General features: G+C 43.4%; 3 protein-coding genes across 3 annotated transcripts; all 3 read left to right on the top strand.

The window, feature by feature from the left end:
• The first annotated feature begins 16,171 nt into the window (after positions 1–16,171).
• On the top strand, positions 16,172–21,046 carry LOC136495178 (inactive protein kinase SELMODRAFT_444075-like). Its single transcript, XM_066491167.1, has 10 exons — positions 16,172–16,604; positions 18,228–18,364; positions 18,563–18,660; positions 18,779–19,125; positions 19,385–19,789; positions 19,881–20,041; positions 20,126–20,199; positions 20,304–20,448; positions 20,541–20,690; positions 20,797–21,046. Exons 1-10 carry the CDS (start codon positions 16,172–16,174, stop codon positions 20,872–20,874), a joined length of 2,028 nt encoding a protein of 675 aa, XP_066347264.1. The 3' UTR covers positions 20,875–21,046.
• A 27,884-nt stretch (positions 21,047–48,930) lies between these two features.
• On the top strand, positions 48,931–52,522 carry LOC136497013 (F-box protein SKP2A-like). The gene is made up of 5 exons (XM_066492797.1): positions 48,931–49,022; positions 50,091–50,409; positions 51,271–51,619; positions 51,694–51,835; positions 51,936–52,522. The coding sequence occupies exons 2-5, from the start codon at positions 50,150–50,152 to the stop codon at positions 52,331–52,333; spliced, it is 1,149 nt and encodes a 382-aa protein (XP_066348894.1). The 5' UTR covers positions 48,931–49,022; positions 50,091–50,149; the 3' UTR covers positions 52,334–52,522.
• A 13,861-nt stretch (positions 52,523–66,383) lies between these two features.
• LOC136496256 (uncharacterized) lies at positions 66,384–66,857 on the top strand. Its single transcript, XM_066491922.1, has one exon. It carries the CDS (start codon positions 66,384–66,386, stop codon positions 66,855–66,857), a length of 474 nt encoding a protein of 157 aa, XP_066348019.1.
• The last annotated feature ends 5,232 nt before the right edge of the window (positions 66,858–72,089 follow it).

Raw genomic sequence — 72,089 nt, 5'->3', positions numbered from 1 at the left:
ATTGAGTCCTTCCTTTGTCTTACCCTTTACGTCGAGTAAGATCCTAATTATGCTATCGAAAACATTCTTCTGGACGTGCATACCGTCGATCGCGTGTCGTATGTCTAAATCTTTCCAGTATGGTAAATACTTGAAAAAATTAACATCTTCTTGAATGTGTCCCCTTTCGATGCCTTGACATCCTTTCTTTTCTTTCCATCTTTGGTCTTCTTCTCGAAAACAAATGTGACTTTGCTGACTATTAGGAAGACTCTTTTACCTACACTTTTACCTGATGGAGCAGTAGATTTTGATTCATCCCTATTGTCGAAGTACTTGTCCATCCTTTTCAACCAGTACTTGTGTCCTCTCGGTAAGAAGCGTCTGTGCCTCATGTACACTAGCTTGTTAGATGCAGTAAGGTACACATGTGCGGTTTCGTCAAGGCATACTACACAACCAACCTTTCCTTTGAACTGCCCTGATAATGAAAAGTGAGCTGGGTAATCATTTATGGTAACAAAAATCATTGCTTTTAGTGTGAATGGCTCCTTGCAAAACTCATCTCACATGGCCACACCCTCTTCCCATAGTTTTTTCATTTCCTCCATTAAGGGCTCTAGGAACACATCCATATCGACACCAGGTTGTGTAGGTCTAGAAATAAGAAAGGTTAGCAAAAGGTATTTTTGCTTCTGGCATAGCCATGGAGGAAGGTTGTAGATGGTCAGGATCACCGGCCATGTGCTATGCTTGCTGCTCCTCTCGGCAAATGGATTCATTCCATCGGTACTCAGCACGAACCTTATGTTCCTTGGTTCGTCAACAAAATCCTTATATGTGTCATTGAAATTTTGCCACTGCTTGGCATCAAATGGATGTCGAAGTTTTCCATTGTGTTTGCGCTCATCAGAAGCATGCCAGCACATAAGTTCTGCATCCTCAGGGTTTGCGAACAAACACCTCAACCGATCAACCATGGGGAGGTACCACATCACCAAAGTAGGAATCCTTCTCTGCGCGTAATAGTCTACTTCTTCATTGCTATTGGTTTTTTGAACTCTCTTTGGTCTTCTTTTGGGTCTTCTTTCGCTTCTTCCCTGTCTTTACGCAAGCTCCATTCTCTTCTTCCTGATAGTCTTTATTGGTCTGTACCTACTCGCACCACAATTCGGGCAACTCTCTAAGTCTTTGTAATCATCACCTCGATATCGGATACAATGATTCATACACACGTCAATCTTTTCGACACCCATAGTCAGTGGACTGATTAGCTTCTTTGCATAGTATGTGTTAGCAGGCACTTTGTTCCCCTTTGGAAGGAGTGTTGCAAGAGCACGCAAAAACTCATTTAAGCTAGCATCTGACCAACCATACCGAGATTTTAGCATAAAAAACTGAAGGACAGCTCTCAGTGTGGTGAATTCATCGGTACAGCCATTAGACTCTTCGTACAAATGCTCTGTTGCTGCCTTCTTCAAGGCCTCCATTCCTTTGATAAGGAACATAGAAGGATCAGAATAACGGTGCAACAATGCCTCGAAAAACTCTGCTTGTTCACTTTCATCGATGACTTGAATTTCGTCGACGTATTCACACGCATTTTGGACGCCGACATCATCATCATCACTAAGATCCGCCATAACAGGATTAGTCGGAGGCCTATGGTGTCGTGTCCCGTCATCCATATTCAGTCCATCGGCATGAACTGGGTTGGCTTCTAAAGAAGGCGCGGAACTACCATCTCCATGTTTCACCCAAATCAAGTAATCCTTCATAAAACCACGGCGAACCAAATAAGAACTGATTTCTTCTGTGTCCTCAAATATAGCAACATTTTTGCATTCGATGCAAGGACAACATATGTACTTCATCTTCTGTCTGTATGCATGCCTCCTAGCAGCATCAATAAATTTACGAACCTCCAAATGTATGACGGGTGTAATCTTGATAAGCTGTAAATCTATAACGATCTTTCCATCTTTAGCTATACAGAAATTATAATGGTAATGTCTAATTAATTGGGTACATTTAAAATTATTTGATGAAAATTAAAATTATTGTAGTTATTTGAATAAACTAAAAATTATTGTAATTTCAAAACATCTAGTTTGGTAAATAAACTAGATTGTTTAAAATCTTTTTAAACAATATTTCTCTCAAAACACAAGCATGAAACACACTCTCTCTATTTTTTTCATAACATATTTTAACTCCCACATTATTTATAACAACCATTAAAGCAAGTGATAATACCAATTCTCTCTCTATAATACTACCATTTCTCTCTCTCTCTCTCTCCTCATGAAACCCTAGGTCTAGTTTTGAATCAAATTTATAATGGAGAATCAACTATGAGAGGTGCACCACTATAATCCAAACCTTCTAAAATGCCATGTATTGAAATCCTAAACAAAAATCTACTACCACTTTCTCTCTATCTCTCTCTCTCAAAACACAAGCATAAACACACACACACTCTCTAGCTAAATCTAGTTTTAGCTCAAAGTGAGAAGCACTAATGCAAAAAGAGTTATGAGAGGCATTAATTAACCTTCTTAAGACACCTCCTCCAAAGAAATGAAGAGCAAAACCTCTCTCTCTCTCTCAAAACATAAGCATGAAACTCTCTTTCTCTAACTAGATCTAGTTTAAGCTCAAAGTGAGAAGCACTAATGCAAAAAGAGCTATGAGAGGCATTAACTAACCTTCTTAAGCCACCTCCTCCGAAGAAATGAAGAGCAAAACCTCCCCCTTGTATTTTGCGATTTTTGGACCTCCAAGTTCGCCACCAATGGAAGGTGGCTGATCAGTGCTGGTCAAGGGAGGAAGAACCAATATTTATAGCAGATGTATTAGTGGCGGTTCACATAAAAAAGCGCCACTAAAAATGAGTATCGCAGGCGGTTCACATAGTTCAACCACCAGTGTAAATGTCTATTTACACTGACCGTTTATGTAAGCAAGCCGCAGTGTAAATGGGCTTTACACTGGCGGTTGCCTAATGCAAACCGCCAGTGTAAATAGGCCGTTAACACTGGCGGTTTTATTACAAGAACCGCTAGTATAAAGGCTTTTACACAGGCGGTCCTTGGGGCTGGCCCACACATTTCTCTCTACTGGCGCCACCTCTTTCCCAACCGCCACTGAAAAAAGGGTGGCGCCAAGAGAAATCACCAGTGTACTAGTGTACTCAACTTTCGACAACATATATATAAAAGAAATATTAATATTTATGGTACATAATTAGTATCATTAGAAAGATCGTTGAATCTATTTAGACACAAATTTATGGCACATATTCAAGTGGTAAAGATGGATTTAGACGCAAATCTAAGGGGTTACTTTATATATTGTTTATAGTGGTAAGTGTTGGTATTTTTTAGAAAATAGAATTGAACCAATGACTATTATTAACGATGATGATTAGAGTATACTGAATTCAATGTAAGATGTTTATGATTATCACAATAATTTTAGATTTATTTTTTTCTTGTGAAAATTAACGTGAAGACTTCTTTGAGACCTCTGATAGTGTAATAGTGTGATGGTGCATATTAATTAACTAGAAGCAATACCCGCGCGTTGCTGCGGGAATTGCAGATAAATTAGAATGAAGTTAGACTAAATGGATGAGTAGCATACTAATGACGATAATTAAATGTATGTGATATTGGACTGCTAAGGTGGACTGCTTGCATGTCGAGATAGAATGACTAGTGAGTTTATAATTATATAAGATATATATAGATATAGATTACCAGACGTGTACAAGAGGCACGCTGCCATTGGTATAGCGAAGGGGCTGCGTTTCCTATGAATTTGCGCGGAAGCAATGTACTGTTGACACTTGTATTCCTACTGTATGCTGGAGAGTACAAGACTTCAATATTGCCAGTACATGTTAAGATGCAACCGTCTTCTGCATTCCGATGGTTATAAACTCTGTCATTCACAGCTTGGTGACTTTGGCTTTTCAAAATGGAAGACTGGTAGTGGATATATGGACAAGAATTCTGGGGCAAGCAGTGTCCGCACAATCATTTCTTCTTGGAACTTTGTAAGCTCATTCGTCCATTTTGTGGTACCCTACATTTCTTGTGTTTCCTCAGAATGCCAGCGAATCTCATGTGCTGTCCATCAGATGCTTGGCTCCTGACAGATGCTTATGCGTTTGGGATTCTTCTTTTCCAACTGATATTCGGTCGCAGGGTGTTGATGGCACTGGAGGACATGTACTGTTTTTGTCAATCTACTTTACAGAGTTACAGCACATTGGTGCCATTTTCAGTTCCAACTCCTTGAAATTTTTTCAGACAGAGCCTCTGGTTGAGAGTCTTGCCCTTCATGAACTGATAGATGACCGCATTGAAGATAGATAGTTAGAAATGAATTATGATACATACGGGATCTATTTTCTGGCCAAAGCTAGATATCTCTGTCACTCTGTGCCAAGACGAACCGTGAGCAACGTCCTTCTATGGGAGAGAGGTTGGTTTGGTAAACTCAACATGTGTGATAGTAGTAGTTTAAAACGTTATATCACAAGATCTCTCTCTCTCTTGTGGTAAGCAGGCTGTCCGTCTTATTGGATTAGAAATTGAGCATATCAGGGATTTGTCTCGACAGTTCATCCCAAATTTTACAAAAGTGATGCGGTAATCAAAAGGCAATCCTGAGTTGTGAGCTCGCTGTTCAACCTCAAAAGTAACATTCCCATTGTAGATGGTTAAAAACTGCCACTCCACCTTGAGTGCCGGCCCTAGGGGAGGGGCACGGTGTAACATGCCGGCACAGGGCTTAACAGGATTAATAGGATACTCATACCAATAAGTTATAACTTCTTTTCTGGAAACCCATCTCTAAAAGAACTCTAAGGTTAAGCGTGCTTGGCCTAGAGCAATTTCAAGATGGGTGGCCGATCGGAAAATCTTTCCTGGGTGCGCACGAGTGAGGACAAAGTGCGCAGAAAAGACTTGTGTGGATCTGTGAGGACAGTCTATGTCATAGAAAAGCTGCCAGATGTAAGCGGGCCCGGCCTCATAGAGGCGGGACGTTACAGAATGGTATCAGAGCCGACTCTCGCGGTTTCACATGCGCTTGTGTCGTAGTTGTGCATGCATGGTGCGCATGGCTGGAGTGGTCCTAGAGTGGTCACACAGCATGGCACATGCGCTGGCACTGGACTCACGGATGTGGCCAAGAGGGGACGTTCCTGGCTTGGGATTGACCGACGAGGACGTCGGTCTCTTAAGGGGGTGAGGATGTAACATGCCGGCCCAGGGCTTAACAGGATTAATAGGATACTCATACCAACAAGTTGCAACTTCTTTTCCGGAAACCCATCTCTAAAAGAACTCTGAGGTTAAGCGTGCTTGGCCTAGAGCAATTTCAAGATAAGTGACCGATCGGGAAATCTTTCCCGGGTGCGCATGAGTGAGGACAAAGTGCGCAGAAAAGACTTGTGTGGGTCTATGAGGACAGTCTATGTCATAGAAAAGCTGTCAGATGTAAGCAGGCCCGGCCTCATAGAGGCGGGACGTTACACACGGGGTGCGACGGCCGAGGGCCTAGGTGAAGGAGGGGCCCAAGTCTAGGTATACAATCCCCCAAACCCTATAGTCCAAAATTCATTAGCAAACGTCGGCCTTTCTATTCTTTGCAGCTTTCCCACGTGGCCACGCGAGCAGGCGAGAAACCGTGACGTACGTCCGCGAGACCGTGACTCGGAGAGGAAGAGTCGCGCCGCAATGGAGACAGGACATGGTGGTGGGCGGGCGGCGACCAGGCTCCACTGCTCTAGGCTCAACAACAACGACTTCTTGCGGTTTTGCGATCCTGATTAGTCGATCAGTTCATTAGACTCCAGACCCTAGGTATTTTTTCCTTGTTCATTTTTAATCCAAATTAATTATTTTTATTGAATTTTAGCCGATTAGTTCATCAAAGTCCAGACCCTAGGTATTTTTTTCCTTGTTTGTTTTTAATCTAAATTAATTATTTATATTGTATTTCAGACTTCTAGTACTCTGATGAGGTGTTAGAATTTTAGAATGTTATCTAAGAAACAACTGTCGGGGGCTAAGAAAAGAAAACGAAAAAGACAAGAAAATCAATTTATTCAATCACAAAAAGGTGTTATACATAAGTTTTTTTTTTTGCTTCTAGCAGTGTTGTGCCCGTACATATTATTGGATTTGTTTTCGTTTTGCAAGTAAAATTAGCATCTATATATATTTTAAGATAAGATTGTATACATGATCTAAAGGGCCGTAGTGATGAGTTCGTCAGAGGGTATTCGAAATCCTAGGACCGGCACCGTCCACCTTTGCTGTCTACTCCTTATCCTCGTAAAATCAATAATCCGGGTTACATGTTGCAGCTAAAATCAGAGCTATTTTGAAAGGCCAGAATCAAAACTACAAAACAGACAAGATGCGACCTGAGGATGCAATAACAATTCCTTCCTCAACTGGTTAGCCATTTCCTCAAATCAAAACCAAATGAGAATAAGACTGACAAGTTATTAGCGAATGCTGTCAGGAGCGTTGGGCTTGCGCACATACAGAAGTTGCACAGCGGTGGGCTTGATCCCAGAACCAGCCCGTATATGAGATTCGCACACGGGCTTAGCTTCCACGATAAGCCCACGGGCCCAGGTGCCCGGTAAAGACAAGACGTGCCACGAAATCTCAAAGGCAAACGTCGACCCTGACGCCACGCGCACGACAGCACCAGGCCGCTCCTGCTTTGCCGCCGGGCGCCGCCTTGCGTCCGCCGCCGGCGTCGCGGTCTACGGCATATTCCGCGTCGCTTACGCCGTCGTCCGGACATCGCTCCTACCTCCGAGCCCGCCTGAGCTTATAAAATCTTCCGACTCGGCCGTCAAAAGTGCTCTAAGTTGGTCCGGGGGCAAGTTAAAAAAAGCACGGACCAAACAGCTCGGCGCCATGCACTCCGTTAGCGTTAATGGCTCTTTTGACTTCTACTTAACAGCCGCTACCTATACAGTAACTTTCAGTTTATGGGCTGCAGCCACAGCCGCAGACACACCTGTAGCTCATCAAACGAACACCCCGGCGGCGGCGGCGGCGGATGCGGTATTGGTACCATCGCCGCTGCCATTGCCGCAACAAGTGGCGATGGTGCTGGACGCGACGGGGACGACCGACCCGCGAGAGCAGATCAGGGCCGCGCTCAGCTGGGGCTTGGTCGCCCGCGGGGATACCCTCGTCGTGCTCGGGGTGCTCCGACCCAGGGGTAACGAACGATGCATGTCTCTGAATTTGCAAGGAGCTTCCACATCTTTTTTCTGCTGTAAAAGCTCAGTGTCATTATTCCACTTCGTCTACTTATATACCATCTTTAACCTTTTGGGTCTCTTGCATGTGCAACAAAACCGACCAAAGGGTGTACTGCTTGTTTTGCCGGGATTGATTCAGCACACCTTCAAGATCAAGTCGCCGTAAAAGCTGACGAGTATCAAGAGATGCTCCGCTGGGACGTGGAGAAGCTTCACAAAGTACCGGTAAATTTCCTTTGAACATTACTGACTTCGTCTGCTCCTCTAAACTTTAGAGTTTTAAAAACTTTATAGCACTTTAATTCAGTTTTGAGATCTAAAACTCTAATGTGAGGTGGACTAAAGTTTAGAGCTAACTTTAGACCATATGGTTGGAAACTTTAGCTCTAAAGCTTAGATGAGGGGATCCAAACATGCCCTAAGCTTTGCTAGTTTCTTTCAAATCCCAATTAGAGACATGATGTTCTCCAATATTGAGACGACAAAAAGATTTGCTGGAATTTTAATTAGACAAACAAATTAAAATAAAAAGGCAAATGGTGTGGTTCAGATTTTTTTGGAAATCGGTCCCAAAAAATATACAACTAGGGAGAGTATGCACAAGTCATCCCACACAACTTAAACACAATGATTGAACAACTAACAACTCTGCCCACTACTTGCTCAGATAAACTAGACCCTTCTCCAGTATGCTAAGTTAGTTAAAACACTTCAGAAAAATGGAAACAACCATGTAGTTAAAACACTTTAGAAAAATCCAAACAATATCTATTCTACCAAAGCATATAATATATTTGTAATTTTTAACACCCCCGGTCCCCAGTGACAGTGGGAGCAGCGCATACGATAAGGCTGAAGAAGAAGTTGAAGACTGTAAGCCAATAACTTGACATCCCCCTCTAGTCATAATGGTTGATGCGTCGTGGATGTTGTGGCTGGGAGTAGAAGCCAACGAGGCAATGAGGTAGCCAAGCACAAGGGCGAGTAGCCATGGTCGATGGAGCTATTGAGGCTACCATAGTTGTTATAGCCACACTGGGAGGTGCCATGAGGATGGTGGCATAAAGAAGAATATGACATAGGAGACAACAATGTGTTAAGACATCAGTTGTCGTAGGAGAAGGATGATGCCAAGGATGACACAGTTGAGCCGCGCTATAGATGAACTGTGCACTGGGTTTGCTAGACTCGGGAACATGTCGAGGATGAAGGCACACACCAGTGCTTCTAATACCAAACATACTAGGAAGAGGAGCCCAACCTTGTGTTAGTGTCTGAGGGACCAATAGAGGACCTCAATGATGATTCTGGTGTGCAAAATCGCGGGGCTAGGAGGTGCCGATGCAGCCTGCAGTTGTTGGAGTAGACGAAGTAGGTGGTGGATTTAGATGATCTAACGCAAGTCCAATGATCCAAACATCATGGAAGAAGTGCTCGAAGTAGACAGTGAAGAACGTGAACAACTTGATGAAGACCATGTGCGATGAGTGTCCAGTGATATAGTCATGGACAGTCGACGACAGTGAAGATGCAATGGTGGGGAAGACCACTGGTGGCAGTTGCAACGGAACAAGGCGATGCAACATTAGCCCATTACTCATAGAAGAGACGTGCAATACTCATGGATGAACTTCATGGGATCTTGTGGTTGCGCATACAAATGGTTGATCAGACCAATTGTGTAATGAGGTGAAGTAGGTTGCGTGCTCTCAGTTCATTAGACTGATTACACACAAGGTTCACTAATACAGAGACGGGCTTTACTCCCGGTGGGGAACCCCCTCTAGTCCCGGTTCCCCACCCGGGAGTAAGCATCCGGGACTAAAGGGGGGTCCTTTAGTCCCGGGTCAGAAACCGGGCCTTTAGTCCCGGTGGGTAACACCAACCGGGACTAAAGGTCCTCCCAGCTTAAAAAAAATAATACCTCTCACCGCTACGTCCCGTGAGATTCGAACCCAAGACCTCATGCATTGCCTCGCGCGTAGCTTACCACCCCACCTACACAACACATCTGACAATGGATGGGATGCTTCCCTTTTGAACTAACCCATCGGGGGACCTTTAGTCCCGGTTGGTGGCTCCAACCGGGACTAAAGGGTCCTTTAGTCCGGGTTGGTGTTACCAACCGGGACTAAAGGGTCTACCTTTAGTCCCGGTTGGTGTTACCAACCGGGACTAAAGGTTGAAGACTTTTAGTCCCGGTTGGTGGCTCCAACCGGGAGTAAAGGTCCACCTTTAGTCCCGGTTGGTGTCTCCAACCGGGACTAAAGGTCCCCTGCCACTGTGCCGAGCGCAGTAGCCATTGGGCAGGGACCTTTAGTCCTGGTTGGAGACACCAACCGGGACTAAAGGTCTCTCTAGTCCTGGGCGCAAAAAATGCCGGGACTAGAGCCCATTTTAGCCTCGGATGAAAGGTCTGTTCTCTACTAGTGGTTGGAGACGGCAGTGGCTATCTTGAGGGTAGAGTTGGTGTGCACTAACTTGTATCGTCCAACCCTAGAGTAAGCTTTCACACTCGGGAGGCGAGGTCTCTATAGCACGAATAACGGATCATATTAGGACGGTGTTGAGGGTGTGGCTGTGGTTGTGGTGGAGGTGACAATGGGCTAGTGATTGGCGGCGTGCGGATGAAGAGACAGTGCATGCAGGTGTGTACCGCGTGCCACACGAATGTCATACAGTCGGTGAAGAAGATGGTGAGTCGAGAATGATGTCAAAGTAGAAGTGTGTGAAGACGACGACGACAGACATTGCAAAACGAAAAACCAAAAGAAATGCCAATCAACCGGCAAGGGAGAAATCCCAATCAATGAATCAGAAAAGGCTCTCTAGGTAGTTGATCAATGCGATTAGCGATGCAAACCCTAGGTATGGACGATGTTGCCCCTGGCAAAGATCTTTATGGACGTTCTTCCCAAGGCACACTTTGAAGCGAAAAATTTAGGGTTTTACCTAGAATTTAAGGTTAAAACTAAACTTGTGATACCATGTACAAAGAGTATATTAGAAACTCCACACACTATCTATTCTAACAAACAATCGTATATTAGTAATACTCTAACACCTTCCTTTTTAAATTTTTGTTTCAGATAACTGTGATCCTCAAAATAGTTGCTTCCTGTTCTCCAGCAAAGGATGTCATCATACAAGAAGTTAATTTTAGCAATGCTTCCTGGGTCGTGCTGGATAGGTCCTGCATTTGCTCTGCTGCACTGAATAAAATGATCAGAGGTTTCACCACCACCATGTGATTGTTGCTTAATTTTTATACTGAATCTGCAGGCTCTACAGGAGGGATGTGATGCAGTTTGAAAAGCATATATCCTGCAAGGTCGCGGTGTTCAATGAGGACATGTCTGTGCAGGCCGTGAGATCAATAAGGACACGACCCACGTACAAAAAGGAAGGCGTGAAGGTGCTTTCAAGAATCGTGGCATTTGAGGTGGCCGATCCCAAGACACTGAGCGTGGAACTGCAGCACACCGATCGAGCCGTCTCCTAGAGCTGAATGCCTGGATCCAACACCATCACGATGGCCACTTGCTTCTTGCTGTACGTTGAAATGATTCATCTATTGTCCAATGACTTCGGTCTGATACAGAACTTCATTTGCACAAGTTTTGATTAGGGATAATTCCTTATTTGACACCAGACAAATGACCCATTTCTTTCTTAGTCCTCAGAAAATTTCCGTTCCCTATTTGACACCGAGTTCAACTTTGATTCCTTATACGACACTCCGTTGGATTTTCCATCCGTGAACCGTTAACTGCCATGTGAAAAGACGAATTTGCCTCTGTGGGCCCCACCGCCCTTCTCCCTCCTCTCCTCCCCTCCTCCCTCCTGTCCGCGCCCGTATAAGCAGCACGCCGGCGGTGGAGAAGGTAGGCGCGTCGCGGCCCCCGCCGGCCGTCCCCGCCGCTGCGGCCGGAGCCCCCTCCCTCCTCCGACAAGCCGCGCTACCCTCCTCCTCCTCCGCCGAGGAGGAGGAGAAGAGGGTGAGCTGCCGGCAAATCCGGCCGCCGAGGTGCGTCGCTGCTGCCGCCGACGGAGAAGAGGCGACGCGCCGCCGACGGAGAAGAGGCGACGCGCCGCCGACAGGACCAACCACGGACCGGAGCCACAGGCGGGGAAGAGGAAGAGGCGACCACGCATGGCAAAGGGGCTACGGCGGCGAGCAGCGCACACAACGCAGTGAGAGAGGAGCAGGGGCCCAGCAACAGAGGCGTAGCGTGCCGGGTACCGGCTCCTCCCGGTGACCATACCTGCGGCGGCGTAGGCGACCGTGCTGGGGGCTGCCGCTCTGCGGGGCCGCCCACGGCAGTGCGCCTCATGCGCAGGGGCCCGACGCGCTCGGGCCGCCCGTGCTAGGGTTGCCGCTCTGAAGGCCGGCCGCGTTGAGGGCTTCCCTTGCGGTGCCGGTGCGCCGCCCGAGAGGGGCCATGCCTGCGCCGGCGCACCTCCCGCGTGGGTGGCCACGTCGGGAGAGAGGGAGAGGGAGAGAGAGAGAGAGAGAGAGAGAGAGAGAGAGAGAGAGAGAGAGAGAGAGAGAGAGAGAGAGAGAGAGAGAGAGAGAGATGCGCGCACGGCAGGGGGAGGGGAGGCGGGATAGCGGTTGCCGGCCCGTGGTTGCCGGCACCGGCGGGGTCCGATCGCTGCGCCGCTAGATCTGGAGGAAGAGGAGAGAGAGGGAGGAAGAGGAAGGAAGGGGCGTGCTGCTTATACGGGCGCGGACAGGAGGGAGAAAGGGAGGAGAGGAAGGAGAAGGGCGGTGGGGCCCACAGGGGCAAAATCGTCTTTTCACATGGCAGTTAACAGTTCACGGATGGAAAATCCAATAGAGTGTCATATAAGGAATGAAAGTTGAACTCGATGTCAAATAGGGAACAAAATTTTTTTGAGGACCAGAAAAGGAACGGGTCATTTGTCTGTTAAATAAGGAATTATCTCTTTTGATTATGTCCTGCGGCTCGTCTCAGTCTAAATAAGCAACGCGCCCCCCTTCCTTATGGTGTTGTATTGTCCAATACAACTCTATTTAGTATATGTATCAAATCTCGGTTTTGTTGCTGCTCCTGCTGCATACAACTACGAAAAATAGAGTAATCTGAGCACAAATTGGTGTACAGAGGGCATCGTGGGACATTATAGGATCGACGCCATAAACTTCCTGCAGTAAATTTCGAGTATTTTTTCATGAACGGCCACCGTTTATCGGTTTTCTTTAGAATTTTCGCCAACAAGCTTTTAAATAGGGATGCAGGTGGGTAGTCAATACAATTTTATGGATTCAGCTACTTCAGTTTATTCCTCACTGAAATTAAATATATGCATCACACCATTTTAACTCATTTTTATTAACGAGTTCTGATCCAACCCAATGATTTAAATAAAACAAATAGAATTTGCATCTTTGGTTTTTAATTCTACTTAGACACTCTCTTAGAGTTATATATAGATGGCCAAATGGACGCCGATATGGGCTGACACGAGCCCGGTAAAAGCACGAACTGATGAGGCCAGGCTAGGCACAACATGTCGGGCCATCATGCCATGCCAAAAAGGGCTTCATGTCTAGACATCGGCTCTATCACGGCACACCAGGTTGATTTTCGGGCCAGGCTAGCTTGATAAGCATGGTCTATAGAGCAGGTCAGGCAACGTGAGGCCTGTGTCACCATGCCGCCGATGCTTCTGTAGCCCCACAAGCCCACTGTGTGGTAACGCCGCCCCGCCGCGAAGGAGCGTCGAACAGGAAAGGAGTCGAGGGTCGACGTTTGGGACATCAGCAAGGGAGCATAGCCAGGAGGGAGGAGGCAGGAGCCGATAGAGACAGAGCGTGCACATAGCCAGGAGGGAGGAGGCAGGAGCCGACAGAGACAAAGCGTGCGCAGAGAGGCTGCGAGGGAGCAAGGGAGGAGGCAAGATGGCGGGTAGAAGCCACACGGAGGACTCGCACGAGGGAAGGGAGTGGAGAGGCAGTGGATAGGATGGTGTTGCTACGGGTGACTCGCGTTAGGGGAGGGAATCGAGAGGCGGCAATAGAAGCTGCGCGAAGGACTTGTGTGAGGGGACAGAGTAGTGGACTTCGGGTCAGTCAGGCCGCGGGCTGCATAGCCATCTATAGAGTTATACCATGCGGTAGACATTTTTTAATAGTTAATAGTTAGATGGTGATTCTTGTTCCTAATTTGTGTCAACCTTACAGACTATGCGAATTAGGTTGCAACCGGGTTACTTGTTGAGAAGTTGTGGACTTAAACAATAACCCTAGTTATTTGGAGAAAAACACTCGAGATAAATATCTTGTAACACAGGGCTTGCTCAGAAGTGATTGCGGCGGCAATATTGCGGCTATCATTAGCAGCAACAGTTGCACGTGCACTAATATAACCAAGCTACTACAGCAATCACAACCGAGCACAGCAACAACAACTACAACTTGTTGGTATATATTACCCAATCTGATATCCTCATCTACCTCAATCATGATGTAATAACAACCTATCGTCTTCTACGTCCAAACAAAGTCCTAACTCGATCATCTCCATAACCATCACTCGACATGCTGCCTTTTTCCACTTCCCTCCAGCACGAACATGGCATTCTATAGTGAGCTTCATGCCAACAACGCCGGCATGACATTCTAGTGACCTTTCATGGCATAAGGGCAGCTAAAAGTTATAGGCCATGTAGGCAACCATGACTTGAAGCCATCCATCTCCTACCGTAGAGCATTGCTTTTGCGGAAAAGGTTAGCTTACAATGTACTATGAGTATTGACCCCAACGACCAATTTTCCTGGCTTCGCCCTGGCTTACATCTTTTGTCAGCTCTTTTTACTGGCCTCTCTCAAATTGTGAAACCGCAGGACGAAGATTCTTTCAACTTCAACTATAACGCACGTTCGGCGAGAGCTTCGATGTTTTGTCATACTCTAACATCAGCAAAGCCTGATCCAAAGTCTTCATGCGGACGTGGACGCTAGGGCCTAGGAATAGCCAACATGTCATAAACAATATAATACTACTTCCGTCCAAAAAAAATATAATTATGGAAACTGTGTCAGTCAAACTAGCTAGCTCAACTTTGACAAAGTTTATAGTAAATAATTTTAGTATTTATGGCTCCAAATAAATTTATTATGAAAATATATTTTATAACTAATCTAATGGTACTTATTTTGTATCATGAGTGTTATTAATTTTGTATAATTTTAGTCAAAGTTTAAGCCGTTTGACTCATCGAAATATGATAATTGCATTCATTTGTGGACGGAGAGGGTATAAAATAAAGGAATTGTCAAAATTTAACTTGAAGACCGCATCATCTGAAACAACGGCTTACATAAATAGTCCATAGTTGTCCTGACTAGTACCTAATATTTAGTTGGTTGGTTAGCAAGGCACTAGCTAGCCAATTAGTTGGGATCTAAACAGGCATCAATATATGGCCTCGGTTTAATATATTATGCATCAAAGTTAGAGGAGAATAAAAAGCTAAACACATGGTAAAGGTGGATGCAGTTTCTATCCCTGATTTTAACAGGCTTATGCCCGACTGTTTCCTTCATATGTATTGCATGTCACCCAAAATAACTGACATGTTCTATTGAAGATTGAAACAAATGATACGTTGTGCTACTCACTCGGTGAGAAAAGGACATGACGCTGTTCATTTTTTTCTCAGGTATACTATTATTACTTATTACTACTCCCTCTATTTTAAATTATAAGACGTTTTATCTTTTTTTTTAGATATATATATTTGTTATGCACTTAGATATACACTATATCTAGATATATAATAAAAAATACATCTAAAAAAACAGAAACGTCTTATAATTTAGAACGAGTGGTGTACTATGGCACTACTATTAAGGAGAGTACAAGTCAGTTGTTGGTTTATAAGGGAAAGAAAGGGTACAAAGACTTTGATTTTCAGTGAAAATCCTGTCGATTCTGCACAACGGATTGTATTTGGACATAATTCAAGTGTGATCCAAAAATTTGGAAGTATTCAGTAGAGTTCCGCTCTGGATTTTTTGTTCTAGCTATATGATCTTCTAAAAGTGTAATCCTGATGGACAAGCATGGTGGAGAGTACTACCGCCGTCCTAACATTTTAGGGTTGGACTAAGTAAAATTTAAGTTTGATTAGATTATATTAAAAATATTATGAATATTTGTATCTTAAAATAGATTTATTATTAAAATATATTATATGGTTCATCTAATGATACTTATTACACATTTTAATATAGATCAGTATCTTGTTTATATATTTTGTCAAACTTGAGATTCGTATACTCTTTGAGAAGCAAGAGTGATATTTTTTTGGATGGAGGTAATATATGAGAATTGATTTTGGAGCAATTTTTAGTAGCATTGGATGGAGAGCAATGCAGGTTTTTTTTTTAACTTTCAGCTTTCAGTGTAAAAGGAGATACCCACCAAATTCTCTAGTTACCGTTTGACTGTTTAGTAGTGGATTCTCGAGAATTTGAAACGGGAAGTGCTTCAAGCAATCCTTGATAGATAGAGGACATTAATCTTGCCTTCGTGAAATTTCAGAGGATTTGATTTCCTTGTTTAATTGTTTTATTAGGCACTGGAGAGAAACCTGCATAAGATTAGCCGCTGATCCTCCTCCTGCTAGAAAGGGACAGCGCATTTCAGAACTGAGTCCCGCCGCTGTGCAAGCAAACTGTTTGCTGATCCTTCTCGCTGCCCCCGCCGCCGCAACCGTCCACCCGCGCCGCGACAACCGCAAGCTCAAGCGATTCGCCGCCGCGCCACCGCCTCGATAACTCCATCATGTTGGTGCGAGCGGGGGATATATTCTCCGCCGGCGACCTCGAGGTGCCCCCCGCGCCTGCAGCAGGATCGAATGTACGCTGTAATCTCCCGAATATACTCGGCGGCGCGTAGGCGCCTCGAGGCCTTCATAACCGCGATTCCGGGTGGCCACGATGGCTGCGGCGGCAGCAAGAGGGGCTTGCATCGGCATCGGCATAGCAAGCGGCAGAGGTGGACCAGCCCCTTCAGGACCCCGCTGGGGTCGCCTATGTCGATGTCCTCCATCATCGGCGCCGGGGACGACCAGGCCACCCCCGCGTCGTCGGGGGCGACCTACGCCACCCCTCACGGCTCGCCGCTGCCGCCGCCACAGCTGGTCGTGGTGGCGCTGGACGCCACGCGGGACCACCGGGATGACGAGATCAAAACGGCGTTCAGGAATTTGGTCGTCGACCGAGGAGACATACTCCGCGCGTGCGATTCGCTGCTCGTGCTCGGCGTGCTTCACTCCATCACCCATCCATGTGAGGATCATCTCTGGGATATCACACCTTTAATGTCTCTATTTTACGACTCAGCACACACAAATCTAGTCTTATCTTAGTTTACATTTGTGGATTTTCAAAATAGAATGTCATAGCAGTTTTGATGCTTAATTTGCCTCGTCGTGTTCATTTTCCCTTTTAGAAGCTGTGCGTACGCTCATTGGCATATTGTTCATTTGGCTGTGGGGTGGGTGGGTTGTTATGTATTATAGTGGAACTGTAGGAAACTCTGTATTTGTAGTGAGATTGCAATCATGCATGTCTGGTGGATGATAGCATACGGTTGTTCATGGGTATGCGCTTCTGAGGCAGCACTGTAGCTTTCAGAATCACCAAAATATCTTATTATATAGTTTAAAATATATAAAAAATAACATATATAATAAACATTTGAATAACTAAGTATATCACAAATCAATAAAACTATAAATAATATTTATCAATGAATAATTTAAAATATACAAAAATAATTTTACCAATATATGGATAATTAAATTAAAGTACATAAAATTAATACGTATGTTAGCCATATTAAAACTAACATTTATATATTACTATTATTAATATTATTATATAATGTTATTAGTCACAGAGATAAGTTTTAAATAGTTTAAACGATGCATAGTTTTTGTTATATTAAAGTTGATATTATTTACATTACTAATTAGTCATAGATATAAGTTTTAGATGACTTTATAGGGTACTTTGTTATTTGCGGATACGGATAATGTCGGGTATTTGACATTTTTTGAAATACGAATGTGGAATCAGATAGAGAAAAAATTATAGAAAACATATACGGATGCATCCACTTAGTATTCGGATTAAAATCGAATACGAATATCCATATTGACGCTAAGACAAATACAGATACCGGATCTGCGACGTAGCATGGGCCTAGTTCATGTATGCAGATGATTTTGAGAGTTTAGGAACCTAGATGACACAATTTGCCAAGTTTAGGGTCTAGTCTGGCATCGTTGGTGCCAACGTGGACCGCCACGCCCACAACAGCAAACAGGTCTAGTCTAGGCCCGTTTGGACATGTGACGTACCATGTGCCAAGTTCAAAGACCTCGATGTGCATTTTAGGAATTTGAGGACCTGGATGACTCTCTTCCAAGTTTAGGGGCCGCTAGTGTATTTTACTCCTATCAAGAGGTAATAGTTATATCGATTGTTGTATTGACTCAAAATGTATGGTCCATATTACCTTGGAGTACCTTAGAAAAATGCAATTCTGATATCTATGATGCATTTCTGAATGTATAGTTTCATATGGTCATTGCTAGCATCACCATTTCCTATTTCTACCGTAGAATCCTAGTATTTTGAATGTGCGCCGGTGTGATAGCCTTTCTGCTTTTCTAGTATTGGTGTGATCTAACATGGAATTTTAATGATAGAATATTTGTCAAATACTATATCCAAGTGTGTCCTTCAAGATATATAGTTATGTACATTTGTTTACAACAAATAAAATCTATAGTTTGAGTTTGCAGTGGTAAGGTCATAATACTGGCCAACGTTCTCTTTGAAAACTACACCAAAATTATTATTTGCTGGATATGTAATGCTTTTGGTTCTTCTGTTTGTGTTCAGTGGGCTACCAAACCAAACCGTTTACTGAATCTTTTGTCGGGACAAGCGACCGATACCTAGTTGATCAGGTTTCAAACATAGCTGAATCCTACAAAAATAAGCTCCTACAAGTCATAGAGACGCTCCACAATGTTAAGGTAAAATGCCTTCATCTGTCTATTCTATACGGACATGTTATATTCTTCCGTAGAAAATGTAAGCATGCCCTATCTTTATCCCTACTTTCTATGCAATCACTTTTATATCATCAGAAATCTGGATAACAAGGTGATTTACTAGTTACATTATTAATCTTGAAATACTTGTTACATTCTGACACTTCAAAATTTTATCAGATTACTGTGACCCTCAAGATAATCCCGGGAGCACCTGCAAAGGTTTTCATTATCCATGAAGTAAATTCCAGCAAAGCTTCTTGGGTTGTCCTAGATAGGTTTGTACATCATTTCTTGTTCAAACGTCTATGATAGACTAACCCTGAACAGAAGTTCAGTGCCCATATTCTTCTGGGTACTTGAGGTAATATTGAATTTAGAATATATTTTTTTCAGGCACTTCAGGAGAGATTTCAAGCACTTAGAAAAGCACATAGCTTGCAAAGTTGCGACATTTCAGGATGACTTAAAAGTGCAATCCTTGAGGTCAATACGAACAAACCCATCAAACAAAAGCACAGCTGAATTGAAGGACGTGCAACGTTTTGCGGTCACGATGGATCTGAGTTCTGAGACAGTAAATGATGACACTCGCAAGGTATCAATCAGGTCATCGCCTGTAAGCTACCTTGCCTCTCTAAACAACCACGAGATCCACGAGACCTCCAGTGTGGCTGCATGCAGTATGCCATACTTCAGTGGCATGTCTCTCACAATTGACGATACTGAATCCCTGTCTAATGGTGAGATATTTTTTCTTCACTAAACCGTAATAAAAAAAGCAGGCAGTGCAGACGACAGAAGACAGAAAACTACTGGTAGTCCTTGTAATCGTGATAGCTAATTCATGTAGAACTCACGATTTATTTAATATTTTCTAAAAACTAAAAAGAACAACTGTGATTTGCTGGCTGCTACCATTTATTTGATGTTACAGGGCTGCTTATATTATATTATATCGTACACAGTAATACCATGCGTGGTCTTGTGATCCTTTTCCAGGAAAATACGAAGATAAAATGAGCTCCCAATATGATTCATCAGAAAGGCCAATTTTGTGCATTGGCTGTGGTCTAAAATCAGTTCTGTACATAAAGGAATCCATGAAATTCCCATTCTCGGAGATTCAAACTGCAACATCTGACTTCTCAAGTGAAAATTTGCTGGGTGAGGGTGGATTTGGGCATGTGTACAAGGGCCAGCTCAAGGATGGTCAGGTCATTGCAGCTAAGCTGCACAAAGAAGCTAGCTCACAGGGTTATACTGAATTCTTCTCGGAAGTGCAAGTTCTTAGTTTTGCTCGGCACCGAAATATCGTCATGCTGCTTGGGTACTGCTGCAAAGAAAGCTATAACATCTTGGTGTATGAGTACATATGCAACAATTCCCTCGAGTGGCATTTATTTGGTATGTGGTCAGCTGATATGCTTAAAACTTTAAAAGAATAATAATGTGATGACGACAGGCTTACTTTACTCTTGTTACTTGGTGGAAACAGACAAGTCGGCATGCTTATTAGAGTGGCACAAGAGGCATGCTATTGCTATTGGTATAGCAAAAGGGCTGCGGTTTCTACACGAGGAGTGCCGTGCTGGTCCAATCATTCATCGCGATTTGCGCCCAAGCAATGTATTGTTGACACATGACTTTGTTCCTATGGTAAGATGGAGTAAGTAGTTATCGATACATGTCGGGATGCAAAAGTATTCTGCATTCTGATTACAGAAGTGCTATCTTTCACAGCTTGGTGACTTTGGTCTTGCAAAATGGAAGGCTGGCGATGATAACATCCAAACAAGGATTCTGGGTCAAACAGGGTCTGGATAAACTCTAATTCTGGCAGAGCTATCAACTAGTTCTTCCCTTCTATGTTATCCTTCTTTTTCTGATAATGTGAGTGATTTCGTGTCATGTTCATCAGATGCTTGGCGCCCGAGTATGCTCAATATGGCATGGTTTCTGTCAGAACAGATGTCTACGCCTTTGGAATTGTTCTTTTCCAGCTGATATCTGGTCGAAAGGTGCTTGATGAACATGGAGGACAGTGCACACATATATTGCAATGGGTATTATTCTGGGTGAATTCTGCTTATACTTCTGTCTATATACTTACAGTACATCTGCACAATCCAATTTCCAACACCTTTAAAAATTTCAGGCAGAGCCATTGGTTGAAAGCCTTGCACTTCACGAACTAATTGATGATCGAATTAAAGACACATATGATGCATATGGATTGTATCATCTAGCCAAAACTGCATATCTTTGTGTCAGGCCAAACCCAGAGCAGCGGCCTTCTATGGGAGAGGTTAGTTTAGAAAATTGTTCTATTTCCCTGATATTATTGTGAAATCTCGGTTGGTGGTATTAGCTTAGAATGTTATGACAAGTTCACTTTGTCTCTGGACAAGCAGGTTGTTCGCCTTATTGAGATAGAAAATGAACACATCAGGGATTTGTCACGACAATTCATCCCACATTTCATGAAGTGACGAAATAATCGAAGAGGATTTTGTGGTGTGGACCGACTACTAAAGTATCTGCACTGCATTGCCACGCGGACAAAGTAGTCTGAAATCCATATTCTCCATTCTCGTTGGTGACACTGTAACACTTCGGGGCTCGCTCTGTTTTGCCTCTCTTCTCTTTCTTCTTCCAACCATATAACAGTGTGTACATGGGGAATTACTGTTCCCTTTTTTTTTTTTTCTTTCTCCTTTTTATTATCTCTGTAAATGAAACGCCATCTTATCAGAGTGTTGCCGTTGGTGTCTCCTGGCCTTTCAGCCTTTTTTTCTAGCGTGCAATGTCACTGTGTAACTGGCTAGCTGTTGAAGAATTGGGACGGACGCAAAATGGAGCTGGGTTTTTGTTAGCAGTAGGCAAGGGTAGAAGAATTGGGGAAGGGCAAATCGGACGAACAGCAAAGCAATAGGCAGAGGAACAGATACGGGAGGAGGAGTGCTTAGCGAGTATAAGAGTTAGGTTTACAATTTTCTGATGATCCTCACTCTCTCTTTCTCTCGCCTCTTATACGGGATACATGGGCAGCTGCCCCGCCATGCACGCAGGCACGCTCACACCCACTCACTACCGGCTTTTTTTTTAGAACATCGGGTTGGATTTTATTGAAACAGAAATTTTACATTGAACCCCTTACAAAGGCACCCCTGGAAGAAATTAGAAATACATTGCAAGCCTGTCAGGGTGCTCCCGATGGTCGTCCTCGCAGTCGACCGATGCCGCCACAGCCCGGCCATCCTCCACCTCCCGCAGTGAAGGAATACGCCCAGGATGAAGCTAAAGGCCGACTCCCATATCGACGAAGGAAGTAAATATTTTGAAACGCCAGTGAGTAGGACATCAAACTTGATGTGCATTGAACACGATGAACGCTCCGGCAAACGGCTCCTTGCCGTCTCTTCATCGAAGTTGGAAGAAGCCGCCTGCTGCTCCACCGGCCATCCCAAATCGACGAACAACGACCCCATAAAGGGGAATAACCTCACAAAGAAGTTCCTGCCACGAACTTCTTGGAGGGGCAAAATCCCGGTGAAAACTCCACCGGTATGAAAACCGAGTCTCTTCCGAACAACAGGCATGTCGTAGGTCACGAGTTTTTTGCTGCTGATGATGAGAAGAGCACAGACGACACAATGAAGCACACAGAAGATTCGAGCATCAACGCAGATGAAAAAGACGATGAAAAAAATCGTCGATGTTGAACCTCCTGACGAAGACGTCGCCATGCTCCACTCACCCATAGACAGGCAGCAGAATCCGCACACCACCAATCTAGCCGCCGCCGGAGAAGCTCGGAAGAAACAAAAGATTCTCGGCAAGGTCGTCACCGAGAGATAATCCAACCCTAGCCTAGCTAGATGTACTCTATTAGGAGGGGATATGTACACCACCCACCGGATCCCCAACTCTCCAAGCTCACCGTCGCCACGAAGGCCACCGGCGGCGAGGAGAGCCAGCGAATCCGGCAGTGGGAGCGAAAACCGCCCTAAAGGCGCCGCTCTGAACTGTAGCAGGGGAACGAGACGCTTCGAGAGCTCCAGAGAAGTTGGTCTAGCCCTGGAGGGGAACTCGCTACCGGTTAAGCGCACGTTGGGCCTTCGAGTACGTGAGCCCGCTCTTGGCCCATGGTCGTCTTCAGTTGCTTCACTTGCAGTGGGCTGGATGATAACAGTTTTGTGGTGCACACCTTTTCATTTAACCGTCTTCTCAGACAGGTTAATGGAGTACACTGCACTTCTCAGACAGTTTTGTGGCAGCAGAGTGACTGACGCGCATGACTCAGAAAGCAAGGGCATTAATCTTCGCCGCATGTGAGCTACAGAGTTCATGGTCTTCTCCTGAATATGATAAGACATTGAATTATCTTGTCACTTTTTTCTGATCACAATCGACGAGTTTCTACCAAAATTGAGCAGATGAAAGCTGTCGTTGGTTTGATCGTATTTGACTTATAAGTCATGACTTATCAGACAATAAATAGTATTTTTCACTTACATTAAACCAGTCAACGGTACTTTCAATCATGGCTTATAAGCCAATCCAGCCCAAACGTTAAAGGCAACGAATAGACCTGTGCGTTGCTATCTGCCGTCCTTTTCCTAGCCCCAGCAAGTAGACAATGAAGCAATCATTCTGCTGAGAAGAATGCCTGTGGATTCTGGCCATCGTTAGCCAGCCAAACTGTGCCAACGATTTGGATAGTACATTTGGAGGGGGATCAGATGCTTTCTGACCGGAAAAGATAGCAGATTTTGCATTGTACTAATATTGTACCATTATGTGAAAACATGTAACGCATAGCCGTCCGTGAACGAGGAAAAGGAGCTTTTCTGCACTACTGGGAAACCATGCATAAATTGAACTATATTGATTGTGTGAAGCTGAAGCTGAGTCCAGTTAAAAAAATTTCAGCCAAGGAATCTGAAGGACAAAGAAGATTAAGGCTCATGCTTTGCCAGTTGCCACACCTTTAATCCTTACAAGGAACCATTCTTTCCTTTCCCTGAAAAACTAACAAAGAATCCTGCTAAGGTATGGTCATGCACCCAACAACTCATATTCGAGTTCTCTTTAACTAGAATTTGGATGCCTACTTTTTTCTTATTGAAAAATCATCTAGTCCCTAAACGCTGGTCTCATTAAATAATTGAAATCTACTCAACAATTCGGTATCAGGTACTAATAAATTACGTAAGTCTTAAATTTGGCAAATTAAGTTCAAAATTTGTATAAAGGATAATAGAAATAGATCAGAATCAAACACCAAAAATATATATAGGTTTGCAACGGGACGTACAACTTCTGCAGTTATAAGAATAACTTGAGATTTAGATTAGTCTTGTGTTCCAATTCATTTTATAATATCTGAATGCATACTTAAATAACTCGTATGAGAACCGATGGCTTCGACATTTATCCAATGATCATGCGTTTCAATTTCTCTTGGACTCGGACGCTGAGGCTGGACTTTCATACTCCGTCTGGACGCACGCAGACTTGAAGATTTTAACCAGTGATCATGTTATACACTCTAATTTAATTTAGAACTGGACTCCATGTACTCCGTGTATTGAGACACAATCACACAATAATCTAGTTCATATAGAGAATGAGAAACTACCTAAACATGTTTTGTTTTAATATTATGTATGGATATATCACATATATGTGCTAGCGTGGTAGCAGCTCATCTATATGTATGTATATAAAAATAAAAATAGATTAAAAAAATCAAGGATCGTATATTAAGAGGAAGAAAAGAAAGAGTGACAGTTTGGTTTTGGCTGGCCGGCCGTAGCAACAAAGGAAAGCTAAAAAACGGGGGGGGGGGGGGGGGGGGGGGGGGGGTGTCCACAGACTATCTTATATTTTTGCATTTGCATTAAGATTCATATTCCGGTTACTCCGAGTTGGAGAGATCTAGTTGGATTAAGATTTCTAGTTGTCCATATTATTATATTTTTACTATTTTGATTAAGATTCCTATTCATCCGAAATCAGAGAGATCTAATTGGATTAGGCTTCCTAGTTATATAAAAAGAAAGGCTATAGGTGGTTTTCCACATTCACGAAGTTAGTTAAGGAACGGCTGGACCAAAAAATAGGTGTAGAGAAAGTTTGCCTCTTATCACCCAAGAAAAATCGGAGAGATCTAATTAGATTAGGATTCCTAGTTATTTAAAGAGAGGGTTAGGATTCCTAGTTATATAAAGAGAAAGGCTATATGCGGTTTTCCACATTCACAAAGTTAGTTAAGAGATGACTGGACCAAAAAATAGATACATAGAAATTTTGTCTCTTTATTATTAGGTATAGATTAATAATCGTAGGACATTCAGGTCTGATATATATTTTTGCTAAAAAAGAGTCCGCAGCAAATGCAGTCAATCGGTATGAATCTCATCTGGTTAATACCAAACTTGTCTTCAGGGATAAAAAGAATCGCTGACAGCTCAGGTATCTTATCTGATCAAGCTGTTCTTGACAGTTGACATGTTGTCTCCGGATAAAATGCTCCCTTTGGCATGACGGCATGTATCGTATGGAAAATTTCCAGGAATGCAGCCACTAACTTGAGAATTTATATATGATTTGCACGCAGTATGCACATCTCGTCCTTTGAACAGTCAACCAATCTTAAGTTTCACCAAAATATATATATATATATATATATATATATATATAATACTAATATTTACCAAATAAACATCATTAGATTAATCATGTTTTATATTTTCAGAGTAAAACTATTTAGATATACAAATATTAATTATATTTTCTATAAATATACTCTTGTTTGACTCTCGAAGTATGAGATGTATACTTATTTAAGACAAAGGGGATATGTAAAGCAACTCAAGCCAACAAGCAACCGTGAAGCTGCAGCAGATCCAAGTCATTGATTTTCCCGTCTTGTAAGCTATCAATCTATGGCCAGAAAAAATAAGCAAGGGCGGTAAACATTATGTGTTATGAAAAAGAAAAAGAAAAAAACCCAAACCCTCCATGAGGCAAGCCTCGCCCATGGCACTGATAGAAAGGTAGAAGATTCTTTTCCGCATGGTTGAAATGAAAAAAAGTGTTTCACTGAAAATAACACAGTGAGTGGTCTGAATTTTTATGAGAACGGAGAGTGAAACTACCGACTTATATGTTGCACTTCAGTATCCCTACCACTGTGCTCATAGGAGTCCTATATGTTAGAACTCTTTGGATCATCTAGTTGTAGATCAGTGGGGTTTCAATGGGTTTCTCGTAATAATGGTGTGAACGGAGAGAGACAAAAAGGGAGATGAAGAGCTAGGGTTAGGCATTGACCATTCATTGAGTAGGGGATCCGGCCATCAGGTTCATCGGTGAAGTTCTACGCTAGGCAGCGACGGTCGGAGAAGAGAGAGCGACGCAGTGAAGACCGTGGTGGCGCAGTGCAGTGGCGGCGGCGGTGCTTCCCGTCACTGCCTGCGCCCCTCTGTTAGATCGGAGTAGGGTTTCTAGGTGGGGCGTACGGCTCAGGTGAACCTCGTACTGAGAGCCGCCGACCCCACCTCTATTTAATGCGCAGTGTGACGGGGGCCCGCCAGCCATAGATGGACTGGGCGCCCCCGATCAGGGCGCAAGGTCAAGGCCCAAGTGGCCGTTGGGCCACTGTGGTTGGGAGATCAAACCAACATTATCCCCCTTGATCTCAACTCATACTTTAACTTTAAACTTTGACTTTAATCCTTTTCACTTTTATTTGTTCCATCACAGATTAGTGCATAGAGCATGCTTCATCGTCACGGTCAATCGCCGATAGACTTAACAGCTACAATACACATCTCTGTTCTGAAACAGATTCTTTAACTTTGGGCCCTTTATTGTCTGGAAATCATAGGCTATACCATAAACCCATGTCGACTGTGTGTTCTCCAAACACACTGGGTGGTAAGCCTTTTGTATGCGGATCCACAAGCATTTGCTTGTTACTTATATGTTCAATACTTTTAGTATGATTCCAGACTTTCTCCTTCACAACGTACAACTTTAACATCAATGTGTTTGGCAGCACACTTGACCCGTTGTTATAGGAGCGAACTACTTAAATGGTTATTGCTGTTGTATACCATTATCAATTCCGGGTGTAAGTTCTTTTAACCACTTCGCATGTCCTTAAGCCTCATAACAAGCTATACCATGGTTATGCATTTTTGATGACACCACAACTGTTTCTTTGGGGCTTTTCCACAATAAAACTTCAACTATGAGTGTTAGCTACTATGTGGGTTTCACTAAACATCTCGCTAAAATTTAACTTTTGTACCCACAACTATTTGAGAGTACTTATTCTTTCTTACTCACCATGAGGCCTATAAATCTTTGCACAATTGCAAAACATTCTCAACTCCATTCCAGTGATCTACATCTGAACTGGACTTCTGCCAAAACATCCCGGATACATAAACTGTGTAAGGGTAAGTTCTTGCTTATAAGCATTCAGTAAGCTTCCAATAGTTGAAGCATATAGGACGTCCATTTGATCGATCTCACATTTATTCTTGGAACACTGAAAGTTCCGAAAATAATTACCCTTGACTATAGGAACAGGCGCAGGTTTATTCACATATATACTTTATTTCTTTAGAATCTTCTCTAAGTATACACTTGAGATAGTTCTAATACCCCTTTTCCTTTTATCTCGGTAAGTTCCAATTCCTGGAACGAATGATGCTTTACCAAGACCATTCTCATTGAAACTTGAGGACAAGAACTGCTTCTTCTCCAACAGTAGATTAACACCACTACTAGCGAGTAAGGTGCTACCCACATGCAGGATTAGAAAAATAAATTTCCCATGTTTAAACTTTACATAAATACAACTGTCCTCTACATTCTCTTTAAAACCTAAACTTTTTTATTGTACTATCAAACTTCAAGAACCACTGTCTTGAAGCTTGCTTTAATCCATAAATGGATTTCTTTAGGCAACATCCCTTTACGTTCTTTTCCTTCCACGACAAAATCTTTTGAGTTATGCCATGTAAACGTTTCCATACAAATCCTCGTTGAGGAATGTGTCTTTACATCCTTTTGATGTAACTGTAAATCATAATGTGCCACTAATACCATTATGATTATAAAAGAATCCTTGCAAGCTTATTATAATCTATTCCTTCTCTTTGTGTAAATCATTTCGCCACAAGTGGCGCTTTATAGCTTTTCATATTTCCTTTGGAGTCACATTTGTCTTGTAGACCCATTACAGCCTACTGTGTTGGCTCCATTGGGAATTACTTCTAAGTCCCAAACATCGTTGGTATTTATCGATTTCATTTCATCTTCCTTTGCTTCTTGCCATTTAGACGAGTGAACGCCTCTCATGGCTTTTTCAAATGAGGTGAAATTATCCTCTATTTGAATTTCTTTCTTAACATTGACTTCTTAGTTACCAGAAATATCTGATTTTCTTATTTTTTGAGACCTTCTGGGGCCTCGTGGCACTTCTTTCATATGGGGCTATTGTTACTCTTCATTGCCAAAAGGCAATTGTTCTATAGCCTTCTGTATTATAAGATTCTTATTTACTTATTCATCTTCTTTAAGAGCTAACATCAGGTGTTGTATACCCATACAACATCAACATGTATTAAGCAATTTGTTGCTCTAAAAAAACACTGTAGTGGATATGTAATCCCACTTCTATTCAAGCCTTAGGTATCTACATACCATGCTCCCCCAGATTACTCCATCTTTTGTAAAGATGGTGTATCTTCAAATTTCTTATTTTGGGTTTAATCTGCTAAAAACTCATATGGCGTGTTTAGCATCGCCTTGATAACTCTAAACTCGTCAAGTATAAATACTAGCCGACTATGCTATCTTCCTATCGAAACTATAAAAAGGTCCAGGAATTTAGCTATTTCTTTACTTTAGGGGTATCGTTATTATGACCGTCTTACTCCCTCAACGATCACAATCATCTTTTATAGATCACTTTTACCTTCAATGCATAGTATGCATTGCATTATCTGAAGTATGGGGAAGTATCTTTCTTAATCGTCTTTCTTAATTAATCTTACATTTCTCCCCCTCGAAATATGGTATGAACTTTTCTACCATAATTTCGAAACATTCAGAACTCTTGTGAATGAGGAAACTTTGATTACTTACTTCATCCACATGATTACATCATGCAAACAAAATTCGTATGGGAGTACATTTTTCTCATTACACTTCAAAACTCAACATAGTCTATTATTATCAATACTTCTGCAAGTCATGCTTGCATATCATTCTTATCTTTTGGTTCACATGCAACTTTCTTTTGTTCTTAAACTCATTGAGTATTTAATGACCATGACACAATCAGAGTGTACGGTCAATACTAGGATAGCATAAAAGCTACCTCAAACTTCTCTCCATGTGCGGGATACACTTAGAGCACATGAGTCATCTGTAACAGAACCGACCAATTATACGAAATTAAGTAAGAAAATCATCCGCCAGAGCAGACGCTTTAGCAAACTTAAGCCCGTATAACCCGGTAGTCCGTGAAATCACGAAGGATTTCAAACCAACTCATGTCCCAGCCACGATCGTAATAAGTTTAGCGGTCACCAATCACATATTACATAAAAGTTTGCATAACAGATACATCAGAGTTTAAACATAGTTATTACAAAACAAGTTCGAATAAAAAGTAGCGGAAGTCAATTGTTTAAAACCACACACTCACACGGAGTTCAAATATAGTGCCAGCGAATGATCATCTCCAACAAAAGCATTAGATGAGACGTAAGGAATGACCATGCCCATGGTCCTAAGCATCACCCATCGCAGGATACAGGCAGTTGATACAGTAGCCATAGTACATCTGCCCATCTGCAACAAGTGGGAATAAAACCCTGAGTACGAGAATGTACTCAGCCAGACTTACCCGACATAACCGAAAATAAATGACACCAAGGATTATGAAGGGCTTTCTAGTAGGGTAGCTGACTCATTTGCAAAAGAAGCATTTTTAGCATTTCAAGAACCTTTCTAAAAGCATTATTGCCAAGTTAATTATTATTAACCTGTCCACTAGGTTTGCACCTATACTAGAGTAAACATGTGATTAAGCAGATAATGATAACCAATGATCATTAAGCAACTTCCATACCGTCATATTCATTATAACTGTCCAAGTGTTCCATATCATTTACTACGATGAAGTAACTCAAGTCAAGTGCTCACTATCCAGGAGCGATGGCGATTCGAATCGATTCCTAACCAGCTGGTGATTTGTTCCTTACACAAATCTCACTCACCCGCTAAAGTGAGATATTGATCACCGAGTCAACTTTCCAGGAACCTCGAGTTTGCCAGGAACCACATGTACCCGGGGGCCGACCGACTGCACTTTGGCCTTATCATCCCGCCCCCGTGTCCTACCACACCTGCTTCGGCACAGTGCGCTGCGGGCAATTTACTCGGCCCGAAAAATCTCCCAGCTTCGCGGTCGGAAGGTACTTTATCCGGCCAGCTAAATGTAAGGCATGCGTTCAACATGACTCGAGGCCCAACAACGGCCGGTCCTTAATCGACACAGACGGAAAACACTACAGTCCAAACACTGCAAGTCTCCGTCCGGTCTCAACTTCATTTAACACTTAGTTATACCATGACTTCATAGTCATCCAAACAGATCCAGGTAACCACCTATAGCTCGCAGGTGACAGGAAATCACCCGACTTCTACCGGTCTAAGCCAGCTAAGCATTGACTCGACTGCGGATACCAGGGTAACAAGGATATAGTATAACAAGGGTAAGCAAGGTATAATGCAGCAACGGTTGCAAACAACTCCTGAACGTAATGCATCAATTAAAGTAAAGCATTTAGTTAAATCATTGCAAACCGGGAGAAAAATGCTCCGGGGCTTGCCTCTCTCGAAGGAGCTCGGACGGTGATCGGGGCACTCCGGAAGTTCCTCAACGCCCTCCTCGTCGGCTTCTGGCACTTCCTGCTGCTGCGCCTCGAACTGCTCCTCGGACTCCTCGGGTATGACGACTGGATTCTCGGTTTGCGATCCTGTATGATGCAATGCGTGTAAGGGATTATGCAAACGGTGCATCGAAGGAGATGAATGCAATGGATATATTTAAATGCAAGGTAGTCAACATCATCCACGAAACTATAATACAAGCACATGTCATCTACTGCATTCTATTCTACTACTAATATGTTAAGTTAACCTATCTTATGAAATGCTTCAAAGATACACCAAAGCTTTACTAATTTCTTAATCACACTTAAAGCGACACTTGCTTAAACCCTAGTTAATAATAGGTTTGAATAGCGACCTATATTTCTGATGCTCCTAAAAATCTGAGAAAATTGCAGTAGCATACTACTACCCTAAAAAGACTACCATAAAAATTTCATGGCAATTGGATAAGTAAACCATCCTACACAAAAATGACAAGCTATAGCATGAAAATGAGCATGAAATTACTTTGTACTATGAAAAGTGTCAAACAACAGAATTAATATTTTTCCTAGGTTCTTCATAGCATATAATGACTGTACAAAAATTACCACATGCATGTTTTATACAAAGTTTGCTCTCTATCAAAAATAACAGAAATCAGCCCTTAAAGGCACTTGAACTACACCTCCAAAGTTTTCCACAGCACATGCATGAAACATATTTTCCTTAGGAAGTACATGACATAAGAAGATTAACAAACTTAGAATCATATTTTTCTGAAGACTATATATTTTTCTACAAATTTTTCAAGTTATCAGCAATATTCAAGATTAAATAAAATCCTATAGAAAAGTATATCAAAAATGACATGCAATAATTTTTCCAAGTAGATCTGGTAATAAGAAACCTAGAAAAATTTGTTTCAACAAATTTGGAGCAAATTTGACCATCCAAACATTTTTCAAACAATTTTTGATTTCAAATAACAAATAATAATTAGAAATCAATTCATTTCAGAATGCTGGGCCGGCCCGAAGGGAACAGTTGGCCCATGGCCATCACCGGCCTGCGTGGCCCGAGCGCGAGAGGGGGAAAGACGGCCCAACAGGCGTCAGCCCCCGGCCCGGCTCGGCCTGGCCAGCCGAGGCGAGGCGCCTTGCCGGGGCGCGCGCAGGCGCGGCGGCGCGGCTCTGCTGGGCCGGCTTGCGGGGCTGGGCCGGAAAGGAGGCGGCGGCCCGCGAAAACAGAAACATTCTTTTCAAATTTCCATTTTCAATAAATTTTCAAATAACAGTTTTCAAATATTATTTTGAGCAAGAAAATGACCTCTTTTGAAAATGTACCAAAAATGAAAGTTGCTTAGAATTTAATTCCCTACAACTTTGCTTTTATGACCAAAGTCCAATTCTTTCTAGATTTTAAATTATAGAATCAAAGTTAAATTTTAACTCAAACCCTAATTTTTGGGAATTTACTTTGGAAGCAAAATTTTGAATTAATTTAAATACAAATCTTGCTCCAAAAATTGTGCTAAACAATTCTAGATGATTTACAAGCATAACCAACAATTTTTTTACTCAACTAGCAAGCAAGAATCAGAGCAAAACAACTCTAATAAGTGTATGCATCATTTTCTTTTCACAAACAGGTTTCGTATGTTTCGACGAAATGTTTCAGTTGTTATATGCAAGATCATGCATGTAGGATTAGGATGCTTGATGATGCCTGACATGTATGATTAGCAGTGCCTAGATGCAGGCATAACACCGGGGTGTTACAGCCCTCCCCCCTTATAAAAATCTCGTCCCGAGATTTGGGTTACGAACCATTTGTTATAAAATTCTTCATAAGCTTTTTGTAGATACTCTCCTGTTTCCCAAGTTGCATCTCCCTCATCATGATGATCCCACTGTATCTTGTATGTCTTCACCACACTATTCCGAGTAGCACGTTCCTTAGTGTCTAACACTCGGACTGGTTGTTCACGATACACCAAATCTGATTTGAGTTGAATACCTCGGGGTTCTATTCTTTCCTCCGGAACACGCAAACATTTCTTGAGATGTGATACATGGAAAACTGGGAAAACTGTACTCATTGTCTCAGGTAACTCTAACTTGTAGGCTACCGGACCTCTTTGTTCCAAGATCTTGTATGGTCCTACGAATCTCGCGGCAAGCTTTCTTCGGATTCCAAACCTTTTCTTCTTCATTGGTGTGACTTTCAGATAAACATAATCACCAACTTCAAACACAAGGGGTCTCCTTCTTTTGTCTGCATAGCTTTTCTGATGTGATTGGGCAGCTTTCATATTCTGCTGAATAATATGAACTTTCTTCTCGGCCTCTTCTACAAAGTCAATGCCATAATACCTTCTATCTCCAGGTTCGATCCAATTCAATGGTGTTCTACATTTTTTGCCATATAAAGCTTCGAATGGGGCCATCTTGATGCTTTCTTGATAGCTATTATTATAAGAAAACTCAGCTAATGGTAACCATGACTCCCATGATCCCTTGGAAGACAATACACAGGCTCTCAACATGTCCTCCAAAACAGCATTTACTCGTTCAGTCTGACCATCTGTCTGAGGATGATACGCGGTACTGCGAATCAAACTAGTTCCTAAGCCTTTGTGTAAATGTTCCCAAAAATGAGCCGTGAACTGTGAGCCTCTATCAGACACTATGGTCTTAGGTATACCATGCAACCTCACAATTTCGGCGATATACTGCTCGGCATATTGAGGTGGTCGATAATCTGTTTTGACCGGCAAGAAATGAGCGGTCTTAGTAAGACGATCCACAATTACCCAAATTGAATCATGTCCTTTTTGAGTAGTGGGCAAACCCGTGATAAAATCCATACTGATATCGTCCCACTTCCAACTAGGGACTGATAAGGGTTGCAACATACCGGCAGGTTTCATGTGAATGGCTTTCACTCGACAACATGTGTCACATCTGGCAACATAGGCTGTAATTTCTTTCTTCATTTTGGTCCACCAATATCGAGATTTTAGTTCTTGATACATCTTACTACTTCCAGGATGGAGAGATAACTTAGAAAGGTGAGCTTCATCCATGAGTTTATTCCTAAGCTCTCGATCCTTGGAAACCACAAGACGGTCGTCAAACCACAACACGCCCTGTTCATCCACTTTAAAGTGTTGAGACGACTTTTCTTTTATTTTCTCTTTGATGTGGAATATCCCCTTGTCAGTTTTCTGACCTTCTATTATCTTACTCTCCAAAGAGCAACTAATCTGAATACTATTTAACACAGCAGGATGCATTAGATCGAATCCATCTTCAAGTAAGGGCTGCACATTCAAGTAATGTGACTTCCTGCTCAAAGCATCTGCCACTACATTGGCTTTACCAGGATGATATTGCACATTCAAGTTGTAATCTTTGATCAATTCCAACCATCTACGCTGTCTCATGTTTAGCTCTGGTTGGGTAAAGATATACTTAAGACTCTTGTGATCTGTGAAAATATTGCACACATTACCAAGTAGATAATGTCTCCAAATTTTGAGGGCGTGCACAACTGCAGCAAGTTCAAGATCATGCGTTGGATAGTTGACCTCGTGCTTTCTCAATTGACGTGATGCATAAGCTATGACTCTCCTTTCTTGCATAAGAACACAACCCAATCCAGTTTTAGATGCGTCGCAAAACACATCAAATGGTTTCTCAATATCTGGTTGTGCTAGAACAGGAGCAGTGGTCAACAGTTTCCGCAAAATGTGGAAAGCTGCTTCACACTCTTCTGTCCACACAAATTTATGATCCTTCTGAAGGAGGCTTGTCATCGGTTTGGCGATCTTCGAGAAATCTGGTATAAAGCGACGGTAATAACCCGCCAGTCCTAAGAAACTTCTAATCTCAGGAACTGAGGTCGGTGCTTTCCAATTCATAACTTCTTGCACCTTACTTGGATCGACTGAAACTCCATTCTCTGACAGAATATGACCAAGGAAAGGAACTTCTTTCAACCAGAATTCGCATTTGCTAAACTTAGCATACAATTGATGATCTCTAAGTCTGGCCAAGACAGTTCTCAGATGCTCTTCATGATCCTTCTCGTTCTCGGAGTACACCAGAATGTCATCGATGAACACTACCACAAACTTATCCAATTCTGGCATGAAAACTGTATTCATCAAAAACATAAAGTATGCGGGAGCATTTGTCAAGCCAAAAGACATGACAAGATACTCATACAACCCGTATCTAGTGGAAAATGCAGTTTTTGGTATATCCTGTGGCCTAATCTTAATCTGATGATAACCGGATCTCAAATCTATCTTTGAGAACACCTTGGCCTTGGATAGTTGGTCAAACAGAACATCAATATGTGGCAAGGGGTACTTATTCTTGATGGTCACAGCGTTGAGTGGTCTATAATCTATGCACATTCTCAACGTGCCCTCTTTCTTCTTTTTCACAAACAAAGCGGGACATCCCCATTCAGACTTGCTTGGCCGAATAAACCCCTTTTTTGACAATTCTTCTAATTGCTTCTTTAGCTCAGCTAACTCATCTGGAGGCATCCGATAGGGTCTTCTTGAAATCGGAGCTGTTCCAGGTACTAGCTCAATTCCAAACTCGATCTCCCTATCTGGCGGGAGACCAGGTAGTTCATCCGGGAATACATCGGGGAATTCACACACTACCGGAATCTGATGAATAGGAATGACTGCCGTAGCACATGTAACACTTATAAGGTCTGTTCTTCGAGGCAATGGTACTTGGAAAGTACCCTCACCCAGGGGATCCTTAAGGGTAAGTACTCGACTTCCCGCATCTATGACTGCTCCCCAATCCTTCATCCAATTCATCCCTATAATGACATCCAAGACTAACCCAGGCATAACTATCAAGTTCACTCGGAACTTCCTGCTACCTAATTCAAGGGTTGCCCCTCGAACCATCTGGTTGGTCAAAACATCAGCCCCTGCTGAACTTATACGGTAACCATAACCCAATTCTGTGCATAGTTGTTCATGTTTCTGTGCAAATGCTTGACTCATAAAAGAATGCGATGATCCAGAATCAAATAGAACAACTGCAGGGTTTTCATTGACAGTAAACTTACCAGCAGTGACGGGCTCTCCCTCTGGAATTTCATCCACTGTTGTACTGTGCACTCTAGCATTATAAGTCTGCTGCTTCTTCTTGGGAGGGTACGGACAAAACTTCGAGAAATGACCGAGTTGATCACAGTTATAGCAGGGTCCTCTTACTGTCCCGACAGATCCCACAGCTCCCTTGGAACTGCCTTGTACCACAGTTGCGGCTGCTTTGTTGGGCTGTACTGCCATCTTGTACGACTTTTGAGGTCCACGGAAATTCTGGCTTCTTGGCTGAGGTGGCCTGAATCTAGCGCCAGGTGCCGATGGGCGATAAGGAGGACGACCTCCCATAGGTGCTCTAGCTTGAGATGGCCCACCTTCGAAGGCTCTCTTTCGTGTCTTGGCTGCGGTGCTGGCATTGTTATTCTTCTCCTGCTTCAGACAGTCACTGATGAAGTCGTTGAATCTGACGCGGTTGTTAGTACCAACATGCTTCATCATTTTTGGATTGAGACCCCTCTTAAAACTGGCTATCCTTTTGGCATCTGTGTCAACCATGTCGGGAGCATAGCGACACAAGTTGTTGAAGGCATGCAGGTATTGCGTCACGGTTTTGGTACCCTGGTTCAATGCCAGAAACTCTCCCAACTTCATTTCAGTCAGCCCGGGTGGAATATAGACTCCACGGAAGGCCTCAGCAAACTCTCTCCAAGAAATCTGAGCATTTGGAGGGAAGGTGGTGCGATGGTGCTTCCACCATATTCCCGCCGGTCCTTGCAATTGAAGTGCAGCATACTCCGTTTTCAGCACCTCAGTCATTCTCAACACACGGAATTTATCTTCCATCGTGTTGATCCATTCCTCAGCGTCGAGTGGCTCTGTTGCTTCCTTGAATACGGGCGGCCTGGTGTCCATGAAATCTTTGAAGCTGCTGTACTGGTTTACTCCTAGGCCACCGCCTTGATTGTTACCACGTTGCACGTTGTTGGCTATGGTGCGCAGAAAATCTTCCATGTTCTTCTGGGATTGTTCCGCATTGCGCTGACTCCCGAGCAGCTGTGCGAGAAACATCTCGGGGGTGAACGGGGGAGGAGGTGGCAAATGCGGTTCATGGGGAGGCTCATTGTTGTTGCCATGATTTCCTCCACCACCACCAGTCCCTGAACCGTTAGCACCGGGCTCAGCGGCTTCATACGTGGTTCGGCGAGTGTTTGTCATCTGCATATTTCAGCAACAAGTAATGATTGAGTGGAGCTGTAATAATTGCGAGTGAAGGAAAAATTATGCCGTACTGAATTTACTGGAGAGAATAAATTCATACAATAAAACAGAGGCACAACAATCGCAATTCCAATTAAATCAACAGCACTTAATCGGATTACTTAAACGGCAAACATCGCGTCCATACAATCACATTGCCAGCATACATACACTGGACTTTTTATGCGTTCAGATATCGCATTAGAAAATCAAGTTCCAACCACATGTCAAGTCTCATACGTTCGAAACAACATACTACGGGTTACATGCCAACAAAAGAAAGGTCATCGCGACAGGGCCTAGATACTAGCGCAAAGCAACTAGCCTACTCCTCGGGACCATCGTCGGGATCGGAGACGTCACCATCGCCTCCCAGTGAAACTACAGGCTCGTTCTGGTTGTCGTCGTCGATGTCCATACCAGCGGCATTCGGTGGAGCATATGGGCCAATCCCATTGTAGAGCGCGTGAAACTCCTCGTGCAGGTTGCCGTTGTATTCCTCTAGCTCATCGACTCTCTGCAACAGAAGGTTTCTTGCGTTCCAGGCTTCATTCCTTTCCTGAACCAACTGTCCAATCATGCGGTCTGCATTGTTGTTGGCTTGAGTCAACGTATGCACTCGCTGCATAGCTCTATCACCTCTCTCAACCGCCTGATCTCGCTGTAAGTTCATATCAGCCAACTGCTCCTGCAAGCTAGCTATGGCTCGTGCCTGTCTCTTCTTCTGCTTCTTCCTTTTGAGCTTATCCTCACTACGCAAGCCAGTCAAAGTCCAGTAGGTACTCTCGAGACCCTCATACGCTCTGATGGCGGCGAACATAGCACTCATTGCCTGGTTGTCGCTAGCCTGTCCCTCAGCTGGACCTCTGACCAATGCGCTTCCTTGAGGCTGAACCCAAATGGCATCACGAGGATCATCCCTAGGAAAAGTACCAGCTAAAGCTGCTGCAAGCTCACTGGGAAATCTGCTCATAATGTCCCTGATGACACGGAAGGCTGCTCCCTCTGCACCCTCAGCTGGAGTGCGACCCTCAAACTCCAAATGCCAACCATCCCAATCTGGAGCATCACCAAGAGCAGGAACCGTGATCTCCACCACTGCAAGTCCATCATCTGCTAACTGGCTCTCATTCCAAGAGTACACCGGCTCTTGACCCTCTGGGTACCCCACATCATGGAGCACTCTCCAAAGCAAAGTTGGCATGCCAAACTCGCTCAAGAAGGTGTCCGTGGTGCGGTGCTCCCTTAGGGCCAACGGACGTCGGGGTGCTCTTCCTCCGGTGGACTTACGGGCGGTCTGCTTCGTGCAGGCCATCTGTAGCAAAAGTTCTCTTATTACTTCGGGGAAACATATTTTAGGTGATACAACTTTTATCAAAATGAGATAATCAATTTATAAGGGGAGGTATGCATGGGATGAATGAGATGCACAAGTAACATGATGTATGTACGGGTCGTACGTTCTCACAAACTTAGGAAATAAATAATTTCTAACGACGAATGCGGTGGCATAACAACGATCTCTCAATTACGTAGCTAATACGTTCTACACGATAGCGTTGTTATGTACCTGCAGAAGATTCATTTCAGCCCCATTCCCAATGAATGCATAAAAGCAGTAAAGTTTTATTTACACGCTCTACACGAATCCCCAGATACGTGTACAACGGCAGTAACTACCCGAACCATCGTCCTATTGACGGCATCGCCTCCACAGACGGAAGACCCATACATGAGATACCTTTGTAAAACATGCGTAGAACATGTAATTACTCCAGCATCATATAAGCATTCACCCTAGATCGGCGGTGCATCCGATCATGCTCTCACAACTCACACTTACCGAGGCGTAGAGGCAAATGATCCATTCATTACCACTCAAACAAGTGGCACTCATACAATAGCACGCCGTATGAGCGACGAAAGAGAAATATGATGCAAGAACCCCAGTCAGTACTTAATTAAGCCACCTAAAGTCCTTAACTGGGCATAAAGGATATGATCACTGGCACACTTTATAGTTTTAAAATCACGTTTTTCAAATGCCTTTTTGTTTTAAATACACTTGTGAACAGTAACACGCTAAACCATGCTCTGATACCAGCTGTAACAGAACCGACCAATTATACGAAATTAAGTAAGAAAATCATCCGCCAGAGCAGACGCTTTAGCAAACTTAAGCCCGTATAACCCGGTAGTCCGTGAAATCACGAAGGATTTCAAACCAACTCATGTCCCAGCCACGATCGTAATAAGTTTAGCGGTCACCAATCACATATTACATAAAAGTTTGCATAACAGATACATCAGAGTTTAAACATAGTTATTACAAAACAAGTTCGAATAAAAAGTAGCGGAAGTCAATTGTTTAAAACCACACACTCACACGGAGTTCAAATATAGTGCCAGCGAATGATCATCTCCAACAAAAGCATTAGATGAGACGTAAGGAATGACCATGCCCATGGTCCTAAGCATCACCCATCGCAGGATACAGGCAGTTGATACAGTAGCCATAGTACATCTGCCCATCTGCAACAAGTGGGAATAAAACCCTGAGTACGAGAATGTACTCAGCCAGACTTACCCGACATAACCGAAAATAAATGACACCAAGGATTATGAAGGGCTTTCTAGTAGGGTAGCTGACTCATTTGCAAAAGAAGCATTTTTAGCATTTCAAGAACCTTTCTAAAAGCATTATTGCCAAGTTAATTATTATTAACCTGTCCACTAGGTTTGCACCTATACTAGAGTAAACATGTGATTAAGCAGATAATGATAACCAATGATCATTAAGCAACTTCCATACCGTCATATTCATTATAACTGTCCAAGTGTTCCATATCATTTACTACGATGAAGTAACTCAAGTCAAGTGCTCACTATCCAGGAGCGATGGCGATTCGAATCGATTCCTAACCAGCTGGTGATTTGTTCCTTACACAAATCTCACTCACCCGCTAAAGTGAGATATTGATCACCGAGTCAACTTTCCAGGAACCTCGAGTTTGCCAGGAACCACATGTACCCGGGGGCCGACCGACTGCACTTTGGCCTTATCATCCCGCCCCCGTGTCCTACCACACCTGCTTCGGCACAGTGCGCTGCGGGCAATTTACTCGGCCCGAAAAATCTCCCAGCTTCGCGGTCGGAAGGTACTTTATCCGGCCAGCTAAATGTAAGGCATGCGTTCAACATGACTCGAGGCCCAACAACGGCCGGTCCTTAATCGACACAGACGGAAAACACTACAGTCCAAACACTGCAAGTCTCCGTCCGGTCTCAACTTCATTTAACACTTAGTTATACCATGACTTCATAGTCATCCAAACAGATCCAGGTAACCACCTATAGCTCGCAGGTGACAGGAAATCACCCGACTTCTACCGGTCTAAGCCAGCTAAGCATTGACTCGACTGCGGATACCAGGGTAACAAGGATATAGTATAACAAGGGTAAGCAAGGTATAATGCAGCAACGGTTGCAAACAACTCCTGAACGTAATGCATCAATTAAAGTAAAGCATTTAGTTAAATCATTGCAAACCGGGAGAAAAATGCTCCGGGGCTTGCCTCTCTCGAAGGAGCTCGGACGGTGATCGGGGCACTCCGGAAGTTCCTCAACGCCCTCCTCGTCGGCTTCTGGCACTTCCTGCTGCTGCGCCTCGAACTGCTCCTCGGACTCCTCGGGTATGACGACTGGATTCTCGGTTTGCGATCCTGTATGATGCAATGCGTGTAAGGGATTATGCAAACGGTGCATCGAAGGAGATGAATGCAATGGATATATTTAAATGCAAGGTAGTCAACATCATCCACGAAACTATAATACAAGCACATGTCATCTACTGCATTCTATTCTACTACTAATATGTTAAGTTAACCTATCTTATGAAATGCTTCAAAGATACACCAAAGCTTTACTAATTTCTTAATCACACTTAAAGCAACACTTGCTTAAACCCTAGTTAATAATAGGTTTGAATAGCGACCTATATTTCTGATGCTCCTAAAAATCTGAGAAAATTGCAGTAGCATACTACTACCCTAAAAAGACTACCATAAAAATTTCATGGCAATTGGATAAGTAAACCATCCTACACAAAAATGACAAGCTATAGCATGAAAATGAGCATGAAATTACTTTGTACTATGAAAAGTGTCAAACAACAGAATTAATATTTTTCCTAGGTTCTTCATAGCATATAATGACTGTACAAAAATTACCACATGCATGTTTTATACAAAGTTTGCTCTCTATCAAAAATAACAGAAATCAGCCCTTAAAGGCACTTGAACTACACCTCCAAAGTTTTCCACAGCACATGCATGAAACATATTTTCCTTAGGAAGTACATGACATAAGAAGATTAACAAACTTAGAATCATATTTTTCTGAAGACTATATATTTTTCTACAAATTTTTCAAGTTATCAGCAATATTCAAGATTAAATAAAATCCTATAGAAAAGTATATCAAAAATGACATGCAATAATTTTTCCAAGTAGATCTGGTAATAAGAAACCTAGAAAAATTTGTTTCAACAAATTTGGAGCAAATTTGACCATCCAAACATTTTTCAAACAATTTTTGATTTCAAATAACAAATAATAATTAGAAATCAATTCATTTCAGAATGCTGGGCCGGCCCGAAGGGAACAGTTGGCCCATGGCCATCACCGGCCTGCGTGGCCCGAGCGCGAGAGGGGGAAAGACGGCCCAACAGGCGTCAGCCCCCGGCCCGGCTCGGCCTGGCCAGCCGAGGCGAGGCGCCTTGCCGGGGCGCGCGCAGGCGCGGCGGCGCGGCTCTGCTGGGCCGGCTTGCGGGGCTGGGCCGGAAAGGAGGCGGCGGCCCGCGAAAACAGAAACATTCTTTTCAAATTTCCATTTTCAATAAATTTTCAAATAACAGTTTTCAAATATTATTTTGAGCAAGAAAATGACCTCTTTTGAAAATGTACCAAAAATGAAAGTTGCTTAGAATTTAATTCCCTACAACTTTGCTTTTATGACCAAAGTCCAATTCTTTCTAGATTTTAAATTATAGAATCAAAGTTAAATTTTAACTCAAACCCTAATTTTTGGGAATTTACTTTGGAAGCAAAATTTTGAATTAATTTAAATACAAATCTTGCTCCAAAAATTGTGCTAAACAATTCTAGATGATTTACAAGCATAACCAACAATTTTTTTACTCAACTAGCAAGCAAGAATCAGAGCAAAACAACTCTAATAAGTGTATGCATCATTTTCTTTTCACAAACAGGTTTCGTATGTTTCGACGAAATGTTTCAGTTGTTATATGCAAGATCATGCATGTAGGATTAGGATGCTTGATGATGCCTGACATGTATGATTAGCAGTGCCTAGATGCAGGCATAACACCGGGGTGTTACATCATCACATCCTTCTCCCGTCATGCGGGATAAGTACTATGCCAAACTCTCCCGCCATGTAGGATTGGTTAACATATGTACTATACCAACTTTACCCCACCATGCGGGTATTTTCTCAAACTTTTCCCGCCATGCGGGCACTATCATAAACTTTTTCCCGCCATGCGAGATATTCCTTTGAACGGATATAATTGCCAGGATTGGCTCGTGTTCAATCATCAAATTCAGAAATAAATCCAAATATTCTTTTAACACACATGTTTAATCCAATGCTAGTCAAATTAAACATGTATATGACTTTTACAACTCTCATAAGTGAAACTGAAAATAAATTCTTCTCCACAGAGAGTACATAAAAGACATTTCTCAATGAAGACTCTCATTGATCTATCTCTTTTCTTGGATCAATATCCTAGAATTCTTTTCTTTTGAAGCCATTCTTTAAAGAGAACATAGTCCCTTAACCAATGGCATTCTTTCATACATAACTTGCCCTTAGGCATTTCATCATCTGAGTCACAAGTACCCAGCTCATTTCTCTTTCTGCCTTCAAGAATGAAAGCATGGAGGTCTTTTGTCTGAAAAATATTCAACAATAATGCTCATTAAACTTTGAAAACTTTATGTTCTATTCTATATCACCGTTGGGTAGAAATAGAATAAAACATCATTCTTCTACATTAATTCCACATCACCGTTGGGCATAAATGGAATTAACGTATAGAAATTCAATAATCTTGAAAACATGGTACTGCTCCTCAAAATTAAATTCTCCCGTTGGTTCGAATTTAATTAGAAGACAATCAACTTCATCGCAGCGGAAACATGAAAATATATTTCTCTAGTTTAAGAGCATTCCTTGATCTTTATCTTTTCTCTAAAAAATTGGTCACTTTGATGCAAAATTCATCAGAGATTTAAACTTTAAACATAAAACTCATAGAATTATAATATTGTTATCATCATCGTTGGTCAGAAAATAACAATACCATAATTTAACTTTAAACTTAAACTCATAAATAAACTTATAATATTGTTATCGTCAACGTTGGTCAGAAAATAACAATATTATAATTTATCTTAACTATCAACCGACTATTCCTCCAATTAAAAATTTTCCAGCTGGTTCTAATTTTAACTGGAGGATAAACTTTTCATCATTTACTGAATAACTATAACTGCTCTTCAAATTAGAAGACAATAAACCTTTAACTTTGCAGCGGAAAATTGACAAAATTTCTTTTCTACTTTTCAGAAGCATTTTACTGTACTTTTCTACTCTCTGAAAATTCTAACACGTTGGTGCAATAATTATCAGAGATTTTAAATCATTCTTTGAATGAAATCATCAAAATTTGCTTCTGAAAAATAATAAAACAATTCTTAATCATCACTGTGCATTCTGGCCCGGTCCAGCACTGTGTAGCCCGGAGCCCAGCAGCAGTAGTGCGCGCGGCCCAGCTGCTCTCGCACTCGGCCCATATGCTACAGGCCGCAACCTGGGCCTGGTCCGGGAAAGCTCAATCCCGCCTAGGCTGCGAAACGGCCCATTCGATCTCCTCGCCGTCGGATCTTGATCGGACGGTCGTCCTTGCATTTCGCGCGAACAAAACCGGCACGAGTGGCCTCACCGTGAAACCCTAACCTCATTTCCTCCCTCCCCTTCTCTCTCATCACGCAGCGTCGCTCGGAGACACAGCCGCAGCAGCAGCCGTCCTCGGTGGCTGAGGGAGAAGAAGAGGGGCTCCGCCCCGCACGCGCGCAAAGCCGGCGCCGCCGTTGGGCTTTTCATCAGCGCGCGCGCTCGCCCGTGGCTGAGCGGGCCGCTACCGAGTAGCCTAGCGACGGTGCCCTGTCCCGCGCGACATCCAGTGCGACGGCAGGCGGTGGTGACGGCGCAGGGGATCTCCAAGTAGGAGAAAACCCCTTCCAATCTGTCCTTTCTTTCTTGATTCGAGATCACAGTTAGGGTTAGGGTTAAGGCCTGTTATTTCCCGATCTGATCCGGATCGGTCAATCTTTCTCTCTTTTCTTTTTCTGTCCCCGATCTAGATCTACGAACTAGACTGGGATTTTAGGGTTTGGTGAAATTTCTGGTCGATTTGAATCACCTTCTTCTCTGTTTTTCTTTCTATTTCTTTCCCCGAGATCTGGTCGCGGGTTTAGGGTTCGGATCAAGCAGTCTTGAAGCCGAGCCTCTTCCGTCTTCACCCAGCTAGGGTTAGAGTCTGTTCTTTGTTGAAACCGTGTTTCAATCTCATCCCCACTTTTTCCGTACCCGATCTAGGGTTAGGGTTCGATTTGCTTTTCTTTCCCCGATCCAGATCCACATACTAAAACTGGCTCTGGTACCATTGTTAGAACTCTTTGGATCATCTAGTTGTAGATCAGTGGGGTTTCAATGGGTTTCTCGTAGTAATGGTGTGAACGGAGAGGGACAGAGAGGGAGATGAAGAGCTAGGGTTAGGCACTGACCATCCATTGAGTAGGGGATCCGGCCATCAGGTTCATCGGTGAAGTTCTGCGCTAGGCAGCGACGATCGGAGAAGAGAGAGCGACGCAGTGAAGACCGTGGTGGCGCAGTGCAGTGGCAGCGGCGGTGCTTCCCGTCACTGGCTGCGCCCCTCTGTTAGATCAGAGTAGGGTTTCTAGGTGGGGCGTACGGCTCAGGCGAACCTCGTACTGAGAGCCGCCGACCCCACCTCTATTTAATGCGCAGTGTGACGGGAGCCCGCCAGCCATAGATGGACTGGGCGTCCCCGATCAGGGCGCGAGGTCAAGGCCCAAGTGGCCGTTGGGACACCGTGGTTGGGAGATCAAACCAACACTATATATACGTAAGAATTTTCCTTAGATGATATATGTAATGTAAGAGTTTGGCGCTGATACAACTGGTTCATTTTTCTCGGAAAGATTATCACATTCAAATGACATCTCAGTATCTCACTAACTTTCATGGTCCATATAGTGGTTACTGGATATATATAGCAACCATCTGTGCATGTGTCCTGCTTTAGGCTGTGTACTGCTGGGCAGGGCGTGCTTCATCATCTCGCATGAAAAGATGTCATGCAAATTTGTTATTTACACTAAACAACTGAGCCTTATCACCACGTTGTCTTTGTTCTTGCTTGTCGAGCTTTTTGAGATTCTTGTTGCATAATACTGTAGCTGAGTGCCAATTTGGGCTAGATTCGTGGCCAGGTTCATGGCCAGTGCAGGAGACAAGTGAGTTGGCGAATGGCGACAAGATGCATTCTCTCGTCTCACTCAGGCTGTGTGCTTCGATCGGCAGGTAGCGATGCAATGTACTAGTATACTCGGATTGTCAGGGAAATAGTTTTTTTTTAATGTTCTCTCCTTAACATTGCTTTTATCAGTACTGACTAAGCATGTGCTTTTGCAAGCTGTAAGATCAAAACGATGAGCATTTGCAACTAAGGCCCTGGTTGGTTCTCTAGTCCATGAATTAAAAGTTTTAGTCCACTTTAATTCATAAACTAAAAATGGATTAAAGTGGTGTTCGGTTCCTTGAACTAAAATAGACTAAAGTGAAGAGAGAGGACAATAAATAAGAGGCATGGATGTCCCTAACACCTTTTAGTCCAGTTTTGTAGATTAAAGGACTAAAGAATTTTAGTCCACTTTTAATCTAACTATTTGATTGTTTAGTTCAATTAAAATGCAGATTTTAGTCTGAAATGTCCGAACACTCCATAGACAAAACCAAGCGTACATGCATGGTAAATAGGATCTGATTGTCATGGACAGCTAACCTGCTATGCTAGCTGAGGCTGTGACCAGTGAGTGGTGAGTGGGTAAGTGACATTGGCCACTAGGGAGCAGGATAGAGCTGCTGGTGTCGTTTCGCTCTAGCGATCAATCAATCAACCCAAGCCATGAATGGTCTCATGCATCCTTGTCTCAGTTCATTGAACGTGGACGGCTCTTGGGATGGCCTTAGCTTTTAGGTTATGTGGACCTTTTTGGATGTGTATAATTACAGGTGCGTGTTTGGAAGAATTACGGAACGGTGATAAGATGATACCGAGGTTGATCGAGACAAGGGACTGGGTGTGAAATATCAAACGGAATGCTTCGCGGAACGACTCATGCTGGATCGTGAAATTAGGCATACACAATGTATGCGTGTCGAGGTTCTATGAGTCTAAATTTTGAAATAGTGATAGAGATAATACCAAGCCTGATTAGGATAGGCACGGCAAAAGGTCAAACAAACCATCTTAGAGAATAGCCATACGTTAGTTTGTAAATATAAAAAGACATAATGTACATGTGCTGACATTTTATAAGCTCTATTGCGGATAATGATGACATCGAATCGATGAATAATAATGAGCATGACAATAAATCATAGAAGACGTCTTAGAGAGGAATCCATGTTGGCACGTATATATTTCGAGGTTCAATAGGTTTTTAACTTTGAATAGTGACCATGAGGATATCAAACTAGATTAATTTGGTATTGTAATGAGAAATACCAAGCTTGATAACTGGATACCAAACAACATGTTCGTTTCGGCTTATACGATCATGGATTATAAGCCACAACAGTATTTTTCTCCTACACCAAACCAACCAGCAGTATTTCTGGCTTATAATACACGATCGTTTCAGCTGAAACGAACCTTGCTTTAGCCTATAAAATGAACATACAACGATACAATATGATTGACCCACTTTAAATAGAATGCAAATTTTAGACTTGATGCAAATAAGGTATCTGAGAAAACACATCATTTTGCGTTGATCTATGAAAACAACAAACGTCGTATGCTCAACGATAAAAAAAAAAGAATTAACCATTTACATAATACAATAAAATTTAAGTTTAAGATTTCACAGAAGATGGACAAACGTTAAAAGTAGAAACAAAATGATAGAAGATACCAAGATCATAATGTCTGTCGATCCACTAGTTGTGTAGTTAACCGGCGGTTGAACCAGGCCAGCCACGCCCTGTCCCTTTCTCCATTCCGAGCCCGGCCCCAAAGGCCCAAAATCAACGGACAGCCCGCAGAGGAGTCGAGCCCTTCTAGACGTTTTCTCCATACCAGGTAGCGCGCCTGCGGGTCCGGATGGAGCGCTCCTCCCGCTTTCCCGTCCCCCCGCATCCGGAGAAGGCGAGAAGCGCAAACAAGCGAGACAAAAATGGGTAGTGCTGGCGCCCGGAGGTCCGATGGATACCGGTCTATCGGACGGTGCCGTTGACGCAAACCTCCGCACGTCTACGTGACGGAGGCCAACGCTGCTCCCCCCGTTTCTCTTCTGTGCTCGTTTCCCCCGCGCCGCTCGCGCCGCCAGCTCGCCCCCGCAGCCCGTCCCCACAGCCCGCCGTGTTCGCCTTCGCACCGCTACACGTGCGCGACGAGCATGCCCCATCGCCCCCTGACTGTAGCACCCCCATTCGCTCGCCCCCAACGCTTCCGTCCACTATCCCTTTGGTGAGCCACACGCCCCCGGCCGCCCCGGCCCACCCCTCCCCGGACGAACAACATAGAAAGCTGAAATAAAAACACGTGCAACAACACGGAAACAACTACTACAACATTAGGCTGAAGCGGCTGAAACACCGTGAACATATTATTGCAACAACACGAAAACAACTACTGCAACATTAGGTTGAAGCAGCTGAAATACCATAAACATATTATTGTAACCACGCGGAACAAACGGCTGCAACAAATAGGTTGAATGAGCTGAAAAATTTGAACAGCTGCAACATTGGGATGAAGCAGTTGAAACACTATGAACATATTATTGCAACAACAAGGAACAACAGCTGAAACATTAGGATGAAGCAGCTGAAACACCATGAACATATTATTGCAACCACACCGAACTAACTGCTGCAACAATGGGCTGAATGAGCTGAAATATTTAAAACATGTTATTACAACACCGGTGTGAAGCATATGAAACAACACTCGAAATAAAAACATTTGCAACAACATGGAACACCTACTGCAACATGAGATTGAAGCAACTGAAATATACTGCAACATCTCAAAGCAGTACTACTGCAACATCGCAAAAACATCTGTTGCAACAACCCAAAAAATCTCATTGCAACATTTGAAATCATATGTTGCAACATCCAAAAAAAACCATTGCAACACGACGAGATCTGACCTCGAGAGCTCGCCGGAACCCTAGGCACCGCCGCATCCCTTAGATCCAGAGGAGGAGGAGGAGGAGGAGGAGGAGGTGGTGGTGGTGGAGGAGGAGGAGGGCTCAGATTCAGAGAATGACCCACCTACCTCGCCGGAAGCCGCCGCCGTCGCCCTCTTTTCCGGTGGCATGGAGGTCACGGAGGGAGTGATGGAGGGGCGGCTCGCCGGAAGCCACCGCCATCGCCCTCCTCTCCTGGGACATGGAGGCCGAGGAGGGAAGGAGGGAGGGGGAGGGAGACAGGGGCAGCTCGTCGAAAGCTGTCGCCGTCGTCCTCCTCTTCGGTGGCATGGGAGTCACGGAGAGAGAGACGCGACGCAACAGCGCACGACGCAACAGCGGAAGAGTGGAGGAGCGGACGAGGAGACCGAGAGACTCGTGCGCGCGGGTCACAGGCCAGGCGAGCGCGTAGTCAGTCTAGCAGTGCGGGGTCCGTCCGGGACGCCCGCACGGTATCGTTTCCGGGGGAAAAAAAAAAAACGGTCCCGGTCCCCAGCCGAGTAGCCGACGCCACCGCACACGTGCCCGGCCCCGCCACCCGCCCGCCACGTAACCCCCGTCCCGCCTCCTCGAGCCTCCCCGTCGCGGGTCGTGCGCTGCGCTTGCTATTTAGCACCCCCGTCCTCCTCCGTCCCAAGGCAGTCGCAGTTCACAACTGCGACTAAAAACTACAGTATCTTCTCCGCCGCGATTTGGGTAGAGTTGGGCACAGGCGTTGCTTTGCTTCTCGGACTACTAGGTGAGCAGAAAGCTCGCGTCTTTTTTTCTCTCCTGGATAGGATGGGAGTTCAGATCGCTTGGTTTTGATTCGGGATTCCTGCGCACGCTGGCCTGCTCCTGATACCGAGATCGCCTTCTGAGGCTAGATTTTTCGTGGTTGCTAGGGTTTCCCCGCTGAATCTTCGGGCCTTTTCACCGGTAGTATCGTCGTCTTTTCTATGGTTGTCTCTGCGCGAGAGCTACTGCAACGCGCGGGTGATCTGGAGTTGTTTTCTCGGATATTCCTTTCATCTCGATACTTGCAGTGGCTGTGGGTCCCTTTAATGAGTAGATGCATGCTGCCTGCGCTGGATTTGTCACCCCAAAGATTTGGGATTTATCGATAGCTATGGAGGATTTACTTCCCCATTCCTCTCGATTCATCCGAACGTTGGTTTGCTGTACTGGTTTGGTTTGTTGAGCTTTGCGTTGTAAAGCACGCCTCCGATGTTTTTGCCGGAAATTTCGATGCTTTACCCAAAAAAAAACGTTCGGTACCTAGCATAGGTCGTGCTGCCTTTATACTTGCCGCTTCCGCATTTTACTCGATGCGTTTCATACTTTTCCCAACTAAGTAGTTTGGCTATTAGAGTACAAATCCATCTAAAGAGGTAAAAGATTGCTGATTGCGACGAACACATACTCTTTGTGCGTTTCGTGTGTGCATTTTTGGTATTTCTGTCCGGAAGATCTAAAGAAGAAATAGATGTTTAGATTCTTTATTTATCGTGTCCTTAACCTGTAGTGCTGCAAACCTGCATCTGTGTGCTTGCGATGTGCCTTTTTGGTTTGTGTTGTAGTAGATAGGCGATAATTGCCACCTTATCAATGAAGTGGCGTTCATGTTCCATGGTCTGGATTTCAGAGTTGGGAATTTTACTATGATCTCCTGTGCATAGGGCGTCTCGTTACAAATATTATGCAAGCGTACAGACTAGTCAGCAACTACTCAGCGCTAATTACACCTGTGCACAGACTTTTTAGTTCGTAAAATGTTTCTGTGACAAGTTCAGTGTAGGTTTATTCATTAGTATTCTAATGATTGCAGGTTAAGTTGCATTTTCGGTTCTCAGAAAAGGACTGGCTCTGCACTTAGATAATATTAAAATGGATAGTGCACAGCCACCGAGTGGGGAATTGAACACTTCGTTCAATACTCTAATGGTTGCTGGAGGTGACCAGAGTCAACAGCCTCAGGATGCTGGCAATGAAACCAGCTTCACGAACTGGAAAGACCTTCCCATGGAGCTACTCCTGCGTATCATTTCACTAGTTGGAGATGACAGGATAGTCATTGTGGCCTCCGGTGTATGCACAGGATGGCGTGACACATTAGGGTGGGGAGTTGCAAATCTTTCACTATCATGGTAAGAATTGTCTTTCAAGCATGTCTGTTTCAGTTTGACATACATTATCTTCAGAAGATGAGTTCATTTTAGAATCTAGAAGCTTCCATACTGTAGATTTGGATACAATAGTGGATTAGTATTCAGCTGTCTTCGGTTTCTTAGATATTTAACCCAATATCGTCATAATGTTTGATTGCAGTGCATTCAGTCACTAATTCCGTAATCTAAATCCATCACGATAACCTGTTTGGTTGAATTTCTTTTCAGTAGATCATTTTCTTTGCTGTTGTTGTTTGGCAAAATACTGTTGTTGCTGCTGTTGTTCAACCACATGATGTAGACAGTCAACCATATGATGTTCTTGCTATAAAGGTCATTGCAAACATGAGAATTCCATGTGCTGATTTCTCGGCCCTACAGTTGACTAGATTATAGAGAGAAACCTAAAAAGGTAGCCATAAGCCCATAAATGATTATACATGGGCTGTATGGCAACCGAAGTGCTGTACAAGAATCCCTGTGGATCATACATACTTACATAGCAAACTTCAAGCAGTAGTTTTAGTTCATTATTTCATACCTTCTGTTGTGTATCCACATAAGCCTTCGAATAGAAATGGTGTGATTTTTTTTTTCTTTCTGATATAGCAAAGTCATCCTACAGTGACATGTCTTCCTATAACATTCCTGGCTTATGTAATTTTTGGATGAGATATATTGTGCTTGGCTTCCTTCATGTTTATGCTAAAGTTCCTTGTGCTATGCAAATAAAGTACGTAGTAAACTTTGTTTACTTCAGTTCCTAGATGACCACCTGGTCTTTTTGAATGACTTTTGGAGAGGAAAGTGTTTATTGACCAAAGAAAATGTCAAATTCAGGTGCCAGGGCCACATGAATGACTTGGTGATATCACTGGCTCACAAATTCACGAAGCTGCAAGTTCTATCTCTACGCCAAATCAGAGCTCAGCTAGAAGACAGTGGCGTGGAGGCCGTGGCAAACAACTGCCATGATTTACGCGAGCTGGATCTTAGCAGAAGCTTTAGGCTCAGCGACCGGTCCTTGTACGCTCTGGCGCATGGGTGCCCTCACCTTACAAGGCTCAACATCAGTGGGTGCTCCAATTTCAGTGATGCGGCTCTCGTGTTCCTCTCTAGCCAGTGCAAGAACCTGAAATGCTTGAACCTGTGCGGGTGTGTGAGGGCAGCTTCTGACAGAGCACTACAGGTACTTCGTTTTCTGTAGCATTGTTTTCTTGAGCTTGCATTGATTCCTTAATTCCTGCTATTTTGGTGGTGTAGGCCATTGCTTGTAACTGTGGCCAGCTGCAATCGTTGAACTTGGGCTGGTGTGATAGCATCACTGACAAGGGAGTGACCAGCTTGGCTTCAGGATGCCCTGAGCTCAGGGCTGTGGACTTGTGCGGTTGTGTTCTTATAACAGGTAACTTGCGTTTACGTATTTGGTGTCGAATCCTGCAAAACTATCCCAAAACTTAGCTGACTACTCTTTGGCCTGACGCTTGTTTGATCTCTTACTACAGATGAGAGCGTGGTTGCGCTGGCGAACGGCTGCCCTCACCTGCGTTCCCTGGGCCTGTACTACTGCCAGAACATCACTGACCGCGCCATGTACTCCCTGGCCGCCAACAGCCGCATGCGGAGCCAGGGCGGGGGCTGGGACGCGACAGCGAAAAGCGGCGGCGGCGGCGGCAATGACCGGGAGCGGGACGGGCTGGCGAGCCTGAACATCAGCCAGTGCACGGCGCTGACCCCGCCCGCAGTGCAGGCAGTGTGCGACTCGTTCCCGGCGCTGCACACGTGCCCGGAGAGGCACTCGCTCATCATCAGCGGGTGCCTCAGTCTCACTTCCGTGCACTGCGCCTGCGCGCTGCACCCTCACCGAGCCGGGCGCGTCATCCTCTCCAACCACGCCTACTGATCGCATTGTGGAGCTGTGGTGCTGGGATGTGTGCGTGCGCGACGGGGCTGTTGTGTGAGGTGCTTTTGTGTTGTTGTGTTGTATGGGCGTGTACTAGGGTATCTACTCTCAAGGGAGCTGTATTGAACCGTGTAGAAGCAACTGAGTTAAGCTTATTGTCTGTAAAAAATGGACTGTATTTGTGGCCTTGGCCTGGTCTCTTGGTGCACCAGAAGCAGCAGCGCGATGGCCGCGAAGCCACTCCTTTGGTAGGGCTCTCACCGGCTCCAGCGTCGGTGCTGTGCTGCTGGCTCGCAGCCGTGCGCGTGTGCCTGTGGCAAGATTGGTGCTGTGTTGCTGGCAGCCGTGCGCCCGTGCCTGTGGCAAGATTTTCTAGGCATGGCAAAATGACCTAGGCACTGCAAAGTGAACTAAATTTTCTAGCTATTTTTGTGGTTTAGCTACGTTTGCCTAAGGTTTCTCGTGGCAAATTAGGAACCAAACAGCCCCGACGCTGCCATGGGAGCCTTCTTTTCGTTTTTGCCAAAACTAGCTGCCCTCGTTTTTGCCAAAACCAGCTGCCCTGTCAAACGAGGATTTGCGCTTGTGGTAGCTTTTTTCTTACAGTAAAGTGCACCAGCGGTCCTAAACTTGTAAAACTGTGTCATACCGGTCTCTAAACTCGCAAATCGACCGTTTAGGTCCCTAAACTTGTTCACATGTGTCATCTCGGTCCCTAAACTTGTTCGGTTGTGTCATTTCGGTACCTAAACTTGCAAATTATCTGTTTAGGTCCTCAAACTTGTTTAGTTGTGTCATCCCGGTCCCTAAACTTGATTTTGAGTCTCATCTGGATCAAAACAGGGTGATATAACAACTTTATATCAAAAAATAATTCATAACTTTTTCATATGAACTTGAATGAAGACAAATTTTATATCAAAATTGTAGCCCTCGACGCGATCTACGACTTTGTAGTTGAAAAGTATTTGAATTAAAATGGTTTAGGGTTACAAAATATTATTGTATGTTTATAGATTTTGAAATTTAAAATTTAAAATTATCAAACAATCTTGGATATTGATATGGTCTATATGAAAGTTATAGTTCTCAATACGATCTACAACTTTGTAGTTAAAAAGTTTTTTGTTTGAAGTCATTTAGTGTCCCAAAATTTAATTTTAAATTTCAAATTTCAAAATCTATAAACATACAATAATATTTTGGGACCCTAAATATTTTTAATTCAAAAACTTTTCAACTACAAAGTCGTAGATCGCGTCGAGGGCTACAATTTTGATATAAAGTTTGTCTTCATTCAAGTTCATATGAAAAAGTTATGAATTAATTTTTGATATAAAGTTGTTAGATCATCCTGTTTTAACCCAGATGAGACTCAAAACTAAGTTTAGGGACCGGGATGGCACAACTGAATAAGTTTGAGGACCTAAACGGGTTATTTGCAAGTTTAGGGAACGAGATGACACAGCCGAACAAGTTTAGGGACCGAGATGACATAGATGAACAAGTTTGAGGACATAAACGGTCGATTTACGAGTTTAGGGACCGGGATGACACAGCGGTACAAATTTAGGGACCACTGGTGCACTTTACTCTTTTTCTTAATTTAATTCAAAGAAAGGAATTTCTCCTTTCAGAAAAGGGGCTGTCTACTTTTTATATCCGTGTGTTTTGGACACTAGGAAAACAACCAAAAACAGCACAGCAATGGCTAGGGGTGGGAGTCTTAGTTATCTAAGGATCGAAAACTCTTACGTGAGTAATTAGCTAAGTTTCCAATAACTGAGATTGCGCTACTCGCGCTTGTAAGGATGTAACTCTACTTCCCCTTTGCTTATTAATACAACGCCGGGCAACCGGATCTTTTTTTTTAAACGAGTCTTTCAGCAGCAGTGATCAGCACACGGAAAAAATCCATTTTGTCTATCTCAAGTATCACGAAAGTCAGTTTTTCATCCCTCATCTCTCAAACCGGTCACTTTATCTCCATGATTGTTTCTGTTCGTGGTTTTCTTTTTTTTCGTTTATGTTTATTTTTGCTGAATCTTTAAAAAATCATATTAAATCATAGAAAAATCATAAAATAGAAAAATCCAATTACGTTGGACTCCACATGAGTAGTTCTACACAGTGAACATATGACATGATATGCTTTAGTACAAAGTTTTTGTTATAACCTTATATCTATATTTTTATATAATGAATTCATAGCTGCAGTTTCTCTTGTCCAATTAGGGTAAAACTTTTATTATGGATTAATCATTGCATGTTTGAGATATAGAAAAAATTTCATGCTCATTGGATCATATATGACTTGAGTTATAGATGTATATATTAATTTATCTAGGTTTATATAGATAAAACTATAACTCAGTCATGCATGATCCAATGAGCATGAAATTTTTGTTACATCTCAAGAATTAAATGATTAGATCACCATAAAAATTTCACCATAATTGGACCATAGAAACTGGAGCTATGAATTAATTACAAAAAAAACATAGATCTAAAGCTACAGCAAAAACTTTATACTAAAACATACGATATCATATGTTTATTATGTAGATCTACTCATGTGGAGTCTAACAAAAATTTCATGCTCATTGGATCATGTATGACTGAGTTATAAATTTAATTTCATTTAAAAACTATTTAACAAACATAAACCTATATAAAAATATAACTCAATCATGCATTATTCAATGAGTATGAAATTTTTACTACAGCTCAAGCATGTAATGATTAGGCTATCATAAAAATTTCACCACGATTGAATCAGAGAAATAACAACTATGAATTAATTACAGAAAAAATAAATATAAAGTTAAAACAAAAACTTATAATAAAGCATATCATATCATATGTTCACTGTATAGAACTACTAATGTGGAGTCCAATGCAATTGGATTTTCCATTTTGTAATTTTTTTGTGATTTACTATGATTTTTCAAAGATTCAGCCAAAATAAACATAAAAAGAAAAAAAAGAAAAAACACCAACGGAAACATCCATGAAGGTAAAGTGACCGGTTTTAAGAGATGAGAGAGGAACTATGTCTGGTTTAGAGTTGAGGGAGAAAAATCTGACTTTCGCGATAGTTGGGAGGCAAAATGGACCTTTTCCTCATTTCTAAAGCCAACGCCCAACGGGCTGTCTTCGTTGCACTTTCGAACAACTAAACAAGGCCGATGGATGTACTTGCTGGGCCTTTTGTCAGACGTTAATATGGGCCAATTATCAGTATGGCCGGTCGTGCCTGTTTTGAACTAGGCCGATGTTGTGATGTGTGATGATAAGAGCTTACTGGGCTTGATGATAAGAGCTTAACCTGTCGGCTATGTGAAAATTATTTGACAAGATTAACCGATCGTTTTGAAAATTCTAAATTGCTACCAATGCATACGTCCTCCAGCATGCCGAGTTACCTGCAAAATGAGCAAAATAATAATAATAAAGGAACAAATATATGTCAAACGAAAGAAATAATATGCGAAAACGAAACCTATAACCTTCAACGCGATCCCGCGCTGCATGACCTTCACCCTTAGCATCAAGGTTCCCGGAAAGCCAAGTTCGCGGAACGTTCCGATTGAGGAACACGAACGTGAAACATGGAACATCTATTACTTTTAAAAATCGTGAGGGGTATATTTATTTGCATTGTTCCTTCGGAAGATGGAACGCGTATCTAGTGTAACATGAACGAGGTTCTTAGAATGAGGAACATATTTTATTTTGGTAAATGCATCGGCAACCATTATGAACTTGTTCCATCACGGTAGATTGTTATATTTTCATCTAGTGTCTATACGGCATTAACATTAACAAATCATGGCATGATCTAAAATGCATGATCAGAAAGAGGAATATACGCTATTGTGAGCAGCTGAGCATCCTAAACTTCTGGTTTGGTGTACCTTTGCTCCAGGTCGTGTTCCCACTGTGTTTGGAACGATGTTCCCATTCCACGTTTGGGGCGAAGTTCCCAAAATGTGAAACATGGCCATCACTACCGGAGACCGGCTCTTTGCCGAGTGCCAGGTGGTTTGCCGAGTGTTGTTTTTCGGGCACTCGGTAAAGCCGTCTTTGCCGAGTGTTTTTTTTTGGACACTCGGCAAAGAGGCTCTTTGCCGAATGTTTTTTTTAACACTCGGCAAAGAGGCTTTTTGCCGAGTGATTTTTTTTTGACACTCGGCAAAGAGCTTCTTTGTTGAGTGTTATTTTTTTTTGATACTCGGCAAAAAAAATTTCAAAGCATATTTTGAAGCAGTAAATTAATTTAAATGAAAAAGCTTTCAACTACAAAGTTGTATAACTCATCAAGATGTACAATGTTTGTTTTGATCTTTTCTTCATATGACAAAGTGAAAGTAAATTTGTTCACAAATCTAACATATCTCTCTTGTAGTTTATGAAACTACAAGAGAGATATATAAGATTTGTGAACAATGTTAGAACGACCATGTCGGATGAACAGATGACCAAATAACCAAAATAAACTTTGTAGATCTCGAAAAGTTATGAAACTTTGTAATTGACAACTTTTTGATTTGAAATCATCTTGTCATGTAAAACTGCGTTTGAATTTTAAAATTTTAAAATTCAAATTTTGTAAACGACCTCGGATGGGAAAACTTTCTAAACTAAAAGTGTAGATCTCAAAAAAAAAGTTATGAAACTTTGTAGTTTATAACTTTTTTATTTGAATTCGTTTAGGGCCTCAAATACGCAATTTACACTTGGCAAAAAAAACTTATTTGCCGAGTGTTTTTTTACACTCGGTAAAGAAGCTTCTTTGCCGAGTGTTTTTTTTGACACTCGGCAAAGAGCTTCTTTGCCGAGTGTTATTTTTTTTGACACTCGGCAAAGAAAATTTCAAAGCATATTTTGAAGCAGTAAATTAATTCAAATGAAAAAGTTTTCAACTACAAAGTTGTGTAACTCATCAAGATGTACAATATTTGTTTTGGTCTTTTCTTCATACGACAAAGTGAAAGTAAATTTGTTCATAAATCTAACATATCTCTCTTGTAGTTTATGAAACTACAAGAGAGATATATAAGATTTGTGAACAATGTTAGAACGACCATGTCGGATAAATAGATGACCAAACAACCAAAATAAACTTTGTAGATCTCGAAAAGTTATGAAACTTTGTAATTGACAACTTTTTGATTTGAAATCATCTTGTCATGCAAAACTGCGTTTGAATTTCAAAATTTTAAAATTCAAATTTTGTAAACGACCTCGGATGGGAAAACTTCCTAAACTAAAAGTGTAGATATCGAAAAGTTATGAAACTTTGTAGTTTACAACTTTTTTATTTGAATTCGTTTAGGGCCTCAAATATGCAATTTACACTTGGCAAAAAAAAAACTTCTTTGCCGAGTGTTTTTTTTTACACTCGGCGAAGAAGCTTCTTTGCCGAGTGTTTTTTTTACAGTCGACAAAGAGCTTCTTTGCCGAGTGTTTTTTTTTGACACTCGGCAAAAAAAATTCAAAGCACATTTTGAAACAGTAAATTAATTCAAATGAAACAGTTTTCAACTACAAAGTTGTATAACTCATCGAGATGTACAATGTTTGTTTTGATATTTTCTTCATACGACAAAGTGAAAATAAATTTGTTCACAAATCTAACATATTTCTCTTGTAGTTTATGAAACTACAAGAGAGATATATAAGATTTGTGAATAATGTTAGAACGACCATGTCAGGTGAACAGATGGCCAAACAACCAAAATAAACTTTGTAGATCTCAAAAAGTTATGAAACTTTGTAATTGGTAACTTTTTTATTTGAAATCATCTTGTCATGCAAAATTGTGTTTGAATTTCAAAATTTTAAAATTTGAACTTTTCAAACGACCTCGGATGAAAAAACAACCAAAATAAACTCTATAGATATCGAAAAGTTATGAAACATTGTAGTTGGCAACTTTTTCATTTGAAAACATCTTGTCATGCAAAACTGCATTTGAATTTCAAAATTTTAAAATTCGAACTTTTCAAACGACCTCGGATGAAAAAACAACCAAAATAAACTCTGTAGATCTCGAAAAGTTATGAAACATTGTAGTTGACAACTTTTTGATTTGAAAACATCTTGTCATGCAAAACTGCGTTTGAATTTCAAAATTTTAAAATTCAAATTTTATAAACGACCTCGGATGGAAAAACTTACTAAACTAAAAGCGTAGATCTCAAAAAGTTATGAAACTTTGTAGTTTACAACTTTTTTATTTGAATTCGTTTAAGGCCTCAAACATGCAATTTACACTCGGTTTAGTATAATATATCAGGAACTAAAACGGAATCCAGACACAAGTGAGAGTGTGTAGTGGTAGAGGATGTACGTGCACAGCGGGAGGTCTCGGGTTCGAATCGCGTCGGCCGCGTAGCCATGAAATTCACGCGAAAAATGTCCGAGATGGGTGGGCGCTGGCCGGTGGGGGCCTCCATCGATAAAAAAAATTCCATTTTTTTTGGGTAAAAATTCCCATTTTTTTCGGGTTTTTTTCGGTTTCAACTTTGCCGAATGTCGGCACTCGGCAAAGGCTTTGCCGAATGCCCGACAAAAAACACTCGACAAAGACGCCTTTGCCGACGGGTTATTTGCCGAGTGTTCTTTGCCGAGTGCAGCACTCGGCAAAGCCTTTGCCGAGTGTAAATTGGGCTTTGCCGAGTGCCCCTGGCACTCGCAAAGCCACTGATTCTCGTAGTGCATGTTCCACATTTCCAGCTGCTAAACCTCCATCTGCTTGATCTCATGCTCCCGAGTAGATCCCGTGCCACCCTATGTCATCCAATTAGATGATGCATTATGCGCGCACTGTATCCCAACCTCCGGAGGCATGGATTGGACAGGAACCTAAGAGGTAGTGATGTGCTTTGCCTAACGGAGACAGAGACGGGGGGGGGGGGGGGGGGGGGGAGAGAGAGAGGTGGCTGAGAGAGTGGAGGCTTCGGAGGAGAAGAAAGGGGTGGTGGCGATTAGTGGGGAGGAGCGAGAGAGACGCGTAGCACTAGGGTTTTTAATTGGACCTTAGGTTTTTTTATAAAGTCAGCCATCCTAAAAAAACCGTGTATATAAATCAAATTATAGAGATAGTATTTATTTGTTTGTCTTCATAAACGGACTCAAAGAAAAGCATCGTGTATTTTTGGAGTCTGAACTACTTTTAAACAGTCTCTATTAATTGAAGGCCTCTTAGAAATCTTTGTAGTAGTACGCCAAGTCGGCGTGCAATTTGGTAGCTGCATTCGAAAGTCGGGCTAAATGTCGCCGACGCGATGAACGGGATTGGAGCACCGGATCGGATTTGAAACCTAACCTGTTGTACCTAATAATTGGTGGCTTGGACTCCGTCATTTGTTTCCATGATCATCGATCTAGACTAACCAAAGCTGCTGCCTCAAAAAATAGTGTGGTTTGGGACCGCGGAGGCCTCTACATGCATATTCTTCCGTGCGACTATTTGCAGCATTGGCGTTCCGACGCAGCTGACCGTGGACCTCGTTAGCTGGCTGGCTGGTGCCTTGACTTCTGCCTTGGTTAATTTGGACTCGCTGTCAAGGACTTGTAGCTGCAGATTGCAGATGATATACATATATGACTGAGTTTTGTCAGCTGCTGGAATTGAAGAACGACGGAGATAGATATGATCGTTGACGACGACAAACAGAGAGAAGAAGTCTCCACGCATGCGCTTCAAACGACACGTCTCCGTCCGACGCTGCCGTCGTCGATGCGATCCGGCACTCCGGCTCGATAGTAGATTATTCATTTTGTCCATCGCCATCTTCAGGAAACGACCGGAAAAGGGCTGAAGCTAGCTCTATATCTTCATTCAGTTCCAGTGAAGTGACGAGAGGAGAGGAGAGAAACGGTTATCCGTTCCATTCATCTATCTATCCCTGGCGTGCACTGCTCAGATAGCCGGGAAAAGATTTCTGAATCCTATAGCTGGAACAGCCAAAGACGATGATGTGGCCACTTGTGTTATCAATATCGATGTATCGTCCTGACTCTTGCGTGAGATGCATGCTGTCGTCGACAATGCAGGCAATGCCTTCACGAGCCGTTGTTGCTGTGTGATGTACACATGCATTATTTCGCCAGGCCCGTACGCAGATTCTCTGCGTCGCACCATGCCTTTTTTTTGCGTTGAATGCAGTGCCGCAGTGTGACGGTCGCGACATAACTGACATTAATCACATATATAGCCAAACCCATACCCCACTTTATATATAACTACTCCCTCCGTACTAAAAAAATAAAGTCGTTTCGAACAGCGATGTGGTCTATAAGGCGTAACTTTGACTATTTATTTTTATAAAAATATTTATTAAAAAGTGATATATGTAAATTTTTGTGAAAGTATTTTTCAAGATAAATCTATACATATGGTTTTCACATTTTCAAACTCAACGACTTAAAAGTTATTCATAATTTATATTCATAATATTTTTTAGCATGGAGGGAGTACTTCCTAACCACCCAGAAATCCCTGCCTCCTCAACCCTTTTGCTACTGTTTATTTTTTCTTTTCATTTTTCCTTTTTTTGTTTTTCCCTCTCTTTTTTTTTTTTTTTTTGCTCCTCCGGGCTTGGGACGCTGTTCTTTTTCCTTTTTCTTTTTTTCTCCTCCAGGTTTCGACCGCTGTTTGGTGCTGTTCAATCTTTTCGTCCCTCCCCCTACACGTGCGCAGCTGAGCGCGCAAATCAGTCTAGTACTCCCTAGGGTCAAAAAGAATACAACTACCAAACTATGGCTAGGTGTGGATCAAACTAGCATAAGTTTGATTAAATTTATAGTGAATAATATTAATATTTTATATATTTAATTAGATTTAATATAAAGATATATTTTATAGTTAATTTAATAATATATTTTTATTATAAATATTACTATTTTTGTATAACTTTAGTTAAATTTAAACTGTTTGACTCACCGAAAATTGAGAATTGTATTTTCTTTAGATGGAGAAAGTATACATGAGTATTTGCAGGTGCAGGAGCTTCCTATCCCCTGGCATATAGTAGTGCTAGCAAATACAGGAGTACATAAGTACCATGCATGTACTCATCAATGCAGCACCATGCATGTACTCCCTCCGTATCTATCGTCGAGAAGTAAATGTACCTAATTTTGACTAAATATATAAAAAAGAGTAAAATGCACCAGAGATCCATCAAATTTTAAGAGTGTGTTATTTAGGTTCATCAACTCTCAAACTGTATTTTTCGGTCCCTAAACTTTTAAAGTAATCCACTGCAGGTTCATACCCCTTTGTTTATGTTTATATTTTACAGAAACCTCCCTCCATTTCTTTTTCTTTCACATGCCAACCTCTCCTAGCTTTGTCTCCTGAGCACACAAGGCTGGCGGGAGAGCGCACTAAGCTTGCATGGGAGCATGGAGTGTGATCGAGCAAGCGGGACAAGGACATGCTTGCCTCCCTCTCGCGCGCACACGACGTCGTACGCGACAGCTAGCAGCATGATCGCCGCAGGGTAGTACAGATGATGATCGACGACATGGCAGCAACAGCCTTCTTCGCGCGCAGCGGTGGCGCGCTGGTGGTGGCGGCCCGTCGTGTTGGCGGTGCCGTCGTCGATCGGCGTGGCCCGTGCGGACTTCGCCAAGGACCGTGCCATGTGCGCGTACCGGCAGATGGGCCATGCGACGCTGGTGAGTTGTTTTTTCAGAAGTTTATTGACACTGCCACGCACTGTTCTCTCTCTACTCCAGTTCGGATCGCTGATACGCATGTAGCCCTCCACAGCCTAGGGCTTGAGTGATGCTTATTTTGGAGAGAGAGAAACTGGGATCCGCTCCTCCCATTGCAGCAATCGATTCCAACTTGTAGTGGTGCCAGAAAAACAAAGAGCGTAGCAAGAACTTGCGTCCTCCCAGGTCCCAGCTGATGCCCAGTGAATAGAAAACGATTTCATTTCGTACTTTTGTGCTCACACGGCGCCCAGCCAAGTACCAGTTGCATGGCTAATGGCATCTGAGTAATATTTTTTAATCTATCATGCAGGTCCCACCATCGGTCCCTAACCAGGAACGCTCCTCGAGTGTTACAATGTAGACAGCAGCTAGCATCACCGATGGTGGGACCCGCATGATAGATAAAAAAATATTACTCAGAAGCCATTAGCCATGTAACTGGTACTCGGCTGGGCGCTGCGTGAGCACAAAAGTACGAAATGAAATCATTTTCTATTCACTGGGCATCAGCTGGGAGCGACGCAAGTTCTTGCTCCGCTCTTTGTTTTTCTGGCACCACACTACAAGTTGAAATCGATTGCTGCAATAGGAGGAGCGGATCCCAGTTTCTCTCTCTCCAAAATAAGCATCACTCAAGCCCTACGCTGTGGAGGGCTAAGTCGCCAAACCGACCGTCAGTACTGCTGTTCAGCGGTACTGATACTATAGCACGTACATGGGCTGTTGTAACTTAAAAAGGTTGTGTCCACCGAGAGCAACGAATTACTGTGCACACGGCCGGCCGGCCGGACGACCTTGCCTATTAGTCAGCGCGCATGGCCCTAGCCCCTAGCTAGCTAGCTTTTGCCGTGCACCGCGAGGTACGTAGTGTGTGTACGGTGCCTACGGGCCGGTGCTGGGCATGAGCCACCACCTGCTTGAGCCCGCGCGGCAGCTAGTGGGGCGTGGGCGCGCGCGCGCGCGCCGTCGCCTTGTCCTGCACGAACGTCAGGCAAGTCGTCAGGCCCATCAGTCGGTCCGCGCACATGGCGCGGTCCTTGCCGGACGATGACGACACCGCCAGCACGACGGCGCCCGCCACTACCAGCGCCGCCGCGCCGTCGATGCTGCGCCGCCGCCACGAGCGAAGAAGGTTGTCGCCGCCATATGTCGTCGATCGTCGTCTGTGCTATGCTGCAGCGGTCGTGATGCTAGCTGCCACGTACGACGTCGTGTGCGTGCGAGAGGGAGGGAGGCGGGAGAGGATCGGAGGCACACATATTCCTGTCCCGCTTGCTCGAACTGCATGCCGCCATGCAAGCTCAGTGCGCTCTCTAGCCAGCCCTGTGTGCTGAGAAGGCATGAGGGGTAAGCATGTGAAAGAAAAAGAAATGGAGGGAGCTTTCTGCATAAACGAAGGGGTATGGACTTGCAGTGGGTCACTTAAAAAGTTTAAGGACCAAAAATACAATTTAAGAGTTGATGGATCTATATGACAGCCTCTCAAAAATTAATGGACCTCGGTGCATTTTACTCTAAAAAATATATTAATATTTATAGTACATAATTAGTATCATTAAATAGATCGTTAAATCTATTTTTATTTGGATATACAAATATTATCCATATTTATTATAAATTTAGTCAATAAGAAAGTTTGGCCAGCCTAAATATTATAGCGACACTGAAAAGAGAACCGAGGAAGTATGGGATTGGAAGCTCTCTACAAATAATTTGCTAGCTAGGGCTGAAACGATTGGTGCTGCCGCATGCTACATGCATACGCACGCATTTGACTAGCAGCATCACGCACGGCACGGGCCGTGCATGCTAAACACGAGTGGGGAAAATTAGTCAAAAAGACGCCATGCAAAACGACATTCCGGGCGTGACGGATCTTGCAAGGGAGATATATAGCACTAGTGGTGGCCGCGACACGCATATATTCTAGGGATTTTTTTTCAGGGAGGCTCACCCAAAAATTTGCATTCTTTCAAAATAGTTAAATTTGATTTATTTATGTAATTATATGTGCATTTCAAATTTAGGAAATAATATTTTTTATGAAATTAAAAGTATACATGAGGATAGAAACATGTCGATGCATTCATGCTGCTGCACATTTGTTTTTAGAATGATTAGCTTTGACTACAATTTGAATTGAATTCAAATTCAACTTGAAAATGAGTTTGGAAAAAGAAAAGGAATTTCTTTCTTTTCTCACTCCCTTCCTCACTTTCGGCCCGATTGGCCATTTTCTCCTCCGCGCCAGCCCAGCCCGGCCTTCTCCCTTGGTCACCGCGCCAGCCAACCTCGCGTGGCCCAGCAAGCGTGTCGGCTCAGCCGCTGCCGCGCCCCTTCCCCGCGCCTCAGCCCCTGCCTAGCCGGGCCCACCTGTCAGCTCTTCCCCCCACCTTCCGAGTCACGCGCGGTCGAGGCGGAACCGCCGCTGCGCAACCGCCGCCCCGCTTCTGGCGTCGTGGGCGTGTCGCCCCGCTCCCCGGCCTCTTTAAAAGGAAGTCGAGACCCTGCCGCCGCTCCCTTTCCTCTCCTTGTGTCTGTTCCTGCCCCACTCGAGCCACAGAAACCGCCGCCGTGCTCGCCGGATACGCTGAGCTCGAGCTCCGCCGCGGTGATTCCGTTTCGCCGTCTCGCCGTCGTCGTTTGGTCTTCGCCGAGCTCCGCCGAGTCGTAAGGAACCTCCCAAGGCTTTTATCTCATCGTTTCTCGCCCTCTACTGCTCTCACGCCGTCGCCGTTGCTCTGCAGAACCTCGCCGTCCGCCCCTCCGCGCGGACAGCCACCCCCGAGCCGCCTTCGCCTCATTTTCCCCCCATGGTGAGAACCCCCTTGCTTCCCTCTACCTCCCTGTGCCGTTATTTTCGATTTTCATGGCTTCTGGAGCCCTGGCCGTGTGCGCCCGTGTGCTCCACACCGTCGGCCATGGCGACCGCCGCCTTGGCTACGTCCTCTGGCCGCCGTATTGGCCTGTCCGAGGTCCCCTTCACCCCTTCGCTCTCCCGGTGTCCTCGGTTGCGCAAACCGAGGCCTCTATGGCCTTGTTTCTCGTGCGCCGGCGAGGTTCTTGCCGTCGGCCATGGTGCCTCGCCGCCGGAGCCACTGTTCCGGCCACCACTTCCTTCTCTCTCTCTTCCAGATCTAATCCAAGCCGTCCGTTTCTTGATCAACGGCTCTGAGTGGCCAATACCCCTTCGCGGGTAAATTTGCTAAAGAGACCCTGAGCTTTTCTAAGTCCTAACCCGCAGTCCAAAGCGTATTTCCCCGAGTACGCATTCTCGTTTTGAAAGCGTAAAGTTCACTGCTTTAGTCTAAAATATGTTTTCAGTATTTACAGAAATGCCATTTGAACTGTTTTGTTTATAAAATCGTCGTTTTAGCTCCGAATTGATCCGTTCAAATCGCGTTAGCTTCGTAATTTCATAATCTACATGTTAGAACTACTATTAGTCAAGTTTGGAACTTTTAAATTTCATGGTTAGATTTAATTAAATATATTACTAAAGGAAATCCCGTTTAAATCATAACTTCCGCATTTTAGCTCCGTTTTTGTGAACTTCGCGTTGACGTGATCGTAGCGAGATGTATATTATTTTCACAAATATTTTATCTTGTTTTCTATACTGTTGGTGTACTGTTCTAATTATAGGAATGTTTGCTTTGCATGAATGCTTTTGAAATGTTGTATGTTGCTGTGTTGGTCGCGTTCAGACGATAAGGAGAACGTTGGAGACCAAGAATTCTTCGACGACCAGCAGGACCTGCAAGAGTTTGTGAACCAAGGCAAGTATAGTGTAACACCCCGGTGTTATGCCAGCATTTAGGCACTACAAATCATGCATATCATGCATCATCAAGCATCCTAATCATACATACCTAATCATGTAAATAATAACTGAAACCCTGCTTCGAAACATACGAAACATGCTCGTAAAACATGAATGTTGCATACACTTGTTTAGAGTTATTTTTGCCCTAATTATGCTTGCTAGGTTAGGAAAAAACATGTTTGGCTATCATTGTAAATCATCTAGAATTATTTAGCACAATTTTTGGAGCAAAGTTTGTATTCAAATTATTGCCAAATTTTGCTTTAAAAATAATTCTCCAAAATTAGGGTTTTGAGTTAAAATTGACTTTAATTTTATAATTCAAAACCTAGCTAGAATTGGACTTTGGTCATAAAAGCAAAGTTGTAGAGGATTAAATTCTAAGCAACTTTTATTTTTGGGCCATTTTCAAAAGAAGTCATTTTCTTGCTCGAAAGGGTATTTGAAAACTGCTATTTGAAATTTCCTTGAAAATCAAAAATTGAAAAAATGCTTTTCTTCTTTCACGGGCCGTCGCCTCCTTTTTGGCCCGCCAGCCGAAGCCGGCCCACGCGCCGCGCCACGCTGTCCCGCCGTGCGCTCGCCTCGGCCCAGCCCAGCTCGCGCGCACGGCCTGCCTCCGCGCTGCGCCGCGCCCGTTCCCGCGCGTCGCGTCTCGACCGCGCCAGAGCACTCTCGCCATGTGGCGACCATGCGCCGGCGACGCCCGCCGCGCGGCAACCACAGCCTGCCTCTGCTTCCACGCGCCCGCCTTCATCTGCTGAGCCCGCGGCGCTCCACTCGTCACTCTCCCGTGCTGCCTCTCTGCTCGCCCGCACGAGCTCTGCTCTCTCGCCACCGAGCGCCACCGTAGCCCCCGCCGGTCAAATTCGCCGCCAGCGCTCCACCATGGCTAGCAATCCAGCGCACCTAGCTCCGCCTCATTCTCCGGCACCTGGTGCTTGTGGCTGTGACGCCTTTTGAGCCAAGGTAGAGCATTCTTCGTGCTTCGCCGCCGTCAATCATGGCGCCGCCGTGCTCGGCCGCCGTGGAACGCGTCCTCCTTCCCTCCTCCACCCTTCCTAGTTGCCTGCTCGGGTTCGTCATCTCCTTGCGAACCCCGCACGCCCGCCCGTTTGCCCTAACCCGGCCGGCAACGGCCGCCGGCCCGCTGGCAGAGCCCGCGCCGCCGTGGCGTCTCGACGCCGGCGTGGCATGGCTTCTTTGCCCGGCCGAGCTAGGCCAGGCTGGCTCGGGCCGAAGCCCCGAGCTAGGCCACCGCCCTTCCCTTTCGCTCGGTCTGAGCAGGCCAAGTGTGGCCGTGGGCCAGTTGGTTTCCACGGGCCGGCCCAGTAGTAATAGGAAGGTTTCGTTTTCAGTTTTCTTTTATTATTTGGAAAGAGAAATGATTTGGAAAATGTTTGTATACTCAAATTTGCTCCAAATCTGTTGAAATAAATTTTGCTAGGTTTCTTGTCACCAGATCTACATGAGAAAATTATTGCATGTCATTTTAAGATAATTTTCTGTAGAGCTTTATTTAATCCTTGATATTGCTAATAACTTGAAAAATGTGTAGAAAAACCTATAGGCTTCAGAAAAATAGGATTCTAAGTTTGTTAATCTTCTTATGTAATGTACTTCCTAGGAAAAATATGTGTCATGCATGTACTGTAGAAAAATTATGAGGTGTAGTTCAAGTGCCTTTAATGGCTGATTTTTGTTATTTTTGCTAGAGAGCAAAATTTGTATAAAACATGCATGTGATAATTTTTGTACAGTGATTATTTGCTATGTAGAACATATGAAAAATATTTCCTCTGCTGTTTGACACTTTTCACAGTACAAAGTATTTTTATGTTCATAATCATGCCATAGCTTGTTATTTTTGTGTAGGCTAATCCACTCATTCAAATACCATGAAAATCTGATGGTAGACTACTTAGGGTAGTACTATGCTATGGTAATTTTCTAAGATTTTTCTAAGCAATAAAAATAGATGTTACTATTCAAACCTATTATTAATTAGGGTTTAATCAAGTGTTGCTTTATGTGTGATTAAGAAATTAGTGAAGCTTTGGTGTATCTTTGAAGCATTTAATAAGATGTGTTGACTTAGCATATTAGTAGTAGAAGAGAATGCAGTAGATGACATGTGCTTGTAGTATATGTTCTTGGATGATGTTGACTACCTTGCATTCAAGCATATCCATTGTATTCATCTCATCTGATGCACCGATGGCATAAGCACTTACGCACATTGCATCATACAGGATCGTAAACAGAGAACCCAGTCGTCATACCCGAGGAGCCCGAGGAGCAGCTCGAGGTGCAGCCGCAGGAAGTGCCCGAAGCCGATAAGGAGGACGTTGAGGAACTTCCGGAGTGCCCTGATCACCGCCCGAGCTCCTTCGAGAGAGGCAAGCCCCGGAGCATTTTCTCCCCGGTTTGCAATTATTAATTCAATGCTTTACTTTAATTGATGCATTACGTTCAGGAGTTGTTTGTAACCGTTGCTGCATTATACCTTGTCTACCTTTGTTATACTATATCCTTGTTACCCTGGTATCCGCAGTCGAGTCAATGCTTAGCTGGCTTAGACCGGTAGAAGTCGGGTGATTTCCTGTCACCTACGAGCTATAGGTGGTTACCTGGATCTGCTTGGATAACTATGTAGTCATGGTATAACTAAGTGTTAAATGAAGTTGAGACCGGACAGAGACTTACAGAGTTTTGGACTGTAGTGCTTTCCATCTGTATCGATTAAGGACCGACCGTTGTTGGGCCTCGAGTCATGTTGAACGCATGCCTTACATTTAGCTGGCCGGATAAAGTACCTTTCGACCACGAAGCTGGGAGATTATTCGGGCCGAGTAGATTGCCCGCAGCGCAATGTGCCGGAGCAGGTGTGGTAGGACACGGGGGCGAGATGATAAGACCAAAGTGCAGTCGGTCGTCCCCCGGGTACATGTGGTTCCTGGCAAACTCGAGATTTCTGGATAGTTGACTCGGTGATCAATATCTCACTTTAGCAGGTGAGTGAGGTTTATGTAAGGAATAAATCACCAGCTGGTTAGGAATCGATTCGAATCGCCATTGCTCTTGGATAGTGAGCACTTGACTTGAGTTACTTCATCGTAGTAATGTTAATGGAACACTTGGACAGTTATAATGAATATGATAATATGGAAGTTGTTAATGATCATTGGTTATCATTATTGGCTTAATCACATGTTTGCTCTAGTATAGGTGCAAATCTAGTCGACAGGTTAATAATAATTAACTTAACAATAATGCTTTTGGAAAGGTTCTTGAAATGCTAAAAATGCTTCTTTTTGCAAATGAGTCAGCTACCCTACTATAAAGCCTTCATAATCCTTGGTGTCATTTATTTTTGGTTATGTCGGGTAAGTCTAGCTGAGTACCTTCTCGTACTCAGGGTTTTATTCCCACTTGTTGCAGATGGGCAGATGTATTACGGCTACTGTATCAACTACCTTTATCCTATGATGGGTGATGCTTAGGACCATGGGCATGGTCATTCCTTATGTCTCGTCTGATGCTTTTGTTGGAGATGATCATTAGCTGGCACTGTATTTGAAATCCGTGTGAGTGCGTGTGGTTTTGAACAAATGGCTTCCGCTACTTCTATTTGAACTCATTTTGTAATAACTATGCTTAAACTCTGATGTATCTAAGATGCAGACTTTTATGTAATATGTGATGGTGACCGCTAAACTTATTATGATCTTGGCTGGTATGTAAGTTGGTTTGAAATCCTTCGTGATTTCACGGACTACCGGGTTATACGGGCTTAAGTTTGCTAAATCGTCTGCTCTGGCAGATGATTTTCTTACTTAATTTCGTATAATTGGTCGGTTCTGTTACATATAGCATAGGCCTACCTTGATGTCCTATTTCACTTTAATCAATTACTCATGTGCATGTGTCTAATTTTGATAACCCTAAGGACATTCTAGACAGTTGATGACTTGTTCCCTTGACTCCTATGGGGTAATTGCATATGGATAGACTGCTAGTGCTCTAACTGAACACGATCTATATGATGATGAATGATTCTATGGAACTAAAAGTATAACATGATTTATAACAATTGTTCCATAGGGCGAAGGTGCAAATGACTATTGATCATGTTGCTCCTGGCCCTCCATAAGGACTTGTCTGTCGGCAAAAGCTAGGACTGACAGTGCAACCGGGAGAGTCATATGGCTCTGACTTTAGCTCAGTAATAGAATCTTTTCTAGCTAGTTAGAGGTTACCTTTTTGGCGCAAATGGGGCTTGCCACGTTGGGTATAGGGCTGCCTCTGTTCCTATGTGTATAGTCACGATGGATATGTGCCATAGGAAAGGGGGGTTCCTACATCTACCTGCCAAGGAAACCTAGCGGCCCTAACTTATTAGAGAAACCTATGAAATAGCTTCATAGTGTACCCTGCCCGCTCACCTTGGCAGTGACATGGGAGTAATTAACCCGGGCATATGGGAATCACGACTCATGGTGAATGTGCACCACCTCTGCAGAGGGTAACAAACTGTTATAACAGCCGTGCTCACGGTCACGAGAGGCCCGGAAAACTCATAGAATAACTAGTTACTTGTTGATGATCATTTAAGTTGTTCTATGATGATATATGATACACTTGACCCTAATATATGTTCTTATGGGATTAAATGGAAGCCTAAGCATAATTTGATAATATCTGATAATAAAAGCTTATCGTACTAAAAATGCTAACTGCAGTAAACCAGTGCCAACCTTTTGAGCTTCATAACCCCATGTTAACTTATTAAGTACGGGATGTACTTACGCTTGTTTATTTTCTTTATTTAGATAAAAATCTCGGATGGGTAACAGATGACAACGGGTATGAAGAATTCCCTAAGGATTTTTAGGCTTGTGGTCAACCAGTTGACCTTCCCTGTGATGAAGCCCCATGAGAGAGTTATCTTTTTATATTCCGCTGTGTGATGTAAGACTATGTTATATTATGAATTTGATGTAAGAGACACCGTGGTGATACTTTATGTAATTTGTCGGCTTGTATGTGTGATTGATCCTTGGGCACACACGAGTTCTGTGCATTCAATTTTATCATTAAAATTGGGTGTGATAAATTGGTATCAGAGCCGTATTGACTGTAGGACGCAAGCCTAGTTAGAAAACGGTCGTTTTAGCATCTTTGCTCCTCTAGTTTCTTGCTTACTGTCTTATTCTTGTTATTTTATTAAAACATTTATGCTTTTCATACCTTAATCTATTATATAAAATTGTTGATTCTAATTCTATCTCACTTTAAATCTATAGATGTCTCATAATCCGAAGACTGCTCGCCTTAGCATTGCTGGCTATCGTGCCCTGTTCACCCCACGTGCTCCACAGGCGGAGAAGGAGATTGTGATCATCTCCGACGATGAGGAGATGGCTACCCCGACGCCTGCACCTGCTCCTACTCCAGCTGTCGCACCGATCTATCCTATCGTAGCTTCACCTGAGGAGTCGACGGCTACTTCCCCTACACCTGCACCATCCCCAGCTGTCCCCGTGGTGGATGAGGAGATAGGTTGGAAGTGCAAGTACTACTTCAAGCTAGCCCAGAGATGGCCTACTACCACACCCTCCTCACTCACGTGCTGGACGACTACTACTCCGACCTGCACGCCTCCATCAGCTACCACTGTGCAGAGTACCAGCATCCATTGGAGGCCACCTTCTAGAAGGTAGAGCTGGTGGTCACCGCTTGGAACGACATCAAGAATGGACATGAGGTGGAGACTATCCACCGTGCCCCTACCAGGAGGGCCCATGCCTTGGATGGCATGGAGGATGCAGCACAGGACGTCTACATCCACTACCATGGTCGTCGCTTTGAGGCCATGAGGGAGGATCACTTCAGGTTCCTTCCTCGCAATGATCATGAGGGTGTTTGGCAGGTCTTGGCTCCACTAGAGAGTGACCCAACTCTGGAAGCAACGGTGTAGCATGTCCACGCTATGCAGGGGGTGGATGAGGAAGTCAAAGGAGAACTGCGTGCATCTCAGAGGGCTGAGAGACGTCTCCAAAAGCAAGTGGATGAACTTCGAGCTCAACTTGGGCAGCCATCCATCTACAAGAAGAAGCGTCGGTCCTTCACTATGATTGACACCACTCCATAGGTGTTAGGTGCCTTGATCTAGATTACCACGTCGTTAGTTCG

This window comes from Miscanthus floridulus, chromosome 12 (genome assembly GCF_019320115.1).
Source record: "Miscanthus floridulus cultivar M001 chromosome 12, ASM1932011v1, whole genome shotgun sequence".
Classification (NCBI taxonomy): Eukaryota; Viridiplantae; Streptophyta; class Magnoliopsida; order Poales; family Poaceae; genus Miscanthus; species Miscanthus floridulus.
This window is presented reverse-complemented; position numbering and strand designations above follow the sequence as displayed.

Coding starts and splice junctions, on each gene's coding strand:
- LOC136495178 (XM_066491167.1), top strand. CDS start 16,172: ATGTACGCTGTAATCTCCCGAATATACTCGGCGGCGCGTAGGCGCCTC. Junction 19,126..19,384: donor TACTGAATCCCTGTCTAATG/GTGAGATATTTT, acceptor ATCCTTTTCCAG/GAAAATACGAAGATAAAATG. Junction 20,200..20,303: donor AGGATTCTGGGTCAAACAGG/GTCTGGATAAAC, acceptor CATGTTCATCAG/ATGCTTGGCGCCCGAGTATG.
- LOC136497013 (XM_066492797.1), top strand. CDS start 50,150: ATGGATAGTGCACAGCCACCGAGTGGGGAATTGAACACTTCGTTCAAT. Junction 50,410..51,270: donor GCAAATCTTTCACTATCATG/GTAAGAATTGTC, acceptor TGTCAAATTCAG/GTGCCAGGGCCACATGAATG. Junction 51,620..51,693: donor CTTCTGACAGAGCACTACAG/GTACTTCGTTTT, acceptor TTGGTGGTGTAG/GCCATTGCTTGTAACTGTGG.
- LOC136496256 (XM_066491922.1), top strand. CDS start 66,384: ATGCTTTTCTTCTTTCACGGGCCGTCGCCTCCTTTTTGGCCCGCCAGC.